This window comes from Palaemon carinicauda, chromosome 8 (genome assembly GCF_036898095.1).
Source record: "Palaemon carinicauda isolate YSFRI2023 chromosome 8, ASM3689809v2, whole genome shotgun sequence".
In the NCBI taxonomy this organism is placed as follows: domain Eukaryota; kingdom Metazoa; phylum Arthropoda; class Malacostraca; order Decapoda; family Palaemonidae; genus Palaemon; species Palaemon carinicauda.
The window spans coordinates 162348921-162421009 of NC_090732.1; the positions used below are offsets into that span (position 1 = coordinate 162348921).

Here is a 72089-nt window from a genome sequence, read left to right on the forward strand (position 1 = left end):
AACATATCACCCTTGTTTTATAATATTCTTTATCAATTAGTTTAATGACATCCCTCAATTTTCTAACTGTTTATTCAAAATTATATTCCGAGGTAGACCAACTTCAGAAAAAAATCCTTGTAAAATACTAACACAGAAAAATATAAAACTAAGAAAAGCACTCCAAGAGTGTAGACCTCCGCCACGGTAGCTTATTTCTTGATCTTTCGGACTGATTTTGGACGTTTTGCCCGTCCGTGACATTGACCTTCGAAAACTTATCCATATCCAGTTCTTTACATAACAGTTTAAAATCCCCTAAAGTTTCATTACTTAATGATTAAAATTGTGGCCGTACAATTGATGACCGGAATTTGACCTTTTGTTTGACCTTGACCTTCGACCTTAACATGTATTAATTGGCATGGATTTTCATACACTTAAATATGAACCAAGTTTGAAGTTTCTGTGACAATGATGTCCAAACTTATGACTGATTAAGTGAATTGGACATTTTGCTTGACTGTGACCTTTGACCTTGACCTTCCAAAATTTAATTATTTCTAGCTTTTACATAACAGTTAATAACTCTAAGTTTTATTACTCTACAAGTAGAATTGTGTCCAGGAAGCTGTTCACAAACAAACACACAAACAGGGGCAAAAACATAACCTCCTTCTAACTTCACTGGTGGAGGTAATTAACTTGTTCTCTAAAAAATACTCGCCTAGGATTATACTGACTGAATAAATTAAGATATTACCACACAAAGTACCCCTTTGAAGAGAGGATTAGGAATTTTGGTTCACTAATCTAAAGCATATAGGATTATTATTATTATTTGCTAAGCTACAACATTATGGAAAAGCATAATACTATAAGCCCAGGGGCCCCTAACAGGGAAAATAGCCCAGTGTGGAAAGGAAACAAGGAAAAATAAAATGTTTTAAGAAGAGTAACAACATTAAAATAAATAAATAAATGTTATAGCACTCCCCAAGAGAAATTAGTTCACCAAACTTTCAACTGAGCTCCACAAGGCACTAGAGGAGTTGGAAGACCCAGGCCTACATGGCTGAGGACTATGAAGCGTGAAGTAGGAGAGGATGAATGGAGAAGTATTGAGTTAAAAGCTCAAGATAGAGACGACTGGCAAAATCTAACCGAGGCCCTTTGCGTCAATAGGCGTAAGAGGAAATGATGATGAAGGCTAAATACAATTTGTGAATTTTTGGTACAGTACTTGCCAATGTCACTGTGGAATATGTGCAATCTATAGCATCAGAAATAAAACTGTTGGATAAGACTGTTAACAACCTAACATAAAAAGGCAGAACCACACTGAGAATGTTTGACTAACAACATAACATGAAGGCAGGATGCCTCAAAATTCTTACAAACATATTTACATACCTTTTAATCTTTGTCACTATATATAGTCAGTAATATTTCCCTTCCTTAAACCGTACTAATAAACTAGTACAAGACTATAAAAGGGAAGGCCGCGAATAAGGTGAATGCATGTACACTACGCATGAAATTAGTCACACAAACGGGTATTTCCACGTTCCCATATAAATCTCAACACTACTAGTAACTTTTAGGCGAGGCTTATATCATAGCAAGGCAAAGTCAAACTGGAAAATAAATAAGGTTCTACTCACGTAATTTCCAGGCTCGTCTTGAGAGGTTCGGTGATCTACTCATCTTTGCCGTTCCGTGACACCCTTAGTGATGCACCAGCCATGCAGAGGCTGATATCCATTCAGGCCATGTCTCTCGAATTTATTTTAGTCACAGGATATCTCTTAGCTACTGAATATCATTCAGACAAGCTATACCGTATTATACTATCGAATAAAATCAGCAGTTTTAAAGTAACACAATTTTAAAATGCTAAACTATTTTCAGTGTTTGTTTTTTATTTCCTTCTCAAGCTGTTCTTTCAAATATCACTATCAAGATACAATTACTCAACTCGGTAGAACCAATGTGTGTTTATAGTGTCTTAAATAAACTTAAACTATTTATCAGATTTCAAAACCCTCCCCTTCTGGGAGGAAGTCTGAGCAGCTACTTTTTGTTATAATTTGCACCTCAATCTTCATATGATGATCTTACAAACATCCACCTGGAAAAAGATAAAGAAAAGGTATATCACCAAGGGTAATAAGTAAAAAAAACAGCTAAAGTCTTACAAAAAATATTTGTAGACATGCATGTATCACTAGGAAATAAATTGATAGTGCTGCATATGACACACATACACACACACACACTCTAAACTAAATTGTCTGACAAAAGGTAGAATACAGTACATGGCCAAGTCATTAACAGATTATAAGTAAAATAGTAAAAATAAAAAAAACATGTGAAAAAACTTGTTATTACTTCATGTTTCCTTTTTCTATTCACCATACATACTACCAGCTAGTAAGCCAGGTCTTCCATCTCAAACCCCAGAATTAGGTCTAGTTAATTCTTCATGACCTCCCCAGTTAGTGAGATGCACATGTACCCGCAAGTAAAATGGATCAGCAAACAGGTGGGACATATATCAGATATGAAGAATTTTAAGATAATTCATAATTTTCTTAACTACACAAACCTGAGTCCTTTACATAGGAGAGATAACTGCAAAACTGCAGATTACAGTAATCAAAACTTTTATAACGAGGTGTTAACAGGTGGCCGGAAATTACCTGGCAGGGTGCGGGGAAACCCTACCCCTCTGCTTGCTCACTGAGTAGTCACTTTGAATGCAGCTGGGACTTTTTAGGGGGTTGGTGATGGTGGGAAAGAATGTGTATAGGACCCGGGTTTGTATAATTAGAAAAACAAATTATACAAACCTTCGTCCTTTACATGGGAGACTCATCCTTAGGTGGGAGGAGGGTGCCTCCCAACTGACTAGAAACTTATCCTGAGGACAGGTGGTTTGACAATACCAGTCGGGCCACGGCCTGAGCAACAACAGAAGCAGATCAGAAAATGTGTCGTAACAAGGCATAGGCGTACCAAATGTTCTTCCTGGTTTCCACCCGTAAGGCATCTGTATACGATGGCTATGCCTGGTTACAACACAGGAGTGTGTGTGAAACAACACTTCTATACCACGTAATAGAGAAGCTACCAGTAAAGGAGGGCTTTCCTGCAAATGAATTAATTTCAGTCGACATGGTTTCTGATGCTGTGCTCCAATAAATGGAGAGATGAAAGTAAAAGGAAAGGAGCAGTCAATCTTCACTTTCATCCCAGTCTAACACGTAACCTCCACCCTCGATACGACGCTAATTATCCTCTGAAAGGACATGAGACAGCTGTACCACTGGCTGTGTAGCTACTACAGGTCCTAGTGAAAAGGTTATCTAGTTTCCTGTAGGTCAATTTCAACAGGTAATGAACAGTAAACATGCCTGCTTGGAGTACCTGTGCCACAGATTCTTACAGTATGACACGGTTATAGCTACTCCCCCTGACATCATAAGTTTGTATCCCATGCTCCACCCGAAGTAGAAGGTGAGGATGGCGAATAGGTACAATCAATGACATCCCTCAGCCAGGAGAAGATAGTATTTACTGTTACCTCTTTCTTCATTCTCCTCATGTTCAGAAAGTGGTTCTGCAGGCGAGGTCAAGTTGTTTGTACAAGATAGCGGTCAGATGCTTTTACAAAACCCAAAAGTACCTGATCAAGATTGTTGGTTACATCTCTATGGGTCACAAGCTGAAACGATGGAATCCTAGCATCAAGAACAGACAGATTCTGGATTTTAGCTACAAGCTCAGGGATGAAGAGGAACGAGGCCCGTCACCAACGTTCAATATGAGCGACACTAAAAGAGACTTGATGAAGCTCGCTAACTCACTTGTCGAATGCTAAGGCGAGTAAGAAACTCATAAGAGGTTTCTGTGTGATGCAAGCCCCAACAATTCAGAGGTGTCCTCTTCAGGGACCGCAAGATCTTTATTAACATCCGAGGATGTCGGTTTCAACTCTCTTGGAGGACAAATCTGCTCAAAACTCCATATGAGTATGGAGAGCTCCGCTGATCCAGAGAAGAGCTTTACTTTTTATGGGTAAAGTAAATATTTGGCTAAACATGGTATAGAGGCTCCAAGAGGGGAAAGCCCACTTCCCTAACCATAGAAGATGGCCCACTTGGTTTGGCAAACAGGAGAAAATTGTGTTATGCTTTGGTATTGTGCGTACCATCCTTGCTCAGGGGCAATGCTAACTCGTCTGTACCATTACAATTTCCTCATACAGTATGTACTGTCAAAGCAGATACCTGGCCCGTGTCCACTGCACCTTTGGCCCTGTCTGCTTTGAAATGGATGTTTTTAGTCAATCGCCCTTTGGCCAGGGCTCAGCAACAGTTGTTGGACTGTGCTGAAGGATTTCAAAATTGGTGTGTTTGCGTGTATCTTTACTATCTGTCCCAAGCATACAAGCAAATCCCAAGTCATGATCTCCCAAAAAGCTTGAGAATTTTTTTCAGGTATAGGCCTACAAGAAGATCTGTTCTTTGGTACCAGCTATATGTCTGTCAAGACTTTCTTTTGGGCGTAAGTTTTCTGAGGGAGAGGGAAAGGGGTTAGTTGGAAACCTCCTATCGTCCAAGGTGTAAGGACTCTGGATCTGAATGGAACTTGTTTATTCTTAGGATGATTGAAGATGTTCCCTACTGGAAACTCTTCTATACCGAAGATAAAGAGAGAGGGGGAGCAAGGGGTTGACCCAAATTCTATCAGGGACAATTTATAATTGTTGACGAAAGAAACTACTCTAGGTGATCTCAATCCATAAAGGGATTGAGGGCGAGGATCAGCCCAAGGAGTAACTGGACATCACGGTCATGACTTCGGTAGTCGGGAAGGTTTACTGGATAGACTGCCAGATATAATTATACATTTGGGACGAAGAGCACGCAAGTTTTAGCTCTTGCAGCCGCAAAGTCTTCTTAAAGAGAGTTCAAAATTGCACTCAACCCTGGAAGTAATTGCTGTAGGGGCCCGTCTTGGATCTCATAAGGGGCTAAGAGTGATGCAAGCAATAGTGAAGAGTTGTAACCAACCTATTCTAAACTCCTAACAGGATAAGAGCATATCAGGGGTCAAGTAAGGTTAGTTACCATAAATGATTGTTCAAAAGAGCCGCATTCAGATGAGCGAGCGGCCATGTTAGCACGTTTGAGGACAGACATGCACAAGCTCAGAAGAGCTAGCACACTCAGGTAAGAGTCATGCGTTCACCTTGAATGCTTACTGAGCATGTTACACGTTTGAAGAAAGATGTGCACATGCTCTGAAGTGCTAGCACACTCAGGTGAAGCTTGTTCCTCCCGATATCACTTCCTTCCGACGTCAAAGAAGTCTGACACAAGGGCGGCAGAGCTGTAAGTCCTCAAAAATAAATCCTAATTTTAAAAAAATCCATATTTTACAAACCTATATTACTACAAAAACACTATGTAAGATAAAGCAACCATGTATAAACCTATGCTTTTCAAAATCAACTTCAATTTGGTTTATGAATTGGCCTGCTGTTGGCAAAGTAATAATATCTAAAAGCTATGTATCACATTCTTACACAATTATCATACCACAATAAATAAAACTCTGGTAACTGCCATGGTACCATTAAACATTATATTATACAATTTTAAATATTATTTTCATATACAGTACCAAATCTATATGTAAATGAATTAAGAACATGAGACTTTAAAATACATAGAATTATAGAATTATACTGTCCTGGAGTTAATATCTTTTCTGAATAATATACATTGGTCTAACAGCATAACTATTACTTTTATGCATAACATATGATTGTAAATCAAGAGTTTATCAATTCTCATGAAATTATGTAGTTACCGCAATGATTATGTAGCCATCTTAGATAATTAATCTTAACATTTTCCACACAAATTATGTCAAAACTCTTTTCTGGGGTATCAGTAGCATCAGGTTATGCCTTTTATCTACACTATTCTTGGTAAAACAGGAGAATTGCATACACCATACGACAGAAAACCCACAAGCCTTTTTGCACTATAGGTAGAATACCGTACATATCTAATCCCAAAGCATAACCTAACCTATGGGGCCAAAACCTAACCTATGGGGGTAAAACTATAATTACCCTCAAGGAAAAAGTTCTTTCTTTATTAGGAAATGTTACTCTGACTGGAACTATAATAACACCCCTATGGGGTTGGATCCTAACTCAAGCAGGAGGTTTTGTTCTCTGGATGCCACCAAAAAACCTTTCCCATAAAGAAACAAACGATAAAATGCTTCTTTGAAATCTAAAGAATAGTAAGTTTCTATCATACGGCATGAGCAGCTATTCCAGTCTTAGCATAACCCTAAGCTAAGCTTACTGGTACACAGCTTAGGTATCCTAAAGTAAATCATAACAAAACTTAAAGGATTTTGTAAAAAATAGTCTTAGCATATCCCTAAGCAAGGGTGAATGTAGTTCGTCGGGACAGGGTGAGCTACGAATACGGTAGCATAGGGTGCAGTGGGGCGTAGAGCTCCCGCTGGGTATGAAGGTAAGGATATGGCACCTAGGTTAGGTTAGGTTAGGTGGGGAACCTTAGGTTAAGTGGTGTTCTTGTGTCCTTTACCTTCGTAAAATGTTTTTTTTTTTTTTTTTTATTCAGTCTGTTCCAATGAACCACAAATGCTCTGAAAAGGCTACTTTTCCTTATTTTATGGCAACAGCCACCAAAATATACCCCAAAGCGATCATAAATACCCATATATGGCATAATAAAATTAAACTTAGGTCTATTACTAACAAAAGCTCGAGGTAAAATACCCATCATATCTTAGGCCTAACAAATAACCTTGACCTACCTTTCACTCACAGGTCACGTAATGTACCTACTGCATTTGCCAATTAATTGCCAAATGGATATTAGCCAATTTACACCCCATATAACAAACACTGATAACAAACAATAAAAAAAAACAATATTGACAGAGGTAAACATAGTCGAAAAACGCTCGCTGGTAACCCATTTCGGAAACCTGTGTACCGTTATCTTTTCTCACTTCCTAGTTCTCATTTATCCTTCTCTCTCCTTTTATATAATCAAATATACTCAATATATACCCTTCATAAACAAATATATTAACGACCTTAAACACATAAGTGAGGAAATCCAAATGATATAGAAAATAACCTTAGAAAACAGTAAATAGGGTTCGCCGTGATACTCACCGATAAATAGCTTAAATACAACAAATATAACTTCTCCAAGGGAAAATCCAACATTTCTAACGTTTCCTTAGTCACTGCACCATTCATAAAATCCAATGTGTCACCGATTGATTAACGAATAATTGAAATTCAGATCACGTACCACAGGTAACAAAAAAGGGAATTGTTTTCCGAAGCTAGGATTGGCACCAGAGTTTATCGTACATGAGCCTTAAATTGTCGTTTTTCCAATCATAACTACCGTACATGGTTTCAATATAATTATCAAAGAGTTACACGATTGACTTATTTCAAAATATTACAGCATAACTGTTGAATTAAACACACACACACACATATGTATATACGTAAGGTATGTATCGTACACCATCCTGGACCTAAAATAGTCGTACATGTACAATAATTATCGTACGAATGGCACCCCTGATTGGCACCTTCTTCTTCTTCTCTCTTTTCACTATGACGGTTGGTCTCTCTTCCTGGATCATCTTTCAAATTATTATTATTATTATTATTATTATTATTATTATTATTATTATTATTATTATTATTATTATTACTTACTAAGCTACAACCCTAGTTGGAAAAGCAGTATGCTATAAGCCCAGGGGCTCCAACAGGGAAAATAGCTCAGTGCGGAAAGGAAAAAAGGAAAATAAAATATTCTAAGAAGAGTAACAACAATAAATATCTCCTATATAAACTATAAAAACTTTAACAAAACAAGAGGAAGAGAAATAAGATAGGAGAGTGTGCTCGAGTGTACCCTCAAGCAAGAGAACTCTAACCCAAGACAGTGAAAGGCCATGGTACAGAGGCTACAACCCTAGTTGGAAAAGCAAGATGCTATAAGCCCAGGGGCTCCAACAGGGAAAAATAGCCCAGTGAGGAAAGGAAATAAGGAAATAAATGAATGAAGAGAACAAATTAACAATAAATAATTCTAAAATAAGAAACAACGTCAAAACAGACATGTCATATAATAAACTATCAACAACATCAAAAACAAATATGTCATAAATAAACTATAAAAAGACTATGTTTTGAAGAACATTTTTATTATCATTATTATTAAATGCTAAGCTACAACCCTGGTTGGAAAAGCAGGATGCTATAAGCCCAGGGGCTCCAACAGGGAAAATAACCCAGTGAGGAAAGGAAATAAGGACAAATAAAATATTTTAAGAATAGTAACAACATTAAAATGAATATTTCCTACATAAACTTTAAAAACTATAACAAAAGAAGAGGAAGAGAAACTACATACAACAGTGTGCCCGAGTGTACCCTCAAGCAAGAGAACTTATTATTATTACTATCCAAGCTACAACCCTAGTTGGAAAAGCAAGATGCTATAAGCCCAGGGGCTCCAACAGGGAAAAATAGCCCAGTGAGGAAAGGAAATAAGGAAATAAATAAATGAAGAGAACAAATTAACAATAAATCATTCTAAAATAAGAAACAACGTCAAAACAGACATGTCATATAATAAACTATCAACAACATCAAAAACAAATATGTCATAAATAAACTATAAAAAGACTATGTTTTGAAGAACATTTTTATTATCATTATTATTTAATGCTAAGCTACAACCCTGGTTGGAAAAGCAGGATGCTATAAGCCCAGGGGATCTAATAGGGAAAATAGCCCAGTGAGGAAAGAAAATAAGGAAAAATAAAATATTTTAAGAACAGCAAAAACACTGAAATAAATATTTCCTATATAAACTATAAAAACTTTAACAAAACAAGAGGAACAGAAATTAGATAGAACAGTGTGCCCGAGTGTACCCTCAAGCAAGAGAACTCTAAACCAAGACAGTGGAACACCATGGTAGGCTACAGAGGCTATGGCACTACCCAAGACTAGAGAACAATGGTTTGATTTTGGAGTTTCCTTCTCCTAGAAGAGCTGCTTACCAAAGCTAAAGAGTCTCTTCTACCCTTACCAAGAGGAAAGTAGCCACTGAACAATTACAGTGCATTAGTTAACCCATTGAGAGAAGAAAAAATGTTTGGTTATCTTAGTGTTGTCAGGTGTATGAGGTCAGAGGAGAATCTGTAAAGAATAGGCCAAACTACTCTGTGTATGGGTAGGCAAAGGGAAAGAACCGTGACTAGAGAGAAGGATCCAGTGTAGTACTGCCTGGCCAGTCAAAGGACCCTATAACTCTCTAGCGGTAGTATCTCAATGAATAAACGTAATTATATGCATGACTGCCTAACATTATCGCAATTTTGTAATTAGGTTTTATATTAGGAGTTGTTGCTTCGTTTTATGTAAGATATGTGAATGGAAGTAGTTTTGCTTCTTTTCACTGTTATCTTGCACTAGTATTGTAAGTCAAATTGTAATTTTGTAATGCACTCTCATAATCCGAGTGGGGTCGCTAGAGTTAATAAAATCCTTTAATCTGCTGCCTACCAATAAGCTATTCACCCGGCAGCAATCTGCCTCATCCTCTTCCATACTAAAGAAAAGTGAATTTTGAGCTCAAATTGTTACAAGCCAAATGGCCACATTAGGGAAAGTCACCCGATAAGCAAAGTAAAGGATAAACTACATGAAAAAAAATACATATAAATAAAGATGAACATGGAATGTAATAAATTTTACCAGGACATGAGTAATGAGTTGAACTTCCTCAACCTTAAAAAAATCTTTATCATTTAGTTTTGTCATTAAATCAGACTAAACATTACTTTAGACTAGAGGGATAGAGTAACAAGAGCTTACTAAACGGTTGTGCTGGAGATTAATATTCAAATCAGGAACCTTTTGTTCAACATATTAAGAAGAGAGGCAAGAGGTGAATGAAAGAATTATAACTTTTCCTCAGGATAAATTGATCACCAAACATCTTATAAGACTTTCTAACTAGGTCAATATTCTTTTGTATTTGAAAAAAAAAAATAGACTGTATGTTCCTCAAAAGTAAATTTGGAATAAAAATTCACACTATAGTTTTAAAGTTGTATAGTTAAAGACATTATCAATGAAAAGATCTGGATGCTTAGGAGCCACTTTCCTTGACCTACTTACAATCCTACTTCAAGTTTTGTAAGTGTTTAACGTCATGCCCTATAATTTCCACCGTATACAAATTTAGTTAGATCTCTATAGACATTTAACAAACCAAGATCTACATTCTGGAGATGGAATTGATGTAAAGAGAGTAGCATCCTCTGCATATGCAACAAGCTTGTTTACAAGGCAAAATCCCATACTATGCATATACAATACGAAAAATAATGGGCCAAGAACACCATGTATCACATTCTTTTAGTGACTGGTGCCCATCAACATCTACTCTTCACTATCTAATATTCAAAAGTTCAATAATGATACTAAAAAAGACGATCTATGCCCATCTGTTAAAGTTTGAAAACAAAGGCCCCATAATTAACACTGTCAAACAAAACACTAAAAGACCGTACTAAAATAAAATAAAGTAATACAAACTTCCTGACCACAATCAAGGAAATTTTGTGCAACATTGCAAATTGTAAGGACATCACATACTTTAGAATCTTTGCAAAATCCAAACTACAAAACTAGGGAACAATTATTACCTTCAGCATATTAGTTAGGAAGGTATGATGAAAACATACAAAAAAAAAAAGTAAACTAATTTTCTAGTTTATCTCACTTTTCCTGAACTCAATTGCTGTGCATGCTACCATACATATATTGTTCTGAACATCTGGCAATATTGTACTGCACTTTACTTTGTTGTCATTGATGAGCTTTCTCTCCACAGTTCGTGAAAAATCTGAGGTTACAAAAAAAAACTTGAGTTGTACTTATGGTTTCCAGTATTTATAGAGATGATGGTACAAATGCCACATCCCAGACTGGTGAACACCAGACTGGGGTTCGAATCCTGCTCAAATTCGTTAGCTTCTTTGGTCGCAGCCACCTCATCATCCATGTGAGCTGTTGATGGGGTTTTGGGGAGCCTATAGGTCTATCTGCTGGTCCTAGCTTTGATGGAGAGGGGGCGTGGGCGCTGATCGTATGTATACTGTATATGGTCAGCCACTAGGGTATTGTCCTGCTTGAAATGGCAAAGTCCCTCTCACTTGCCCCTGCCATTCATGAGCTGCCTTTAAATCTTTAATGGAATATTGTTTGGATGTCTGCAGCTCCCAAAATATTCATAAACAATAACTTAGGGAGGTTGCTTACTTTTTCTTTATCTGAGAAAGCTAACCTATTACTTGATCCTGCAGCATAGATGTTTTGTCTTGTACATTTTTTTTCAACTTTGACTTTTTACTGTAGTCTCAGTAAAGGAGTTAATGGAAACCATATCCTTGCTTGAAAAATATGATCATCCTCATTCTGCCAAGTTAAAGTTTTCAAATCAATTTTCCTTACTATAAAACAACTATGTTCTTTGCAGCAGCATTATTATTGCCATGTCCCTAAGTTTTAAAGGAGCTGTAGTACTTTGAAGTAACATAGCCACCGACTTAGGTTTTACCAAATGGCATTGCTCGGCACATATGTTTACTGGTTTACCTTTTCCAAATACAATTCTTTTTAATGTTTTCTCTTTTTTTCAGTGTTATATTTTGCGAATTACTTAGCATTTGCAATGATCCATTTGAATGTTTATCAGTATTGAATTACTACCATAAGAATAAAACCTAATTTACTCCATTTGAAACTTAAATACATAACATTTTTTGTAGAAATATTGTACTTTACATGAAAAAAATTAAAGTGATTAGCCAAATAACCTATAGCCAAAATTCCGATGTCCAAGTAGTTCTTCTCTAGGAAACCTTTTTGCCAATCAATAACATATAAGAAACATTTGTTGGGTATATCAGACTAAAAACTGTCTTACCCAAAACACCAACCATCCTTATCATTCAGTATTCTACTATACCTTGTACAGGATTAAACTACCTGGCAGAAGACAAAATTGTTACCAAGGTCATAGATTACCTTAAAATGCAAAAGAGGTTTCTGTCTTCTTTACTGTCATACTATAACTAAAGCATACGATTCAAACACTAACTTAAATAGTGGCATGATAGGTTTCATGACATGTTAAGGTACAAACCAAATAGTTATAGTACTGTATGTAGAAGCAAATAAATTCATACATGCTAACGTAATTGTTTAAAAAGTACATGTTAACAAGGTTAGACCACTGACTGATTTGTATTGCAGATGACTTTAAAAGAGAAAATCTCAACACTAAACAGGAACCGAATGAGACTCTTGTTTCAGTCAAGACCAAATCTAGTCTACAAAATCACAAACTGTGAAAAAGATGTCGTAGTGAAGATTTTGAGATGAATTAAATAAAAAAACTAAAAATCTTAACTCAATTAACTTAATTGAATATCCTACCAGAAAAAAAAACTTTTTCTGTATATTGCGCTTTACCACACAAGGTAAAATACAACTAGTTACTGGCCATCAAATGCCAGATGGTGTGGTGGTTCCCAGAGAGGAGAGGCCTTTTGTAGTTAGAGAGAGAACATGAAATGTTTATTTTGGGGTAGTCATAAACAGATTCAATGAGAAGCAATATGAACATCAGTGGAGTTTGATAAAAATAATACAGAAGTGATAAAAAAACATACAGCATCATTCACAAGACTTTTTTATTTCAAAAGAAATCTGTTACTATTACAGTTTATTTTCAATTCTTAAGATGCGCTTGTCATTCCGTCTTGTTATACAGTACACTGTAATACAGTACTGTACTGTATTCAGTATAGCGTAAAATGGCAGAACAAAGTGAAGTTATTTCATAGATAGAGATCTGTCCAAAAATAAGTAAAAATACTCTTCATATTTAGCAAATACCGCAGACGCTAAAAGAATATATATCTCTAACAAAAGGAAAATAATACAGCACTAAGTTTTCACCCAAAAATACCATAATTTATTGGTCAGGATTAGGTTAGCATGTTGAAAAGGGACGATTAGTAACATAGTAATGTGATGTCATAACTTTTCCAGCCATTGCTGCAAAAATAGCATATGTTACTTATAAATTATAACCCTTTGATTTGTACACTTGACAAAAATTAATATAAGACAAGCTGAAGTACACTTGAATGTAGAGAGACCACAAACAGCACTTGCGTAAGAATCAAAATAATATTAAATTATACTCCCTCTTAAACTTTACACCCATCTATAGCAATGGTTGAGAACTTCATGTACGGATCTCTAGAAAAATCTTTATATAACCTAAGATAAAGAAAACTATAAGTTGACAAATTTAATACTTTACTTATAGAACTCATGATCTGATTCATCCTTTTTAACATTATTTTTGTAAGCCTTTTCAAAGTCTTTGGCCAAGACGATATAACGGTTCTCTCTTACGGCATGCATGCCAGCCTCCTGACAAATAGCATTAATATCAGCACCGGATATACGGTCAGGACGCGCGACGTAATCTTCGAGATCGACATCTTCATTCAAATTCATCTGACCAGTGATCGTAGAGAAAATTAAACGCTTTTGTCTTCTGTCCGGCATGGGGAATTCGATCTTACGATCCAGACGACCTGGGCGAAGCAATGCAGGATCTAGGGTGTCTGCTCGGTTTGTAGCCATTATAACCTGTAATAGTAAATGGAATTAAAGACAACTATAAACCATTAGAACAATCAACACCATAATCAATAATGTGGTCTGCAAAATTTCACAGTACAGTAATGCTAAAATCAAGATAATAGAAAAATCTTGGGTAAATCACAATTATTATTATTGGGTTAGAATTCTCTTGCTTGAGGGTACACTCAGGCACACTATTCTATCTGATTTCTCTTCTTGTTTTGTTAAAGTTTTTACAGTTTATATAGGAAACATTTATTTTAATGTTACTCTTCTTAAAATATTTTATTTTTCCTTCTTTCCTCTCCTCACTGGGCTATTTTCCCTGTTGGGGCCCCTGGGCTTATAGCATTCTGCTTTTCCAACAAGGGTTGTAGCTTAGTAAGTAATAATAAGATCACAATTGCATGCTGTAAATGACAATACAATATGGCTGGAAGAAAGGGTTTGCTCTTGACAAATATATTCGATCTTAGTAAGTTAGCCTTGGCATCAATAGCCCATTGAGATAATTCCACTACAGATGGGGCACTTTTATAACTAGCTGGACAGTACATGGCATGATTTCTTACTCTAATTATGTCACTTATGTTTTACCTATATGTACAGTAAGCTGAATAGTCTTGCATACTTTCTACACACCAGGATTTTCTTTATACTGAACAGAGTAAAATATCTGTTTTTTTTTTTTTTTAAATACCGTATCTTCAAAATATGTAGTTTGTCAGTTATAAATTAGAACTCAAAATGCATTACCATCTAAACAGTCTGTTCTAAGGTAAGGTAAGGTATAAACATTAAACAGCCCCAAAACTGAAGAAGGTATCTAAACAAAATGGCCCCCAGTATTCACCATGCTTTAAATGGGGGGGAGGGGGGGGGGGGTCTTTAAGGTTGAGAGGAAATATGGCAGGTTCCCTAAATGTGAGGACTATAAATGTATGAATACTGTAATCTTAGGACGAAGTTTGGAGGGGGTGGAAATACTAATACAAAATATCAGGGATAATTGTCTTCAGGATCAGATATAAAACAGCTGGCTCAAAAACCACAAGTGAAATGGAGAAATATCCTAGCTCGCTGAGAGCATAATTCTATCCAAAGAACAATGGTTTGCATAAGTGTACAAATTCAGATGATGTGTCAGTAAAATGATATTTTAATTATAAAATAAATTTTTGAATATACTTACCGGTGAATATATAATAGCTGCTCCAGCGGCTCGACAGAAAACACACACAAAAACTCGCGAGCGATCGCTATGAAGGTTGCGGGTGTGCCCACCAGCGCCAACTATCGGCCAGATACCGCATATACATGTAAACAGACCCAATTTTTCTCATCCCGCTGGGTCTCTATCGGGGAGGAAGGGGGGGCCTTTAATTTATATATTCACCGGGTAAGTATATTCAAAAATTTATTTTATAATTAAAATATAATTTTTAAATATTTAACTTAGCCAGTGAATATATAATAGCTGATTCACACCCATGGTGGTGGGTAGAGACCAGAGTTAATTAAGTTTACAGCGTATATGCTTAGAGTTTTTGACAGTTATATCATAACAAAACCCAAATATATAAAGGTACCTGGTAAGGAAGTTGATTTAGACGATTACTCTGCCTTATTAGTCTGTCTTCCTCACGAAGCCCAGCGATCCTCTTAAGATGCTGAAAGATTCCCAGGAGCTGAAGTATTAAGGGCTGCAACCCATACAACAGGACCTCATCAAACCCCTAATCTGGGCACTCTCAAGAAATGACTTTGACCACCCGCCAAATCAACCAGGATGCGAAAGGCTTCTTAGCCTTCCGTACAACCCAAAAAACAATAATAAAAACATTTCAAGAGACAGATTAAAAAGGATATTGGAATTAGGGTAATGTAGTGGTAGAACCCTCACCCACTACTGCACTCGCTGCAACGAATGGACCCAGTGTATAGCAGTCCTCGTAAAGAGTCTGGACATCTTTTAAGTAAAATGACGCGAACACTGACTCGCTTCTCCAAAAAGTCGCGTCCATAATACTTTGCAGAGATTTATTTTGCTTGAAGGCCACGGAGGTTGCTATAGCTCTAACTTCGTGCGTCTTAACCTTAAGCAAACATCGGTCTTTCTCATTCAAGTGAGAATGAGCTTCTCGTATTAAAAATCTGATAAAATATGACAAAGCATTCTTTGACATAGGCAATGATGGTTTCTTAACTGAGCACCATAATGCCTCAGATTTACCTCGTAATGACTTAGTACGAGCTAAATAGAACTTAAGAGCTCTAACAGGACATAATACTCTTTCCAGTTCGTTGCCTACGATCTCTGATAAGCAAGGAATATCAAAAGATTTAGGCCAAGGACGAGAAGGCAGTTCATTTTTGGCCAGGAAACCAAGTTGAAGTGAACAAGTGGCTTTTTCTGTAGAAAAGCCGATGTTCTTACTGAAGGCATGAAGTTCACTGACCCTTTTAGCTGAAGCCAAGCACACTAGGAAAAGTGTCTTGAGGGTGAGATCCTTCAGGGAGGCTGAATGTAATGGCTCAAACCTGTCTGACATGAGGAACCTTAGGACCACGTCTAAGTTCCATCCAGGAGTTGCCAAACGACGTTCCTTAGAGGTCTCGAAAGACTTAAGGAGATCTTGGAGATCTTTATTGTTGGAAAGATCTAAGCCTCTATGTCGAAAGACCGAAGCCAACATGCTCCTGTAGCCCTTAATCGTGGGAGCTGAAAGGGAGCGAACCTTTCTCAGATGTAAAAGAAAATCTGCGATTTGGGCTACAGAGGTACTGGACGAGGACACAGATGCTGACTTGCACCAGTCTCGAAAGACTTCCCACTTCGACTGGTATACTCTAATGGTAGAAGCTCTCCTCGCTCTTGCAATCGCACTGGATGCCTCCTTCGAAAAGCCTCGAGCTCTTGAGAGTCTTTCGATAGTCTGAAGGAAGTCAGACGAAGAGCGGGGAGGCTTTGATGGACATTCTTTACGTGGGGCTGACGTAACAGATCTACCCTTAGAGGAAGACTTCTTGGAAAGTCTACCAGCCATTGAAGTACCTCGGTGAACCACTCTCTCGCGGGCCAGAGGGTAGCAACCAACGTCAACCTTGTCCCTTCGTGAGAGGCGAACTTCTGCAGTACCTTGTTGACTATCTTGAATGGTGGGAATGCATACAAGTCCAGAAGAGACCAATCCAGTAGAAACGCGTCTATGTGGATTGCTTCTGTATCTAGGACTGGAGAGCAATAGATTGGTAACCTTTTGGTCAACGAGGAGGCAAAGAGGTCTATGGTGGGTTGACCCCAAGTAGCCCAAAGACTCTTGCCCACGTCCTTGTGGAGGGTCCATTCCGTGGGTATCACCTGACCCCTCCGACTGAGACAGTCTGCCAAGACGTTCAAGTCCCCCTGGATGAATCTCGTCAACAGGGAGATGCCTCGATTTCTTGACCATAAGAGAAGGTCCCTTGCGATCTCGAGCAGCGTGAAGGAGTGTGTGCCTCCTTGCTTGGAGATGTACGCCAAAGCTGTGGTGTTGTCTGAGTTGACCTCTACCACTTAGTTTCGAAGAAGCTTTCGAATATCATCAAGGCCAAGTGGACTGCTAATAGCTCCTTGCCGTTGATGTGCATGCTCTTCTGACTTGAGGTCCACAGACCCGAGCATTCCCGACCGTCCAGGGTCGCACCCCAACCTAAATCCGACGCGTCTGAGAACAACACGTGGTTTGGGTTCTTGACTGCTAGGGATAGTCCCTCTCTCAGACTGATATTACTGTCCCACCATTTCAGGCATGCCTTTAGTGGTTCGGAGACTGGGAATGATACCGTCTCTAACGTCTTGTCCTAGTTCCAGTGAGAGGCTAGATGGAACCGGAGAGGCAGAAGGTGTAGTCTCCCTAGTGAGACAAACTGCTCCAGGGATGAGAGAGTCCCTACGAGACTGTTCCAACTCCTGACTGAACAAACGTTTTCTTTTCAGCATTAGTTGGACTTCGAGCTGGGCTTGTTCTATTCGGTGGCAGACGGAAAAGCCCGAAAAAACTGGACTGCGAATCTCCATCCCCAAATATAGAATAATCTGGGATGGGATCAGTTGGGACTTTTAGGTTGACCAAAAGTCCCAACTCCCTGGCCAGACTCAACGTCCAATGTAGATCCTGCAGACAGCGAAGACTGGACGATGCTCTGAGAAGCCAGTCGTCCAAGTACAGGGAGGCTCGGATCCCCGATAGATGGAGGGATTTTGCCACATTCCTCATGAGCCTCGTAAACACGAGAGGAGCAGGACTGAGGCCAAAGCACAGGGCTCGAAACTGGTACCCCACATTCCTGTAAACAAACCTCAGAAACGGTTGGGAATCCGGGTGTATAGGAATGTGGAAGTATGCCTCCTGAAGGTCGAGAGAGACCATCCAGTCGCCTTCCATTAATGCTGTCAAGACAGCCTGGTAGACTTCATCGTGAAGTTTGTCTTGACAATGAACACATTGAGCGCACTTGCCTCTTACGTACTCCTGCAGTGAACATGGCTGCCAGATCATTGGAGCCCTCCCTGAGGGACTTGTTCCTGCAGAGAACGTGGCTGTCAGATCATTGGAGCCATCCCTGAAAGCCTTGTTTATGCATGACATAATTGTACAGCAAAACTTCAAACGCTCGAAAAAACTCCTAACAGGAGATGGTCTAGCTCTGAAGTCGACCATAAAATCTTGGAGCGTCTCATGGCCAGGCGCCAGGGAGAGTCTATGAGGTTTGAGAAGTCTATCTGGGCAGAGGCAGGAACTCCCAAGACGAGAACTTCTCCCGTGTCATATCAGACTCTCGCTCTATAAGCCAGCTTAAAAGTAGGGAAAGCAAAGGCTGTCTCCCCCAAACTCCTCCTGGTGATAAACCAGTCGCCTAGCAAACGTAAAGCTCTCTTAGAAGAGCGAGAGAGCACTAGCTTATAAAACAACGGCTTCGAAGTAGCTAGGCCTAGTGTAAACTCTGACGTTTAGGCGAACGAGGAGCAGCAGTTACAAAAAGATCCGGACAAAGATCCTTAAAAATCAGCATGATTTATTTAAAGTCCATAGAGGGCTGAGCAGCTTTAGGCTCCTCTCCGTCTGACAGAGTCCTCAAGGGAATATCAGTAGGAGGGGGAACAGCAACTTCCTCATCTGAAGGAACCTTGTCCGACAATAGCCGAGTCTCAAGCAAGGGAGAGACCTGCCGTGGTGGCAATGCTTGATACACAGAGTCCACACGTAAAGGAGCAACAGTAGCAGTCAAGGACGCTATGTCATGTAACTGCTTAAAGGACTGACCAGCAACAACCAACAGGTGCGGGAGGACGCTCGACGTCAACTCGAGACTGCCTTGACTGCCTAGACTGAGCAGTCAAAACAACTCTTGACTGCGGTGCTTGACGCTCAACGTCAAAACAAGTCAACTTCGCTGGTTGGCGAACGTCCTGAACGTCAACAAGAGCATGCGGCAGCGGCTGAACGTCCACAAGCGGCTGAAAGTCAACACTGGACTGCATCGAGTGAGGCTCTACAAAACGTGACTGACGTGACTTTGTAACGTCAACGTCAACAGGACGAACAAAGGTTCGTTTGGGCGGCTGACGGCCAGGATCTCGATCAGCTAAGCGGCGAGGATCATCGTGAACCTGCTCAGCAGAATAGTCCTCCATAAGAGAGGCAAGCTTATTCTGCATGTCTTGCCGTACAACCCATTTAGGATCAACGGGAATGGTTGCGGTAAGAGACGAGGGTAACGTCTGTGACTGCAAAACCTTGCCTACAAAAAGACTCTCGGAGTCTGTGTTACGCTTTTGTTTAGGCGGCGAGCAGTCTTCCGATGACTGCATAGGGTCAGAGCTGGCCTAATAGTTAAAACCAGGACGCTGGACCTGTTCTGAAAGGACTGACTTTCGCTTAAAGGGCCTCGAAACCTTGTTCCTCGGTTTCTTATGCGAAAAGCCTTCGGATGACGAGGAGAAAAACGTCTCGCTCGTCTTATGGTAGGGGCGGTGTTGATGAGACACGCCTGAAACCATAGAGGGAACGTCTGTTCGCTGATCAAGTCCTCTCGAACCCATAAGTCGTACGACATTACTTCTCCCCTGGGCTTGGGAGCTTGCAAGAGGTCTCGGACTAGGCGAACGACAGGCACGAACAGACGAACCCTCGGTCGCAACATTGATAACACTTTGCGCAATTATCACTTTATCACTACGATTTTCTGTTTTGCACTTATTTCACTGAAATAGAATTTTTTAACAATTCACATTAGGTATGAATAAAACTGATTTCTACCTGAAGCACGCAATTCTACCCTCATCAAAAGGTTATAATTGCGAAATCAGTCGTATAATGTAAGCACATTAATACAAGCAAAAAACAGTAAACATATTTTAAGATAAAAAGATCAGTGGCTGGGAAGGAGACTAAACACTAGTTCATTCAAAACTACGTTTTCAATCTCTCACCGTACAGTGCCTTGGGACGAGAATAAAAACTAAAAACGTTTTATCCTTTCTCCCCGTACAGAGACTAGGGACGAGAGTAAAAAACTGACTCGAGAAAAAACGATACTCGCTTGGGACGAGAATAAAGATCGGAACGTTCTCTCTCCTCTCTCTCTCTCTTGATTTCGCACCGAAGAGAAGAGCCCACTTACCTTTCGTCAATAAACAGGTTATTTGACCAAACATTTAAGCTTTGAAAGAAGAATGAACAAAACGTCAGAATCAATTCACTCTTTCTGCAAAGTGAAACCGTGATACTCTCTCTCTCTATCGTAACGATAGAGCGCAAACTGCGTAGCATAAAAAAAAACTAAACGTTAGTTCATCTTTGAAACAGTACGAAGACTATTCAAAGAAAATCTTTCATAAAATATCTACTAAAAAATATTCATTTAATAAGTTTTAAATCATTTGCTCTGTAAAAGTTATTTACGATTGAAAGGGCTCAACGTTGTTTAACTTCGGTTTCCAAGTTAGGACCGCCTACTCTCAGGAAAGGTCGCATATAAACAAATCATTAAAATTTATCTTGATGTTTATTATAAATGGAAAGCTAATCGAAGAGGCCTAATAAAGGCGGTTGAGATATAAAATATATAGAGGAAAATCTATAATTAATTTATAACGTGATAAGATAATTGCTAAAAGCCTAAAACACACTTCCGTACTAAGGGAAGGGTCGGCCATTTAAAAGTCAAAGAAAGTCCAAAAAACAATCCAAAGTCATCAAAAATTAAATCTATCCAAAAACGAGTTCAAGATTTAAGTTGAAGATAAAACACCTGCACTGCGAAAGCTCAAACCAAAAGGAAGTACTTCACCAAATATGTTGAGAAAACTCCAGGTTATACAGCGAGTATTGATACGTCTTGTCGTTAAGGCCGACAGAGAAAAAATTGGGTCTGTTTACATGTATATGCGGTATCTGGCCGATAGTTGGCGCTGGTGGGCACACCCGCAACCTTCATAGCGATCGCTCGCGAGTTTTTGTGCGTGTTTTCTGTCGAGCCGCTGGAGCAGCTATTATATATTCACCGGCTAAGTTAAATATTTAAAAATAATATATTCCTACATATACACAAACCACTAACGGGCCTAATAACATAAAAAAAAAGTGGTTCATCAGCTCGCAGCAAGTAACTGACTTAGTCTGTAAATAAAAATGCTGGTACTCCTACCTGGTGATGGGCAAGCGTAACCACCCTAATGATCAGGCTAAAATCCAGGAAACATCAGTTTCCCTTTATTTTTATAGCTAAGCTAATGCTTTAAGCATGAGGCATATGAACATTGGGAAACTCATTGAAATACCAGTATTGTAAAATCTTACTGTCATACAGCATATTAGACATCATAACATAGGTCAGTGATACTTAAATTGCATTCAAAATAGATAAATAGCAATTAAAAAACCAGTTTAACTCAGTGGTCTTATATCATTTTCAAAACTAGCTACAACTCATATCATTTCAGGAAGGAAAATACATGAAATGAAAATGTAAAAGTGTCGGTACTATCTACCGCTTACACCCTAACATCATCAATCACTGTCCTCATTACATTACTTCTCCTTACCTTAAAGCATCATGATAAATGAACACTCCTCTGAAATAACAAAATCTATAACACTGACTATTACTGTATTTAAAATAAAGATCATCTTTACCTTGACATTTGTAGTTTGATCAAAACCATCCATCTGGTTAAGGAGTTCCAAAAGAATCCTCTGGACTTCTCGATCCGCACCAGTTTGTGCATCAAATCTCTTGGTGGCGATAGCATCAATTTCATCAATAAAAATAATCGCAGGAGAATTCTCTCTTGCTAGCCGGAATACATCACGCACCATACGTGGTCCTTCTCCCAAGTACTTCTGTACAAACTCGGATCCCACAACTCTGATGAACGACGCAGTTGTGTGGTGAGCAACAGCTTTTGCTAACATAGTCTTACCACATCCAGGGGGACCAAACATTAAAACACCTCTAGGTGGGTCAATTCCAATTTGTTTGTAAAGATCAAAGTGAGTAAGAGGTAACTCTACTGCTTCACGAATCTCCTGTTTCTGCATGTCTAGACCTCCAATATCTGAATATGCTACATCTGGTTTCTCATCAGCTTGTAACATTGAAATGGAAGAATCAGCTTCTGGTGGTAAAACATCTACTAATGCATTACTGTGTTTGTGAAGAGCAACAGATGCAGAAGGCTTGAGTAATTCTCGGTCAATAGTACTCAATATTCTAACATAATAATTAGAGCCTGTAGTAGATCCAACAATTCCGGTATTTTGATCCACGGCTTCTAAGAACTGACCAATAACCAGTGGTACACTCTGAATACGTTTAACCTGGAAACAAAATCACAATTACATTAGGTAACTACATATATTACCATAAACATGTGACAAAGATTCCAGTACTGTATTACATTTTGGGCTAGATTGTCTATGTTTCATGTTCAAATAGTCTTATGTATTAATTTACCTTTTCTTAAAAAATTCGAGAGAAAGCTATTTATTTTATTATCTCATATACAGTAATTCCTCCATTTTCTATGATTTACCAAGGACTAGATTATCAGTTTTCTTATATTTGACATGGAAATCGTAAATAAAAGTTTGCTGTATGTATGTTCTTACTTCTTTGTTTGCTCATACATATATTCAAAATATTTACATTTAGATTATGTTGAAAGATACATAAAAAGTCAGAGACAATAAATAAATAATCTAAGGGTGTAAAATTTGCCCATAAATATACAATGAGAAGACAGTATATTATGCTAGCCATATCTTCCCTCATGTTTGAGCATTTGGTACATACAGTATAGCATATATCGTGTATCTGAGGGAAAGGGTTCTTCATTGGTTAATAAGTAACCCTGAAATATTATGATTATGTCGTTACAATCCCCAGTGGTGTGGAAAATTACTACTAAAAGCCAATACTTATACAAACTAAAGTCTGTTCAATCAATCTCTACAAAAAACTTTGAGCCCAATTTTTCAAACTTAAATTTTCGAAGAAAAACTGCATCAACTTTTTTAATATTGACTGATCTTTGTCATTCAAACATGAAAAGATTGGGAATTCTATTGCCTAAAATGTGGAAAATCACTCCTTTTAAAATCAAATAACTTTCACATGACAAATAGTCCCAATTTACAGTGTCTTCAATATATTGATAAAACAATACAAATAAAATATTAAAATATCAAAGTTTCCTCTTTCAAATGTTTTATATTTAAAATTACCTTTCAAACACTTTTTAAATAAAAGAATTTGGTGAGAATCAATCAATTATATAGTTTGAAGTAACTCTAAAATAACACTGTTTTGATGGGACAGAGTCATTTCTACACATGTGATATATTATAAAATCATAACTAGGAGCAGACTAATCAAAATATTAAAAATTCATCACGCTACCTGATGAGACTGATAACATAAAATAAAAAAAAAAATCTAATAATATGAATTTGTCCTAACTATACAAGCCTGAGTCCTTTAATGAGAGTATGACTTCAACGAAGCTGGAACGGTTTTTAAAAACTTAACCAGGTAGTTTTAGCTACCTGTCAGTCAGCTAGGTACTCCTTTTTGACCTTAGGCCTGGGACTTGTGTGGAGGCTGAGGTAAGGAGTGTAACTTGAAGAGACTCTGGTTTGTAAATTTGTAATTTGTTCACACAAATACAAACCATTGTCCTTTAATAGGAGACTTATCCTTGTGGGGAGGAAGTTCCATGAACCAGAATCTAGCTGTCATGCCATCTTCCTATGAGTCAGAGAGTGATGTCACAGACATTAGGTTAGGTCCCTAATAAGACTGGTAATTGGTCAAAGTAGAACCTACTGTATGTCCTTGTTTAGGAAACGTTGACCAAATGCATATGCATCTATAGTTACTTGGTTTGAATACACTCTACGCATGCTCCTGTCATCTGGGAGAAAGATAAAGATACTGCCTATCAAATCTTGTTTGAAAAGAAAGGTTACTCAGTTAAGCATACCTGCAACTGATGTCTGGTCCCGCACATGGCAGCCACGACTACTGCATCGTACAAGAGATGAGGACAAATAAAAGGGTAGAAGGCCAGTTATTCTACCTCTCATTCTAGGCTTATGCTAAAACAGCTTTTTAGACGAGATGCAACTAGGTACATAGGAATGAACAATCAAACTATAATATTTTTAGAACAGTTACATTAAAGTAGATCTTTCATATATAAACTATAAAAACTTAGAAAAAAAAAAAAAAAAGAGGAAGAGAAACAAGATAGAATGGCATGCCTTAGTGTAGCCTAAAGTAAGAGATTATAAGTGGGAGGAAAAAGATGTCCGATGTTAGCAGACTCATGTCTCAAGACCTGAACCAATAACATTATTATTATTATTACTAGCCAAGCTACAACCCTAGTTGGAAAAGCAAGATGCTATCAGCCCAAGGGCTACAATAAGGAAAATAGCCCAGTGAGGAAAGGAAATAAGGAAATAAATAAATGATGAGAACTGAGTGCTTAGGAGGACCAGATATCCTCAACTTAGTGAGCTCTTGTCTGAGTTGGACCTCCAACCACTTAGCTTTTTCGGGTACCGTATAGGCACAATTAATGGTCTTAGGAAGCTACAGAAAAACAGTGTTCTTTGGAAGCTACAGAAAAACAGTGTTCTTTGATACTTTACTTTTTATCCAGCTAGTGTTAAGAAAAGTCTTAAAACAGTCCTGATAAGCTCATCATTCTGATGCCCTCTGGACACCTCCCGAGAAGAGACGGAGGACTCAAATCTAGTACAGTATTATATAGTGAGCCTCTGGGTCTTAGCCACAAATTCAGGGACAAGCTAAGGAGATCTCCTTTCATTAATTAGAATGAGTATTAATATACAAGATGCCAAAAACTTATCAACCAGCTCTGCTTAAGCTAATGTTAGCCAAAAAGTCTATACAGTATCTGTAAAGTCAAATAGTTTCATGGATTGAAGGTAACTCTGAAGGTGTGGTCAACAGAGAAGGTAGTTCTGTTGAGGTGTCAACAAGTCCAGCAGGAGACAGCTTTTTTCCCCCCCAATGTGCATGACCCAGATCAGAGCATGCCCTGAAGAGATCGAATGGGACTCAATCAGTCTCCCCTTTATAAAAAGAACTGCCTTGGTCCTCATGCCCCAGCGACTGACAGCATATTTTACATTCTGCATTGTGTAAAGGTGAGTGCAGTATCAGGAGGGGCACAGGGCATCATATGTATACCAGTCACTTTGTGGTTAAGAACCTAGCCAATGATTGCTCGCACACGGCACGGCATTCAAGAGGTCCTGGGTGGTCACCTGTTCTGGTTCCCAGTAACACGAGCACATAGGAACTTTCTGGTATGTGGACTGGCCACCAGAGGAGAGAACAGGCAACAGGTGATCTTGTTCCTGAGAGTTCATGGGAGCATCTCTGGTGGCCTCAGGGTCACAGGGAGAATGCTCACCCAGACTGAGGATCTTATTCCAGATCATGCTAACGTGAAGGAATGCCTCACCACGTAAAAGCAAGGAGATTGATGACTGGTTCCTCTCACCCCACCATGAATGAATGATTTAAAGTTTTCAGGCATCCTGAAAATTTTAAATTATTCATTCATGGTGGGGTGAGAGGAACGAGCCAATTTCTCTCCCTTCAAGCTTGTTCAGAAGGGCAGGGCCATTCATCCTGTCCAACAGTGCGCTTGCTTGATTTGGAATGAGCATAAGTCAGTGTCGCAGTAGGTAGTACACCAGCCAGTACACCAGCCACCCATTGAGATACTACTGCTAAAGAGTAATAATTGGGTCCTTTAACTGGCCAGACAGTACTACATTGGATCCCTCTCTCTGGATACGGTCATTTTGTCTTTGCCTACAGATACACTGAATAGTCTGGTCTATTCTTACCACATTCTGCTTTGTCCTCAATACACCTGACAACAATGAGATTACCAAACAATTCTTCTTCGCTCAATGGGTTAGCTACTGTAATGTAATTGTTCAGTGACTACTTTCCTCTTGGTATGGGTAGAAGAGATCCTTTAGCTATGGTAAGGAGCTCTTCTAGAAGGACACTCCAAAATCAACCATTGTTCTCTCGTCTTGGGTAGTACCATAACCTCTCTACCACGACCTTCAATTGTCTTGGATTAGAGTTCTCTTGCTTGGGAGTACACTCGGGCATGCTGTTCCACAGTACCTTATTTCTCTTCCTCTTCATTTTCAAGTTTTTATGGTTTATATATTTCAAGTTTTTATAGTTTATATATGAAGGATCTATTTTATTGTTGTTACTGTTCTTGAAATATGTTATTTTTATAATAAAATAAATTTTTGAATATACTTACCCGGTGATTATATAAGCTGCAACTCTGTTGCTCGACAGAAAACTCTACGTAAAAAATCCGCCAGCGATCGCTATGCAGGTAGGGGGTGTACTTCAACAGCGCCATCTGTCGTGCAGGTACTCAGTACTCAATGTAAACACAGAACTCAATTTTCTCCTCGGTCCACTGGGTCTCTATTGGGGAGGAAGGGAGGGTCCTTTAATATATAATCACCGGGTAAGTATATTCAAAAATTTATTTTATTATAAAAATAAAATTTTTCAATATTAAACTTAGCCGGTGATTATATAAGCTGAATCACACCCAGGGGGGTGGGTAGAGACCAGCAATAATTGTTTACATTATTATGAGCTAAGGATTTTTTATTTCATTTTAGCAGTTATTCAAAATAACAAACATAAAATAAATAAGTACCTGGTAAGGAAGTCGACTTAAACAATTACTCTGCCTTTTTAAGTACGTCTTCCTTACGGAGCCTCGCGATCCTCTTAGGATGCTGAGCGACCCCTAGGAGCTGAAGTATCAAGGGTTGCAACCCATACAACAGGACCTCATCAAAACCTCTAATCTAGGCGCTTCTCAAGAAATGACTTTGACCACCCGCCAAATCAAGTAGGATGCGAAAGGCTTCTTAGCCTTCCGGACAACCCAAAAACAATAATAAAACATTTCAAGAGAAAGATTAAAAAGGTTATGGAATTAGGGAATTGTAGTGGTTGAGCCCTCACCCACTACTGCACTCGTTACTACGAATGGTCCCAGAGTGTAGCAGTTCTCGTAAAGAGACTGGACATGGTCCCAGAGTGTAGCAGTTCTCGTAAAGAGACTGGACATTCTTAAGATAAAAAAGACGCGAACACTGACTTGCTTTTCCAATAGGTTGCGTCGATTATACTTTGCAGAGATCTATTTTGTTTAAAGGCCACGGAAGTTGCGACAGCTCTAACTTCGTGTGTCCTTACCTTCAGCAAAGCTTGGTCTTCCTCATTCAGATGGGAATGAGCTTCTCGTATTAACAGTCTGATAAAATAGGATAAAGCATTCTTTGACATAGGCAAAGATGGTTTCTTAACTGAACACCATAAAGCTTCAGACGGGCCTCGTAAAGGTTTAGTTCGTTTTAAATAGAACTTAAGAGCTCTTACAGGGCATAAGACTCTTTCTAGTTCATTTCCAACCATACGATAAGTTTGGAATATCGAAAGATATTGGCCAAGGCCGAGAAGGCAGCTCGTTTTTGGCTAGAAAACCAAGTTGTAGAACATGTAGCCGTTTCGGATGAGAATCCGATGTTCTTGCTGAAGGCATGAATCTCACTGACTCTTTTAGCTGTGGCTAAGCATACCAGGAAAAGTGTCTTTAAGGTGAGATCTTTCAGGGAGGCTGATTGTAGCGGTTCGAACCTGTCTGACATAAGGAATCTTAGTACCACGTCTAAATTCCAACCAGGTGTAACCAAACGACGCTCCTTCGTGGTCTCAAAAGACTTAAGGAGGTCCTGTAGATCTTTATTGTTGGAAAGATCTAAGCCTCTGTGACGGAAGACTGATGCCAACATGCTTCTGTAACCCTTGATAGTGGGAGCTGAAAGAGATCGTTCTTTCCTCAGATATAAGAGGAAGTCAGCTATTTGAGTTACAGAGGTACTGGTCGAGGAAACGGATACTGACTTGCACCAGTTTCGGAAGATTTCCCACTTCGATTGGTAGACTCTAAGGGTGGACGTTCTCCTTGCTCTAGCAATCGCTCTGGCTGCCTCCTTCGAAAAGCCTCTAGCTCTCGAGAGTCTTTCGATAGTCTGAAGGCAGTCAGACGAAGAGCGTGGAGGCCTTGGTGTACCTTCTTTACGTGTGGCTGACGTAGAAGGTCCACCCTTAGGGGAAGTGTTCTGGGAACGTCTGCTAGCCATCGAAGTACCTCGGTGAACCATTCTCTCGCGGGCCAGAGGGAAGCAACTAGCGTCAACCTTGTCCCTTCGTGAGAGGCGAACTTCTGCAGTACCTTGTTGACAATCTTGAACGGAGGGAATGCATATAGATCTAGATGTGACCAATCTAGGAGAAAGGCATCTATATGAACTGCTACTGGGTCCGAGATTGGTGAGCAAAATATTGGGAGCCTCTTGGTCATCGAGGTTGCGAAGAGATCTATGGTTGGCTGGCCTCAGGTGGCCCAAAGTCTCTTGCATACATCCTTGTGGAGGGTCCATTCTGTTGGAATTATTTGTCCCTTCCGACTGAGACAATCTACCATGACATTCAAGTTGCCTTGGATGAACCTCGTAACTAGTGATATGTCTAGACCTTTTGACCAGGTGAGGAGGTCCCTTGCGATCTCGTACAACGTCAGAGAGTAGGTCCCTCCTTGCTTGGAGATGTACGCCAAAGCCGTGGTGTTGTCCGAGTTCACCTCCACCACTTTGCCTTGAAGGAGAGACCTGAAGCTTTTCCAGGCCAGACGTACTGCCAGTAGCTCCTTGCAGTTGAAATGCATTGTCCTTTGACTCGAGTTCCATAATCCCGAGCATTCCCGACCGTCTAATGTCGCACCCCAGCCTACGTCCGATGCGTCCGAGAAGAGAACGTGGTTGGGAGTCTGAACAGTCAGGGGAAGACCCTCTCTTAGGTTGATATAGTCCTTTCACCAAGTCAGACAAGACTTTATATTTTCGGAAACCGGGATCGAGACCGCTTCTAGCGTCTTGTCCTTTTCCAGTGAAAAGCTAGATGGTATAGAAGAGGACGGAGGTGTAGTCTTCCTAGTGACACAAATTGATCCACGGATGACAGCGTCCCTACCAGACTCATCCACAGCCTGACTGGGCAGCGTTCCTTCTTCAGCATCTTCTGGATGGATAGCAGGGCTGGGGGCTGATCGTCTTGTTCAGCAACGTCCTCATCAGAGGGTTCCTCATCCGAAACTGATGAGGAAACGGCAACGGAGTGGGCAACGTCTGACTCGCTGAATCCCGTCGCACTGGTGGATGCGTGACGGAGCCGGACGCAATATCATGGAACTGCTGCACAGTCTGTGAACTGTCAACAACCATGGGTGCGCGAGGAAGTACAGCGTCAACCCGAAACTGTCTAGACCGTCTGGGTTGTGCAGTCAACACCCTACCGGGTTGCTGAGGTTGACGCACTGCGTCACAACCAGTCACCTCTGCTGGTTGTTGAACGTCCTGAACGTCAACAACCACCTCCGAGCGTCGCCTAACGTCAACGTGCGGCTGGCAACCCACACTGGGTCGCATCGGTGGAGGAACCACCTCAACTGGCAGACGCGAGTAGGTTACCTCAGCGTCAACAGGGCGCACAACCGACCGGTTGGAAGGTTGTTGGCCAGAAGGAGGAACCACCTCAACTGGCAGACGCGAGAAGGTTACCTCAGCGTCAACAGGGCGCACAACCGACCGGTTGGAAGGTTGTTGGCCAGAAGGTTCTTCTCCGCATTTAAGTCCTCTATCAAGGACGCAAGCTTGGACTGCATGTCTTGCAGCAAAGCCCATTTAGGGTCTACGGGAACAGGTGTGGCAACAGACGGGGTTAGCGACTGAGGCGGAACCGTTTACCATCCCTGAAAGCCTTGTTATGTGTGACATAATAGTACAGCAAAACTTCAAAGGCTCGACAAAAGCTGAGAAGTTGACCTGTAAACAACTTGGAGCGTCTCCTGGCTAGGCGCCAGGGAGAGTCTACCAGAATTGAGAAGTCTATCTGGGCAGAGGCATGAACTCCCAAGCCGAGAACTTCTCTCGTGTCATATCAGACTCTCGCTCTATAAGCCAGTTTAAAAGAAGGGAAATCAAAGGCTGTATCCCCCAAACTCCTCCTGGTGAAAAAACCAGTCGCCTAGCCAATGTAACGCTCTCTAGGAGAGCGAGAGAGCACTAGCTTAAAAACAACGGCTTCGAAGTAGCTAGGCCTAGTGTAAGTTCTGACGTTAAGGCGAACGAGGAGCAGCAGTTACAAGATCCGGACGAAGATCCTTAAAAAAATCATCATGATTTAATTAAAGTCCATAGGAGGCTAAGCAGCTTAAGGCTCCTCTCCATCTGACAGAGTCCTCAAGGGAATATCAGTAGGAGGGAGAACAGCAACTTCCTCATCTACAGGAACCTTGTCCGATAAAAGCTGAGTCTCTCACTGGTGCATTAGTAGCGGACCAGAACGCAACGTCATGTAACTGCTTGACAGTCTGTGAACTGTCAACAACTGAACTGTCAACCACAACAGGTGCGTGAGGACGTACAGCGTCCACTCGAGACTGCTTTGACTGTCTAGACTGAGCAGTCAAAACAACTCTAGAATGCGGAGGTTGACGCACCGCGTCAAAACAAAACAACTTAAGAGTGTTGTTGTACCTCGCGAACGTCAACGGAAGGTTCCGTGCGTCGCTGAACGTCAACATGCGGCTGGCAGGGTACACTGGAACGCATGGGTGGCGGGACTCTCTCAGCTGGAGTGCGGCAGAAGGTCGCCTCAGCGTCCACAGGACGCACAACCGTGGTTGGTTGTAGGCTAGAGGTTGGTGCAGTGTCAACCTTCTCCGCACGAAAGTCCCGCATCAATGACGTTAACTGAGACTGCATGGTCTGCAGCAAAGACCACTTAGGGTCTACAGGAGCAGGTGCGGCAACAGACGGTGTGACTGCCTGATGCGGTACCGCTTTGCCTCTCTTAGGAGGTGAGCAGTCGTCGGAAGACTGCAGCGAGTCCGAACTGACCCAGTGGCTACAACTGGGCCGTTGGACTTGCGCGGAAGGGACCGACTTGCGCTTAATAAGCCGCGAGACCTTGGTCCATGGTTTCTTACGAGAAACCTCTTCCGCAGACGAGGAATAAATGGGCTCTCTCGTCTTTGTGTGGGTGGGGCGATCTTGGGTAGATACGCCCGAAACCACGGAGGGAAACGTCTGTTCGTTGATCAAGGCCTCTCGAACCCATAAGTCGTTCGACATTACTTCTCCCCTGGGCTTGGGAGCTTGCAAGAGGTCCCGGACTAGGTGAACGACAGGCACGAACAGACGAACCCTCGGACGCAACACTGTAACACTTTGCGCATATCACTTTATCGATTTTCTGTTTTGCACTTATTTCACTGAAATCGAAACTTTTACTGATTTCTACCCTTCATTAAAAGGTAGTAATTGCGAAATCAGTCGTATAATGCAGCTCATTAATACCAGCAAAAAACAGAAAACATATATTTAGTGGCTGGGAAAGAGACTAAACACTAGTTCATATAAACTACGTTTTCAATCTCTCACCGCACAAAGCCTGGGGACGAGAATAAAAACCTAAAAACGTTTTACCTTCCTCCCCGTACAGAGACTAGGGACGAGAGTAACACGAGAACAACGTTACCCGCTTGAACGGAACGTTTTCTCTCCTCTCTCTCCCTCCGTCTCTATCTCTCTCTCTCTCTTGATTTCGCACCTAAGAGAAGAGCCCAATTATAAATCGTCAAAAAAAAAAACATGTTATTTGACTAAAGGAAAAAACTGAAAGGTTTTCCAAATAAAAAGTTCCTTTAAATTAGAATTTAAAACATTTAAGCTAAGAAAGAAAGAACAAAACGTCAGAATCGATTTACTCTTACTGCAAAGTGAAACCGTGATAAAATCTCTCTCTATCGTAACGATAGAGCGCATGTTGAACGTCCTGAACGTCAACAACTGCGTAGCCTAAAAAACTAAACGTTAGTTCATCTTTGAAAACAGTACGAAGACTATCAAAGAAATTCTTTCATAAAACATTACATTTAAAAAGTTTTAAATTCTTTAAAGGCTAAATACGATATAACGGGCTCAACGTTGATTAACTTCGGTTCCAAGTTAGGACCGCCTACTATCAGGAAAGGTCGCATATAAACAAAACATTAAAATTTATTTTTATATGTTTATAATAAATGGAAAGTTAATCGAAGAGGCCTAATAAAGGCGGAGAGATATAAAATATATAGATCTATAACGTGATAAGAAAAATTACTAAAAACCTAAACACACTTCCGTCTAAGGGAAGGGTCGGCCATTTAAAAGTGAAAGAGAGTCCATACTCTCTTTGTCACCATAATTAAATCTATCCAAAACGAGTTCAAGTTTTGAGATGAAGATAAAACACCTGCATAGCGAAAGCTCAAAACTAGAATAGTGTACTTCACCAAATAGTTGTGAAAACAAATCCAGTTAGTAACAGCGAATTAGTAGGTCTTGCCGGTAGCCCGACAGAGAGAAAATTGAGTTCTGTGTTTACATTGAGTACTGAGTACCTGCACGACAGATGGCGCTGTTGAAGTACACCCCCTACCTGCATAGCGATCGCTGGCGGATTTTTTACGTAGAGTTTTCTGTCGAGCAACAGAGTTGCAGCTTATATAATCACCGGCTAAGTTTAATATTGAAAAATTTTATTTCGACTGTTTATTCTTCTCTTGCACTTTATTTTTTTTCCTTGTTTCCTTTCCTAACTGGGCTATTTTTCCCTGTTGGACCCCTAGGGCTTATAGCATCTTGCTTTTTCAACAAGGATTATTGCCTAGCTTGAAATAATAATAATAATAATGCCGAGACGCATTTCCACTCTCTTGTCTAAGTGAAGAGGAACCGGTTCACATAACGCGGCATTCCAAACGACAGTGTGATGGTCGGTTCAGAACAAGACCGAGTACTGTAAAGTAACAGTGTAAAATACTGTACTGTGTACAGATACACATTCCCAGTTTGGGAGGAAATCATAAGGCATCTTACAAGACTCCTGTCAATAGGTCTTCATAGGCTTCTTTAATATTTTCTTCCTCCATGCATGCACTTCACCTTTTGTCAGAATGTTATTCCCCCTCCTTTCCAAGACTGTCTCCCTCAAGAAATTCATGCAAATAACATACATATAGTGTAATCCAAATTCCTTTTAAATTTTTTCATATTAGTACATATCCATTTACAATTTTCATGGATTCTTTTTATAGTGCTCCCTCTGAAGCTCAAAAGAAATAAAAATCAATATTCTTATAGTTTGAATTTGCCAATCTGTGGCCCTAATTCCTCCCGGAAATCCCCCCTTGGTCTTGGAACTGGCAGCGTCTTGACACCACCAAAGACGAGGCAAAGTAGCAGCAGTGTACAATCTTCTAACTAGCCTTCTTTGGAGCTGATGTCGTGGAAATCAATAACAATGTTCATAAGGAGAATGAGGCCATAGGGGCTTTGTCAAAAGCAACAGAATCACCAGTCAGTGCCACACCTTTCAGTGCCTCCAAGGGTAAAGTAGTGGTTGGGAAGACACAACAGGGGAAGCTTTAGGAGTCCTAGAGAAAAAAAAAAAAAAAAAAAAAAAAAAAAAAAAAAAAAAAAAAAAAGAGCTTCTCCTACTGATGGAGCATCAGCAATGCCCAAGGAAAACCTACTTCCTCTGGTTTAAGTTGGTTTTATACATCCACATACAGTGAGACGATGATTGCGAACAGTAATGCAACCCACAAAAGAACCATGGAAGATGAGATTAATGGTAGGTTTGCACAAAAACCTGTCACATATTTGCAACTTCCTCCATAAGCAACTGCATATTCTTGTATTTTCATTTAATTCATCCAGATTTAAGCCGAACTCAACAGCATGTAACCATACTTATCCATCTATTTTAAAGAGAAAGTAAAAGTTCAAAACAGCCAAAATCTCAGCTACAACAAGAATGTGTACTTCATGCAGCCAAATTCAAAAGTGAGTGTCTAGCCAAGAGATAAGTGGGTGGCGCTTACCCACCACCACCACCACCCGCCGGCAGTTACAACTACCTCGTTAAATTCATAATGATTGTTCCAGCTTCAATGAAGACATACTCCTATTAACAGACAATAATTCGTATTCACATAGGAACAAATCATTAATCTAAAAAAAAAAATCAATAAAAGGACATGTAATATCTCAAAATACTGTAGCACAATAAAAGTCATCCAAACCAGCAGAGAGCAGACAGCCTCTTTGAAATACATAAAAATTGTCAAATGAACTTGCTTCATACCTCCTCCTGAGCATGTCTATATTCTTTTTTCAGATTTTGTAGTTCATCTTTAATATAATCCTCTTGCACACGCAAATACTCAAGGTTTTGAAGTAATCTCTTGTATATATTATAGTCGTCTCTTGCTGACTCATCGCTAACCATAGTAAGCCCTCCTACAGCTGGACCTTTCACATCTGCTGTCTCCTCCACCTGAAAAACACAAAAAAAAAAATTCCAAATAGTACAGAACTGTATTGTACTTACATATTGAAGTTAAGAGCGAACAAATATCAAGAACAAGACATAGTATAATCTAACCAACTGTATGTAACTTTGACAAAATTTATTATTGAGTAAAACAATACAATAAAAATAAATTTCCACCATTTTCAACGATAAAGTCACACCTCAATATTCGGGTTTGTGGATTCATTTATTCTCCATAAGTTTAATAGGGGCTGGGGCGTAATAACATGTATTGTTCGATTGAAATGTGGTTTATTTCTCACTCTAACTCCATTGCTTACATTTGGGAGGCTAATGGCGAGTTATGGCGTATGAGTTGCTTGAATTTGCTTTTGCCAGCTGTTTTTTGGTATGACAAACATTACCTACCGTTTTAACCAATTACGAGCTTCTAATTATTCCTTCACAAGTTCCTGGATGTTGTTCTACACCAGCCCTTTTTTCCCACTCTCCCTTCAAGTTTCAGCTTCACCATCATGGCATAGACATCTCCAAGAGGGAAGCACTGTACAATTCATTTCTAAATTTAATGTAATTTCATTGTGTCGCCAATTATGATTAAAATGCCCTCCGTTCAGTGTATAGTTATTGTTGCTCATGTGAAAGTAGAAAATATTCCCGAAATAATGACCCATGGGGTTGCGAACGCAGCTCAACATGTACCGCTTGCCAGAACAGAGGAGCAGTGATATAATGTTAACTTCGTGAGTGCAGTAAGCCACAAAGGAGCAAAAACCATTAGAAGGACATGAAGTGAATCATAGATAATTATTATACTTTATATTTTTCCAACTAATTATCTTGTTTAATATGCATTTCTGACCATTATTATTACTGTACTGTAAATTACTAATTTTGGGGCATTTTCTCACCTAAAAAAAACCCGGATTCACACTGAGGTTACCCATAATTGTCTTTATATAAAGGGGTCCAAAAACTCAAACGGGTGGTTTGCCCAAACAATCATGGTCAGAAATGCATAAAACCAAAGATAGCAAATAGGAAAACTATATGGTTCATGTACTTGGTTGAAAATCAAAGTATCATATATTTACCAATCTTATCTCAGATTTTCTTACATATTTCTATTCTACGATAATATGAATTCATTTTGTATAAATTGTGCCTAGTAATTATTTAATTTAAGTACCCAAAAATTTTGTGAAATTCTGACTAATGTTTTACCCCCCAACCCCCCCAAAAAATACCTTTACTTTTCTCGTTTCATATTATGACCTATATGGGTTTGACCCACTTACTGGCTGTCACAAATTGTTCCCTAGCACTTCAACCACTAAAAGAATAAAAACTGATGCACAAATAAAGTTTTCATCATTTTTTTTCCAATACAAGCCAGAGTAGAGCTCGACCCCGTCACACCTAAATAGGTTAGTAAAATAGTGAAACCTATCCAGGGTTAAGTATGGGGGTGTTTGTAGTAATCCAGGCATAGCCATGAAGAATTCCCTAAAAAACGGGATGGAAAACTCTAGGGGTCTATTGATCTACTAAGGCTTTCGTGTTTTAAACGTTTTTGATGATAATGTCTGGCAGAAAATCAGTTTCTTTTTATTTATGGTAATGGCTACATCTACCCCTAGGGGTATATGTATGATGACGACCATGCTCCATAACTCCCTTCTTTTCATTACTATCACTAAGAATGCTGCAGTCTAAGGGGGTATTATCCCCTGTTAGGTACGAAAGTAAGGACACGGCTTGTAAGTTGGGTTAGGTGGTGTTAAATAACCGCAGGAGGTCCTATCGCTCGTTATACAAAAAAAGCAACTACAAAGTTTCACCAATTTGCACTTAACACTAAATAAAACAAAAGGGGTGTATGTATGATAGCAGCCACCTGTATGTATGATGCCAGAATACTAAGAATACGGCAGTGTAAGGGAAGTTGCAGGGGGGCATTAGGGCCCCCTTAGGTAAGGGGGTTAAGGATATGGGTTGCAGGGTACGTGGGGAGGGGGGAGTTTAGGAATGCACTGCTGATATACAAAGGCTCCAAAACAAGTATAAGGGTTATTTCATGGTGTTTCGAACATGTTTGATGACGATAACTGGCGGGCTTCAGTTAGTAATGGTAATCATCCGACCTTAACTCAATACGTATGAGTTTCCATAGTCACCAAAAATGTTCAAATCACCACAAAATTCACTTTCAACCAGACATATTTTCTCCTTAACGATTATTGTATATTTCTATAACCCAGTAGAAGAATCTTGGCCCAATAACATGGCACGCTATAATATGCAGTTTAAGGTGGGGTCTAACCTGTAGTTTAGGTTTTATAACTACTACCATACACTTAAAATACACTTCTTTCCAAATAAAATGGCCTTTCGCTAATTTTATTTTGTTTATATTCCAGTAATTTTGGATATATAGCACATATGAGATTTCTTGAGGTCGGCGGCTAGACAAAGCTTTTCTTACCATCAAAATAATTTGGGTTACGTTAATTCCATGAAATTCCTGCACTCAATCTGGTCTGTATAACATCCACAATCAAGTATACGACATTTTTAAGCAATAAATGTATTAATATTACCTTTTCGGTCGCTACGCTTATTCCTATTTCTTCCATGACTGATGAACAACTTTTGACGAGTCACAAACTTTCGACTTCTCACTCATATAAACAATGGCAACACATCTTTATAAAACAATGTCAAATTGGCTCTACATCTTTTGAAAAAGATATATCTGATAAAATTATATCTTGGAATTCATTATCATATATAAATATAATTTTAAAGATGTCCTTTGATATAAATAACTATAACAAATGCAAAACTTGAAAATAAAAAAAAACTTCCTTAATTTACTATATGAAGCATAGAATTTGCCTTTTATCACCTTTCTATGTGTAGGTTATGACATAGCTCAGTTCTCTCAAACTTTTAGCAATAGTTCCCAAACCATACATCCTTAAATATCTTCAAGTTTTCATTTTTTTTTGTTAATCGAAAAGAATTTATAAAGATAGGTTGTTGAAAAGACAGAATAATTCTGATAGAGTTTTATGATGATATAGGACATGAGGCTTTTGTCTTGCAGTGGGTTAGAAACGTACACATTTGTTGTCTTACACACACACACACACACACACACACACACACATATATATATATATATATAATCACCATCATCTGTTGCTAATCCATTGCAAGACAAAAGTTTCAGACGTCTTTCCACTTGCCTTTGTTTATGGTCTTTCTATGCCAGTCTATACCTGCAATTTTATCTTAGTTCGTCAATCAATCGCCTTATCATCTTTCCCCTGCTTCTTTGCAATCTCTAGGCACCCATTCTGTTATTCTTAATGTCCATCTATTATCTGTCATTCTTAAAGTATACCCACGTCCATTTCTTTTTCTTACGTTAGAATATTCTCTACTTTTTGTTTGCACACGTATCCAAGTTGCTCTTTTTCTTTCTCTAAGTGTTAATTCCATGGCTCTTTGAGTTAAACTAGGTTATGTTCTAAGGCTTTACATTTCTGATGCATAAGTTAATACTGGCAGGAACATCTGATTAAACATTTTTCTCTTTAGAGAAAGTGGCATTTCAAATTTCATAATCTCATGTTTACCAAAAGTTCTCTCTCTCTCTCTCTCTCTCTCTCTCTCTCTCTCTCTCTCTCTCTCTCTCTCTCTCTCTCTCTCTCTCTCTCTCTCTCTCTCTCTCTCTCTCTCCCATGCTTATCCTTCTTTTAATTTTTGTCTCATATCCTGAGGGAACACTTACTGTCTGTATTAAGTACGTAAATTCATTGACAATCTCTAGAGGTTTGTCCATAACCCTTTTGAGTTGTCTCTCTGCATTTTCATCATAGTTTTATTCATTCATTTTTCAGTCCTACATTTCTACATTCTTTATTCAAATCTTTTATCATATTTTGCAATTCCTCCCATGATTTGATAAAAAGAACTGTCATCTGCAGCTCTTAAGCTGTCAAGGCATTCCCATTAATGTTAATTTCTACATGTTTAAAAACAAACTCTAGGCATGCTTTGAATAATTTAGGAGAGATGGGATCTCCCTATCTAACTCCTTTCTCAATTGAGATTTTCCCACTATATGTGGTTTTAGGGTTGCCGTACTTACCGTATAGATAATCTATCTTCAAGTGTTTTAACATAAAATTCAACTATTCCTTGTCTTTGAAGGGCTTTCATTACATTACTGCTGAAGTTTTGACAGAATCAAAAGCTTTCTCAGTCAATAAATAGCATATATAGTGGTTTGCACAGTACTGTATGTTTATTTTTCCACTAGCTGGTTAATTACTTGGATATGGCAAGTTGTTGAATACCGGCTTCTAAAGCTTGCCTGCTCTCTTGGATGATTAAAATCAAGCTGTCTTTCTAGAAGTACAAGAAAAAAGTTAATTTTTTTTTCACAAAAAAAAAACAAAAAAAATTCAAAACTACGTTCTATATATGAAAAATTATTTGGACATAGAATGTTTATGAATAAAGAAAATCGGGTATCTATAGTGGTTTGTGAAGCCTTTGGAATTACAAAGGGACTCTTATGGGATGAATAGTTTGGTACTCTGTTTTGAATTGTGATATTTTATTTTTGAAAAAAAAAATATAAACTTTATTTTCTTGAATAGAAAAAATAATATCCAGAATGGGGTACAAAATGTGTTAATTCTACAACGAAAGACTCACTGAATGGTAGCCTGTACATTTTGAATCAAATTGGATGAAAATTCTAGGGTGTAAACCCTTTGAAACAAACCTTCCCCCCCCCCAAAAAAAAATGGTTTCTGGGGAAAGTGTTTAACTTTAAAGATACAGATACAGTAACTGACTTCAGGAAAACTTATCTGAATGAAACACAAATTTTGACAATCTTTCTTCCTATACAGACTGCACATTGATTTATAATATTTGCAGTACAGTATTGACATAATGTATTTTCATTACTATTATTATCATTATCATTAGAAGCTAAGCTATAATCCCATTTGGAAAAGCAAGATGCTATAAGCCCAAATACTCCAACAGTGAATAATAGGCCAGCGAGGAAAGGGGACAGGGAAATAAACAAACTAGAATAGTAATTAATAATGAAAATAAATAATTTTAAGAATAATAACATTAACTTGGATCTTTCATATATAAACTATAAACACTTCCAAAAAAAAAACAAGAGGAAGAGAAATAAGATAACAGCCTGCTCAAGTGTACCCTTAAGCAGAACTCTAATCCAAGACAGTGGAAGGCCATGGTACAGAGGCTATAACACTAGTCAAGAATGGAGAACAATGGTTTGATTTTGGAGTGTCCTCTCAGTACATATATCTCTCACAAATCTTAATATAATTTATTTGGCCTTTGCCAGAACATCTCTCAAGCTATTAATGCATATATATATATATATATATATATATATATATATATATATATATATATATATATATATATATATATATATATATATATATATATATATACATACAGAGAGAGAGAGAGAGAGAGAGAGAGAGAGAGAGAGAGAGAGAGAGAGAGAGAGAGAGAGAGAGAGAGAGAGAGAGAGAGAGAGAGAGAGAGAGAGAGAGCAAGGACATTCACAAACAAACTCTCCAGCTAGGGAAGTCAGCCTCCGCAGGCTTTGGACCACGGTCCGGAATACCTGGGACATTATATGATCTTGCCCTGCCCCTGACCACTGGTACTGGGTCAGGGTCACGCCAGGGACAAGGGGAACACACTTACCCTTACCTTTAATTTCAACTTTACCTTTCTTACTGGGTCTGGGCGCCACAGGTCTTTGCCAGCTGGGGTGGGGGCAACCTAATCCTGACTTACCAACCATTGAAGCCCCTGACATCAGAAGATCCACCATGCTCTTCACCACTGACACCACAGGATTACATATCTACACAGGGGGAGAGGTAGCTTTGGCCTTCATATTCCTCAAAAGTCATGAGGGGCCTACCTGAAAGACCTACGGAACACCAAACTTTCTTTAGGTCAAACTCATCAACAGCCTGCACGGTCAGCACTAGAGATATTTCAGCCTCCAAAGGGGAGCTACGAACCCTTGGGGTTCCCAGCATACTAACAAAGCCTGAAAAAGATGCATCTGTGTTCTCCTGACCCTTGCAGTGTATTCCCTAGGGCCTGATCCTAGGGCATAAGTGCAGGGGCGGCAGCAGCAAATACACCCCTTAAGGAAACACTGGAAGCAGAAGCCTTTGCTGGTGTCTTCTTGGCAGACTCCGACAAACGCCCCGTCCGCTACTTTCCCTGCAAACAGACACGTCCCTGACACGAAACACAGAGGGAGTGTGGTTCTACAGCAGGCTTTGCCATGAAGTGGTTGCAGCCTCCACCCTTCCCCCAGCAAATATGAAGTTCTTGTTTTCATTCCATTATTGACAACCATACACTGTAAGAGAAATAATCTAGTTTTGATAAATGCTGTCAGTACGTTTGCATGCCACAGTGGTCATAGCAAAAGTGAGCGATAAGCTGACTGGATGGGGGCGGGGCTTCTTGCGCCACACCCTCACCAGTCGAATAGCGGCCCATTATCCATTCCAATGACCGAGTCCAACTCGTGGCAAAGTAATCTTCATAATTAGAGGATGAGAGTTTATATGATGCGTAGAAACAAATATAGTAATCATATATATAACAGGACACTATTAATTTACCTTGGTTAGCCAAACAAAGTTAAAAACAATGATTAAATGAACATTAAAGCAACAATGCAGTAAATTTTGTACTTAAAATATAATTTTTTTTTTTTTGCGAGAGAGAGAGAGAGAGAGAGAGAGAGAGAGAGAGAGAGAGAGAGAGAGAGAGAGAGAGAGAGAGAGAGAGAGAGAGAGAGTGTATGTGTATGGACATTAAAGGAATAATAATCATTAATAGTAACAGCAAAATATGATGAAATCTCTACAAAATCTGTATTCTTGAAGTTTTACTGTACTTATAATTATCCAGTTTGAAGCTAATGAATTATTTGTATACAGTACTGCAATCCCTTTGAGAAAACAATGTAAAAATGGTTCCCACTATTGCACATTTGTCATTGGATCCTCAGTTCACTACTAACGCTCAGTTAGAATTCACGTGTCGACAGTGGCTAGCATTTCAATCCTTCACTTTTTCTGTTTGTGAACCCTGTTTTCTTTTTAATCTTTATTCATCCTGATCCTGAAACTTTTACTTCTGTTTGTTTGATCACCTTCCTATGGTAGTTGCTGTTTTGACAAGGGGAATGAATATAATTATGATTTTCCTCTTAATGAAAGAATTTGTTGTCGGCGTATGGATCCTGAATAATTTACCTCAATTTCAGCTTGCTAGGATTTGCTTTGATGAGAGATTAAAGTGGTTTCCTGGAAAAACTACTCGACTTTTCAAATAACTTTCCTTTTTTAACAACCTTTGTGGCATTCCTAGTAAACCCCAGTGTCCACGGTAGTTTTAATCACTGTTAAATAAACTATTAATTATTTTTTTATTGCATATTTCATAAACAATCAATGAAAGAATAGGACTTACCCCGTAATTACTTTACTCTATTGTAAAGGAAGGTTTACAACAGAGCACAGTTAAGCAATATTACTAATCTTTCCCATACTGCGATAAAAGACATGATGTGGACAATATGGAAGATACATACATACATACATATACCAAGGCACTTCCCCCAATTTTGGGGGGTAGCCGATATCAACAAATGAAACAAAAACAAAAAAGGGGACCTCTACTCTCCACGTTCCTCCCAGCCTGATAAGGGACTCAACCGAGTTCAGCTGGTACTGCTAGGGTGCCACAGCCCACCCTCCCCCGTTATCCACCACAGATGGAAGATACCAAAGCAAAATAAAAAAAATATGCATCTGACACTGCATCAGAAGTGATATACTGTAGTATATCAAAGTACATTTGCCTTTATATGGCTATGTATTTCAAAGCACTAACCTAAAATAAAATATGAGCTGTACAAGAAAATCAAGATAAATCAAAATCTAATAACCAGAGATATATGAAACATCTCCACATAATTATTCAGTAATTTTTCAAATTTATAAAAAGAAAATACAGTATAAAAAAAAGAAAAAACTTAGCATGGAGGGCAATATTTTACACATTTTATCAAGCAAACTACTTAAAAAAGACAAGACCACTACTTTCGGTGCAGAAGTAACATGAAAGAAAATAAAACAAATAACAAAAAATTACCATATTGTATTTTCCAATGTTGCCATACCTGGCTACTCTATCAACTATGTAACTTACTATTTTCATAATTCCCTCAAGGATGATTACAGTAGACAGTACTGTAATGTATAAAGTTTATTGTAAAATTAGCATGAAACATTGTCTTACTCTAGAGGGTTTCACTATTTTCTGAAGTTTTTTATGTCAATGAGAATACAATTCATATCTTTACGTGCCAGGTATTCAATCAAATAAATAAATACAGGTACTAAACTAGAGTAAGAAGCCAGAAATTTTTAAAAGCAATCATAACTGATGCAATATGACTATATAAAATTTAAATGCTTTTCATCCAATAACAACGGATGCAGATATCTTTTTGTCTTTCAATTTCTTCCTCAAGTAATCTGCTTCCTGCTTGAGAATCTGTGTCATGACGTTCATTCGCTGTGTTCTGTCTTCCACTGTTGACACCAAAGGGCCTAAAATCGAGCTGCTCAAACCACAAACACTACGAACCATCACTGTTAGAGAGAAGAGTGCCACAAATTAAATCAGTATAAAGGATATGGTAAATTTCTCAATGCTTTTTATATTCTTACTCATAATTAAAATTTTGATAAAATTCATCTTTATACTCACCTGATGCTCATATTTCTTTTACTTGAAGTGATGTCTACCATAATACAAAAATTTCTCATTATCTCTCTATAGTACAGTAGTGAAGTACTGTTAAAAAATTATTATACAGAGGGCGTGTGTTGGTTGTGGTTTTATTTTGAAGGTAGCATATCTTGATCGAATACTCAAGTGTAAACTAGAGTATACAATAGTAAAATTTTCTTTATTCATTGGATTTCCCACCTTATCAAAAAACCCTATTTCTAAAATATTTGATATGAGGTACTAGTGTAATTAAAAAATAAGTTAGTGGTAATGAATCATAATTTAGAAGATTAAACAAATTTTATAAACTATATGATGCAGCTTCTCTGACAAAAATTATAACCTTAAGAAGCCCTATACTACAGTAAATAAAGAATAAATGAAGTCTAACCTGCGGCATTATGCAAATGGTCCAACGGTTGTTTGTCAGCTAGCTCCCGAGATGCTTCAAGAACTTCTCGCTGCTCTTCAAACAGGGTTGCACAAAGATTCTCTAGAGCCTGAAAAAAATATATTTCCTTTTAGCACAATTGGGTTTTTGATACATACATACATACAAACATACCTATACCAAGGCACTTCCCCTAATTTGGGGGGTAGCCGATATCACACAAATGAAACAAAAAAGGGGACCTCTACTCTACGTTCTTCCCAGCCTGACAAGGGACTCAACTGAGTTCGGCTGGTACTGCTAGGGTGTCACAGCCCACCCTCCCCCGTTATCCACTACAGATAAAGCTTCATAACGCAGAATCCCCTACTGCTGCTACCTCCGCGGTCATCTAAGGCTTCGGAGGAAGCAGCAGGTCCTACCGGAACTGAGTCACAATCACTCTCCATTCATTCCTATTTCTAGCACGCTCTCTTGCCTCTCTCATATCTAACGCCCTATCACCCAGAGCTTTCTTCACTCCATCCATCCACCCTAACCTTGGCCTTCCTCTTGTACTTCTCCCATCAACTCTTGCATTCATCACCTTCTTTAGCAGACAGCCATTTTCCATTCTCTCAACATGGCCAAACCACCTCAACACATTCATATCCACTCTAGCTGCTAACTCATTTCTTACACCCGTTCTCACCCTCACCACTTCGTTCCTAACCCTATCTACTCGGGATATACCAGCCATACTCCTTGGACACTTCATCTCAAACACATTCAATTTCTGTCTCTCTGTCACTTTCATTCCCCACAACTCTGATCGATACATCATCACAGTTGGTACAATCACTTTCTCATATAGAACTCTCTTTACATTCATGCCTAACCCTCTATTTTTTACTACTCCCTTAACTGCCCCCAACACTTTACATCCTTCATTCACTCTCTGACGTACATCTGCTTCCACTCTACCATGTGCTGCAACAACAGACCCCAAGTACTTAAACTGATCCACCTCCACAAGTAACTCTCCATTCAACATGACATTCAACCTTGCACCACCTTCCCTTCTAGTACATCTCATAACCTTACTCTTACCCACATTAAATCTCAACTTCCTTCTCTCACACACCCTTCCAAATTCTGTCACTAATCGGACAAGCTTCTCTTACGCGTCCGCAACCAGTACAGTATCATCCGCAAACAACAACTGATTTACCTCCCATTCATGGTCATTCTCGTCTACCAGTTTCAATCTTCATCCAAGCACTCGAGCATTTACCTCTCTCACCACTCCATCAACATACACGTTAAGCAACCACGGCGACATCACACATCCCTGTCTCAGCCCCACTCTCACCCGAAACCAATCGCTCACTTCATTTCCTATCCTAACACATGCTTTACTACCTTTGTAGAAACTTTTCACTGCTTGCAACAACCTTCCACTAACTCCATATTACCTCATCACATTCCACATTGGTTCCCTATCAAATCTATCATATGCTTTCTCCAGATCCATAAACGCAACATACACCTCCTTACCTTTTGCTAAATATTTCTCGCATATCTGCCTAACTGTAAAAATCTGATTCATACAACCCCTACCTCTTCTAAAACCACCATGTACTTCCAAGATTGCATTCTCTGTTTTATCCTTAATCCTATTAATCAGGACTCTACCATACACTTTTCTAACTACACTCAACAAACTAATACCTCTTGAATTACAACACTCATACACATCTCCCTTACCCTTATATAGTGGTACAATACATGCACAAACCCAATCTACTGGTACCATTGACAACACAAAACACATATTAAACAATCTCACCAACCATTCAAGTACAGTCACACTCCCTTCCTTCAACATCTCAGCTCTCACACCATCCATACCAGACGCTTTTCCTACTCTCGTTTCATCTAGTGCTCTCTTCACTTCCTCTCTTGTAATCTCTCTCTCATTCTCATCTCCCATCACTGGCACCGCAACACCTGCAACAGCTATTATATCTGCCTCCCTATTATCCTCATCATTCAGTAAACTTTCAAAATATTCCGCCCACCTTTTACTTGCCTCCTCTCCTTTTAACAACCTTCCATTTCCATCTTTCACTGTCTCTTCAATTCTTGAGCCAGCCTTCCCTACTCTCTTCACTTCTTTCCAAAACTACTTCTTATTCTCTTCATATGAATGACCCAATCCCTGACCCCACCTCAGGTCAGCTGCCCTTTTTGCCTCACTTACCTTGCAATTTACTTCCACATTTTTCTCTCTATATTTTTCATACTTCTGTACACTATTACTCTGCAGCCATTCTTCAAAAGCCCTATTTCTTTTTTGTACAAACACATAACTTTAAAGTTAGCCTCAGCTTATATGTTAAGAAAATCTTCCAAAGAAGAATCCAGAGACCATATTTATATCATGCCATTTAGGTGTTTGATATTCCTGCCAGTGATACAGAGAATATGAGGATAGTATTTATTTTTGTAAAGGAACAGAGAAAATATTTGTTTTGTCACTAACTTTCATCACTTCAAAACTACCTAAGTAGTAATTAAGAGGGAGGTAACTTGGTGCTTACCAAGAGTGAAAAATAAGGAAATTAGAATGTACAGTACAGCACTGTATATAGAATTCACGATAATCGTAAAACACTAAATTTGACACCAAATTTCTTAACTGCGAAGAATTACAAAACAGGAGTCAAAATCTAGAGTTAGAAATTGCCAAATACAGCTTAATGTTTATAACCTTAGGTCAAAGCGTGAAATTTTGCATTAGAAATCAGCATATAAAATAATATTGTACAGTATTAAAATTTGCCAAAGAACACAAGTCAAAATGTGAAATGTAGATTTACAAATCGCCAAATACTGCATAATGTTAAAGAGTGCAAATCAATATGTGAAAACTAGCAAAATGTTATTTTCATTAGTAAAATAAATTTTTGAATATACTTACCCGGTGATCATATAGCTGTCAGCTCTGCTGCCCGACAGAAAAACCTAAGGACGAAATACGCCAGCGATCGCTATACAGGTGGGGGTGTACATCAACAGCGCCATCTGTCGAGCAGGTACTCAAGTACTCCGTGTCAACACAGAACCAATTTTCTCCTTGGCCCACTGGGTCTCTATTGGGGAGGAAGGGTGGGTCCTTTAATTTATGATCACCGGGTAAGTATATTCAAAAATTTATTTTACTAATGAAAATAACATTTTTCAATATTAAACTTACCCGGTGATCATATAGCTGATTCACACCCAGGGGGGTGGGTAGAGACCAGCATATATGTTAACATTAAGAGCTAAGTATTTCGTATTTCATTTTAGCAGTTATTCAAAATAACAAACATAAAATTAATAAGTACCTGGTAAGGAAGTCGACTTGAACAATTACTCTGCCTTTTTAAGTACGTCTTCCTTACTGAGCCTCGCGATCCTCATAGGATGCTGAGCGACTCCTAGGAGCTGAAGTATGAAGGGTTGCAACCCATACTAAAGGACCTCATCACAACCTCTAATCTAGGCGCTTCTCAAGAAAGAATTTGACCACCCGCCAAATCAACCAGGATGCGAAAGGCTTCTTAGCCTTCCGGACAACCCAAAAAACAACAATAAAAAGCATTTCAAGAGAAAGATTAAAAAAGGTTATGGGATTAGGGGAATGTAGTGGTTGAGCCCTCACCCACTACTGCACTCGCTGCTACGAATGGTCCCAGGGTGTAGCAGTTCTCGTAAAGAGACTGGACATCTTTAAGGTAAAATGATGCGAACACTGACTTGCTTCTCCAATAGGTTGCATCCATTACACTCTGCAGAGATCTGTTTTGTTTGAAGGCCACTGAAGTTGCGACAGCTCTAACTTCATGTGTCCTTACCTTCAGCAAAGCATGGTCCTCCTCATTCAGATGGGAATGAGCTTCTCGAATCAAAAGTCTGATATAATAAGAAACTGCATTCTTCGACATAGGTAAAGAAGGTTTCTTAATAGCGCACCATAAAGCTTCTGACTGTCCACGTAATGGTTTAGTACGTCTCAAATAGTACTTAAGAGCTCTTACAGGGCAAAGTACTCTTTCTTGTTCATTTCCAACCAAATTAGCAAGGCTTGGAATATCGAACGATTTGGGCCAAGGACGAGAAGGAAGTTCGTTTTTGGCTAAGAAACCAAGCTGTAAGGAACATGTAGCCGTTTCAGATGTAAATCCAATGTTCCTGCTGAAGGCGTGTATCTCACTGACTCTTTTAGCTGTTGCTAAGCAGACGAGGAAAAGAGTCTTCAAAGTAAGATCTTTAAAAGAGGCTGATTGAAGTGGTACGAACCTTGCTGACATAAGGAACCTTAGTACCACGTCTAAGTTCCAACCTGGTGTGGCCAACTTACGCTCCTTCGAGGTCTCAAAAGACTTAAGGAGGTCCTGTAGATCTTTGTTGTTGGAAAGATCTAAGCCTCTGTGACGGAAGACTGCTGCCAACATGCTTCTGTAACCCTTGATCGTGGGAGCTGAAAGGGATCTTTCCTTCCTTAGGTATAAAAGGAAGTCAGCTATCTGAGTTACAGAGGTACTGGTTGAGGATACTGATTTCGACTTGCACCAGCTTCGGAAGACTTCCCACTTCGACTGGTAGACTTTGAGAGTGGATGTCCTCCTTGCTCTAGCAATCGCTCTGGCTGCCTCCTTCGTAAAGCCTCTAGCTCTCGAGAGTCTTTCGATAGTCTGAAGGCAGTCAGACGAAGAGCGTGGAGGCTTGGGTGTACCTTCTTCACATGCGGCTGACGCAGAAGGTCCACTCTTAGAGGAAATGTTCTGGGAACGTCTACTAGCCATTGCAGTACCTCGGTGAACCATTCTCTCGCGGGCCAGAGGGGAGCAACCAACGTCAACCTTGTCCCTTCGTGAGAGGCGAACTTCTGCAGTACTCTGTTGACAATCTTGAACGGGGGGAACGCATAAAGGTCTAGATGGGACCAATCCAGAAGAAAGGCATCTATGTGAACTGCTGCTGGGTCCGGAATCGGTGAGCAATAAATTGGGAGCCTCTTGGTCATCGAGGTTGCGAACAGATCTATGGTAGGCTGACCCCACAAGGCCCATAGTCTGTTGCATACATTCTTGTGAAGGGTCCACTCTGTTGGGATGATTTGACCCTTCCGGCTGAGGCGATCTGCCATGACATTCATGTCGCCTTGAATGAACCTCGTTACTAGGGATATGTTTCGATCTCTTGACCAGGTGAGGAGGTCCCTTGCGATCTCGTACAACGTCATCGAATGAGTCCCTCCTTGCTTGGAGATGTACGCCAAGGCTGTGGTGTTGTCGGAGTTCACCTCCACCACCTTGCCTAGAAGGAGGGACTTGAAGCTTCTCAAGGCCAGATGAACTGCCAGTAGCTCCTTGCAGTTGATGTGCCACGTTCTTTGATCCGCATTCCACGTGCCCGAGCATTCCCGACCGTCCAATGTCGCACCCCAGCCCGTGTCCGATGCGTCCGAGAAGAGAAGGTGGTCGGGGGTCTGAACAGCCAGTGGCAGACCCTCCCTGAGGAGAATGTTGTTCTTCCACCAAGTCAGTGAAGACTTCATCTTCTCGGAAATAGGAACCGAGACCGCTTCTAGCGTCTTGTCCTTTCTCCAGTGAGCAGCTAAGTGAAATTGAAGGGGGCGGAGGTGGAGTCTCCCTAACGCGATGAACTGGTCCAGTGATGAAAGCGTCCCTATCAGACTCATCCACTGTCTGACTGAACATCGGTCCTTCTTCAGCATGGACTGGATGCATTCTTGGGCTTGACTGATTCTGGGGGCCGACGGAAAAGCCCGAAAAGCTTGACTCTGAATCTCCATTCCTAGGTATACTATAGTTTGGGATGGGACGAGTTGGGACTTTTCCATATTGACCAGGAGACCCAATTCCTTGGTCAGATCCAGAGTCCACTGTAGATTCTCCAGACAGCGACGACTTGACACAGCTCTTAAAAGCCAGTCGTCCAAATAGAGGGAGGCTCTGATGTTTGCTAAATGCAGGAATTTGGCAATATTCCTCATCAGTTTGGTAAAAACTAGAGGTGCCGTGCTTAGGCCAAAGCACAGGGCTTGGAACTGGTATACAACCTTCCCGAAAACGAACCTTAGAAAAGGTTGGGAATCTGGGTGGACGGGGACGTGAAAGTAAGCGTCCTTTAGGTCTAACGAGACCATCCAGTCTTCCTTCCTGACCGATGCTAGAACCGACTTTGTCGTCTCCATGGTGAACGTCTGCTTTGTGACAAAGACATTCAGAGCACTGACGTCTAGCACCGGTCTCCACCCTCCTGTCTTCTTCGCCACTAAGAAGAGGCGGTTGTAGAAGCCCGGGGATTGATGGTCCCGGACTATGACTACCGCTCCCTTTTGTAGTAAGAGAGACACCTCTTGCTGTAAAGCTAGTCTCTTGTCCTCCTCTCTGTACCTGGGAGAGAGGTCGATGGGAGTTGTTGCTAGAGGGGGCTTGCGCAAGAATGGAATCCTGTACCCCTCCCTGAGTAACTTCACAGACTGTGCGTCTGCGCCCCTGTTCTCCCAGGCCTGCCAGTAGTTCTTGAGCCTGGCTCCCACTGCTGTCTGAAGAATGTGGCAGTCTGACTCTGCCTCTAGAGGACTTGGAACCCTTCTTCTTGCTCCCACGTTGACTTCCGGCATGAGCACCTCCTCTGCTGGAGGCTCTGCCACGAAAGGGCGGAATGAACCTTGACGCTGGAGTGTCCATCCTGGGTCTAGGCACGGAGGGCAAAGGGGTGGCTTTGCGTGCGGATGACGCCACCAGGTCATGAGTGTCTTTCTGGATCAAGGAGGCGGCAATCTCCTTGATCAACTCTTCAGGGAAGAGACACTTCGAGAGCGGAGCAAACATAAGCTCCGACTTTTGACATGGGGTGACTCCAGCTGACAAGAAGGAGCAAAGGTGATCCCGCTTCTTGAGGACCCCGGACACGAAAGAAGCCGCAAGCTCACTAGAACCATCCCGTATGGCTTTGTCCATGCAGGACATAATGAGCATGGAAGTTTCCTTATCAGAAGGGGAGGTCTTCCTGCTCAACGCTCCCAAACACCAGTCCAAGAAGTTAAAGACTTCGAATGCACGGAAAACTCCCTTCATAAGATGGTCCATATCCGAAGGAGTCCAGCAAATCTTGGAGCGTCTCATAGCCAGCCTGCGGGGAGAGTCTACCAGACTTGAGAAGTCGCCCTGGGCAGAGGCAGGAACTCCCAAGCCGAGAACTTCTCCCGTGGCATACCAGACGCTAGATCTGGAAGCAAGCTTGGCCGGGGGAAACATGAAGGATGTCTTCCCGAGTTGCTTTTTGGACTGCAACCACTCTCCCAGTACCCTTAAAGCTCTCTTGGACGAGCGAGCGAGTACGAGCTTCGTAAAGGCAGGTGCTGCTGACTGCATGCCTAAAGCGAACTCAGAGGGAGGCGAGCGTGGTGCTGCAGACACAAACTGATCCGGATATAAATCCTTGAACAGCGCAAGCACTTTCCTAAAGTCTAAGGAGGGAGGCGTGGTCTTGGGTTCGTCGATGTCCGAGTGTTGGTCGTCAAGATGTGCAGCTTCGTCATCATCAGAGAGTCCATCGTCTGAATGTTGAGGAGGAAGAGGCAACGGAGTAGGTAAAAGCTGGACGGCTGAGTCCGGCAGCACGGGTGCATGCGTGGCTGCACTGGACCCAACGTCATGCCACTGTTGGTCAGTCTGAGAACTGGCAACAACCATAGCTGAGTGGGTGCGCAAAGCGTCTACTCCCGACAGTGGACGGATAGCGGAGACCACCGTGGGTTGCGGAGGCTGACGCACCGCGTCAAAACACGGCAGCTTAACTCCACCCTCCTGTTGTTGTGGTAGCACACGAACGTCAACGGAGGGTTCCATGCGTCTGTTAACGTCAGCATGCGTCTGGCAGGGTCGACTGCGCATGGGTGGAGGAGCTCTCACAGCTGGAGTGTGGGAGCAGGCAGCCTCAGCGTCTGCTGGGCGCACAACCGTGGTAGGTTGTAGGCTAACGGGTGCAGCGTCAACCTTCTCCGCACGATACTCCTGCATAACAGCAGCTAACTGAGTCTGCATAGACTGCAGCAAAGACCACTTAGGGTCTACAACAGCTGGTGCGGCAACAGACGGAGTTACTGACTGTTGCGGTACCACTTTGCCTCTCTTAGGAGGTGTGCAGTCGTCGGAGGACTGCAGCGAGTCCGAACTGACCCAGTGGCTACACCTGGGCCGTTGGACTTGCTCGGAAGGGACCTTGCGTTTAAGAGGCCGTGAGACCTTGGTCCATCGTTTCTGGCGTGAAACCTCTTCCGCAGACGAGGAATGAACGGGCTCACTCGTCTTCGTGTCGGTGGGACGATCTAGGCAAGATACGTCCGAAACCACGGAGGGAACGTCTGTCCGCTGATTAAAGCCTGTCGAACCCTTTGGTCGTACGACATTGCTTCTCCCCTGGGCTTGGGAGCTTGCAAGAGGTCCCGGACTGGGAGGACGACAGGCACGAACAGACGCACCCTCATGAAAATTGGTTCTGTGTTGACACGGAGTACTTGAGTACCTGCTCGACAGATGGCGCTGTTGATGTACACCCCCACCTGTATAGCGATCGCTGGCGTATTTCGTCCTTAGGTTTTTCTGTCGGGCAGCAGAGCTGACAGCTATATGATCACCGGGTAAGTTTAATATTGAAAAAAAAAAAAATCAGCATATAATATTGTTTAGAACATCACCGTATAAAAAATCACTAAAGAACGCAAGTCAAAAAGTTAAAGTTAAAAGAGATAAAATTAGCAAATAATACTGTATAAGTTAGGAAATTATATCAGCGATATTCTGTTAATTATATGTGAGCATATTCTTGATACCGTTGTCACCTTGAGATCAGCTGATGACAAAACCCAAATGAAATCAATTGGTAATTGATAACAGATATGTATGAAAATTATAACCTTGTTATATACATGTTCATTAACACAAAATATATATCAATATCAATTATAAAAACTGTATACAATATAAATTAGGGAAATGCAATGAAAAAATCCAGCAATTCAAATAATAATAAAACAAAATCAGCATAATTCTAAAGCACACATTACTTACATCTTGATTATTAGTTTCAATTGATGGAGTAGGTGTTATTTCTAGTGGTACTGACAAACGGACATACTGCGGTGCTTCTCCTTCTGGGCTCTGATTTGTTGCTTGAAAGCAGGTGACTTGATGATTTCCCATCTGTATATATTTCAAAATGCATAAATACAAGGATACTGTAACAAAATTACAGTCATATCTCCATGTTGCAAAGGATTTTCTGTTGAATAGGTTGCCATAAATCTTGTTTGCATATAACTTATCTATTCACCGTTATTACTGATCTAATATATCCTAAAATCATTTGATTTCTCATCTATAGTTTATTTGTTACGTCCCCATTTCCTTTCTGCACTGGGTTGCTTTCCCTGTTGGAGCCCTTGGGCTTGTAACATTCTGGTTTTCAAATTATTGATGTAACTTGGCTAATAATAATAATAATAATAATGAGTAGAAGGGGACTCAGTAAAGCACAGGCCTCTGCTGCGGCAGCTTATTTCTCGACCTTGACCTTGACCTTAACATGTATTAATTGGCATGGATTTTCATACACTCAAATATGAACCAAGTTTGAAGTCTCTGTGACAAAGATGTCCAAACTTATGGCTGACTATGTGAACTGAAAATTTTTCTTGACCGTGGCCTTGGCCTTTGACCTTGACCTTCCAAAATTTAATAATTTCCAGCTTTTTACATAAGTTAATCCCTGCAAACTTCATTACTCACAAACATGGCAAAAACAAAACCTCCTTCCAACTTTGTTGGTGGAATTAATAATAATAATAATAATAATAATAATAATAGCAATATGCACCATTATATAAATAGAGACCCAATTGCAGTTATAAATTCAAGAATTTAAGTACAGTAACTTCTTGATATATACAAGTTTAAATTGATCCAATTTGGAATAGCAATTAATATTTTGAAGTTTATTTTCTTAATTTGCAATCTATGTTCGAAATTTGAGTCCATGAAGTGCTAAATATACAGTGCTGTATTTATTATACAGTAGTACAGTTAGCTATAGACATAATGTTAAAATAAAATTGTATTTCTAAAACACTGGTTTTAATCTGATTTGTGATTCCAAATGGATAAGCCAGTTGCAGTGTTTAATTTGACGAATGGACTCGAGACGTTTGCTTCAGACTATTTACAGCTTTGTATGAGTAGTTATTTTAATTGTAATAGGATATGCTGAGATAGCTATTACAGGAAGTATGATAGAAAAATTCTTATTCTGTATTTACTGTTCTTATTACTATACTGAGTTTAATTACAATCTGCAATTTTTTCAATGTAATAAATTGTTAATTATTCTTTATTATCTTTTAATGATACATATACAAGATATACAAAAATTAAATTTGTTTCTTTTAATGGATATCTTCAACTGTCTATTTAATTCTAGTTTTTAAAATATCATATTTCAATTTCACTACAATAATTAGTCCATTGACTTGTTAAAAAAAAAAAAAACACTCCGCAAGTATTTTTGTTAAGTTACCGAAGATATACAGTAAAGGCAATCTGACAAATCTGTAAGTTATCTTATTAAGGACATTTATTTGAATTAATTTTATCGTTTTCTATGTATGATAACTGTATTGTACTGTATACTATTACTGTATTGATTATACCATTGAGCAAAACAGAAAGTAGTAAAATGTATCTTTAATAAATTTACTTGAGTCACAAAACTCAACTACAGTACAGTACTTCCTATACCACTTTATCTTAAAAGATATAATTAGTTTAAATTACACAATGAAGATATTTCTAATAAGTTAAGAAATGATAAAAAAATATGCCATACGTATGTACGCCATATTTTGATACGGCAGGTAGCGGCACTTTCAGATCAGCTGATCATAACCAAAGGTAAACAAAATTTTCAGTACTTGATTGTAAAATGCTTCCAAAATTGATAAATACTATACAAAAATGCATTTATAGAGCATATAATATCCTATGAAACAAGAAAATGGAATAATGATAGACAGTAAGAAAATATTGACAAAATATGATCCAGATGGTTGCCGAATCATAACGTATCAAAATAAATCTACGGAAACTTCACTTTTTTAGTTCGACATATGGCGAACTCGACTTACGACTCATCTCTCAGTCCCTATCTCGGTCGTAAGTCGGCGACTACCTGTACTGACAACGCATAATGTCGTTCAGAACACAAACCTTGTGTATATTAAGAAATTATTGTAATATCAGTGGCATAAAATGACCAGCAAACTGTGAAGTCTAAGTCAGTGATCACCAAAAATTTATAACTAACAATTTGATATTTGGTCTTCCTATCTGTACCAGTGATAAAGGTATTTGTAAAGTTATTAGACTTGTTACTCATAAACCCATAAATTTACCTTAGTTTTTTTATCCTCATTGTAAACTGAGAAAATAAGACCCACAAATCTGTTGTCCATCTGCTGGTATCCCGCTTGAGTTTGTAAATCTGTAACATAGACTTATGGTAATTAATAATCCAGGTTGCCATTTCTAAATAATTTTCATTACTACCTAATCAAGTAAAGTAACATATCAGCTAACTCCTCAGACGCTTTTGAAAACATTAAATGGCACAGTCAGGAATATACAAAGAACACTCATTGCTTTTGATAGTACTCTAGTTAAGATTTTCCATGTTAGTCTGTTATACTATTTAAATTGATTTTCTTGAAATTTTTCCAGTACTCATTACGAGTGCCATTCTTTCTTAATTACCTGTAATGCTATAAATGGCTTATTGGAAGTTACTAGAGAGTGTAAGAAAAGCTTGTTTTCCTTTCAACAGCCACAATTCACCATTTTCATCCATTTTGTCTGATGTACTGTAAGTACTGCAATCCAATCTTATTATACTTAGATTGGTGTTGGGTATAGCTAGCCCTCCTTATCTATGAGTTTTGTGTTAAACCCTTCCCATGGACAAGGCAATCCGAGGATAATAAGAGACCTTGAACTCAACAGATGTAGAAAAAATATATGCTTATAGTACTTGTAAATATACCCTTAGGTACTGCAATTGTACTTTAAATCAATGTAAATACTAATACTATCTACAGCACAGGAATGTCTTGAAATAATAATGTAGTACAGTACATCATAATCTCATAATAGTAATATTAAAATAGATCTCTCTATCTCTCTCTTGTCTAAGGTATACAAGGTAGGTATACAATCAGACCTTAGCATTAGCATTAGTGCATTAAGTTTTGCGAATCAGAGTATTTGCTCTAGGAATGCCTAAAATATCATGTAAATAATAAGTTTATTTTTTCAAGGTTTTGCAGCATTAAAAGTGTTGCGCTTACTATATATCATGATTGGTATGCTTCCAATTACTCTTGTTTCACTTTGCCTACCTTGTAGATGGCAGCACATCACTCGCATACTACCTCAAGTCTTGCTGCATTAGCCGTACAGTAAATATCTTGTGTGTATGTACATACTCTCTTTGCTCCACATTTATAACTTTTGCCTTGCCCTCCCTAAGAAAGCTTTATCATTCTCTCAACACAGAAGAATGTGATGACCTTGGAGCTAAAGGTAAAGATGCTGAATAGATGTAGGTACAGTATGTCTTATGCTGCTGTGGATCAAACATTACACATGAACAAGAGTACCATACAGTACATCAAGGAAAATAAGGCAAATAGTCGTGCTGCAATGAGTGCAAGTTTAAAGGTTTAAAGGCCGCTCATGAATGGCAGGGGCAAGGGGCAGTGACATTGACCTATCAAGCAGGACAATGCCCTAGAGACTGAATATATACTCATATGATCAGCTCCCAAGCCCCCTCTCCGCAAGGCTAGGACCAAGGAAAGCCAGGCAATGGCTGCTGATGACTCAGCAGATAGGCCTATAGGCTCCTCCTTAGCTCACAAGGAGGGTGAGGTGTCAACGACCAAAGAAACTAACGGGTTTGAGCGGGACTTGAACCCTAGTCTAGCGTTCACCAGTCAGGAACGTTACCACATCAGCCACCACAAACCACGACAAAATGTTAAGTATATGGCTATGATCACGATGGAGAATGCTTTTTTCATATGGATTATGGACTGGCACCAAAAAACTTTTCTAAGTTTCTCCCGATATGTGATTACTAAAGATGGTGAAGGCAAAGCTGCTATGAAGATCATATTAGATACATAATCATCATCATCAATCTTCCTCTCCTTCTACACAATAGATATTATTTCACCCTTATAAAACATTATTGAATGGTTTCTCTTTCTGCCTTGCCTTGATCATCAAACTGCAAAATGTAAAATAAAAGATTGTAACACAGGAGACAATCAGGATTTCACTGACAGAAATGGAGCTAGGGACTTTTGATTCCCAAACTATAAATTATCAAAGAATGAAGAGGAAGAAAATTAAGTTATGAAGGAATGACAGGCCTTTTAAGAGGTTTAAGACTGCTACAGCCTTGGTAATATACTACTGGATTATGGAGCTCATACTTCAATAAAAATAAGAAAACCAGAAACAGCATGGATAACGTGAACTAACCTATATCGGAAGGCCATACAGTGATGTGAGGATGCGAGTGGTACCATCCAACGATGTGAAGCTGCAAACCACTTGTAGCTGACATTTGTTCTGCTCGCTGTTGTGCCTGCAAAAGGATACTCCAAATAATTCTAACTATCTATTTGACAACAAAAAAGGGACAGTTAGTTCAATGCTTAGTTTCTTCAATCGATAAAGTGCAGTATTCCTGGGTTTTCTCCAAGCCGAATACCCCTTGAAATATGGAAAACACATAGAGTAGAAATCCAGTTGCAATAAAATAATATTATTTCTGCAACAAAAATTACTTTACATTCTGAACAACTCTATAAACTTGATAAGCAAATTTGTTTACTGAGACAACTGAATTATGCATCTGGGCTCATATTGCTCATTCAGTTTATTTTCATATATAAAATAAAGTAAAAATTAGATCAAAATAAAATGAAAAAGGTTAGAAAGCAAGATTGGAGTACATTAAAGTGGGAAAAAAACACACACACACACCTCTTCAGAGGTCAAAAGGAAGTAGGAAAGAACCCCCAGCGTTGCCAAAGTGTGACTGACAAGGCAAAACTTATGGGCATCCCTCTATGGAATACTAAATCCTATACTGTATCAAGTAGGATACATTGTGAAAACATTTTAGTCTTTGCTCGATTAGGACCAAACAGGTTACTATTAGGTAGCTGGCTATCATTTTCTTCTTACAGAGTTCTGTTAATATACAAATAATGACTATCAAAATGTGATCGATGGAAAAATATTACTGTACTGCAGCCTTCAACGTATCCTTGCTGAAATTAGACTGAGAGTATGTATACAAAGGGGAGGATGAGGATATCTTACACTCTGGGCCAAAAAGCCCTTTCCTTTAAATACTGTAACATGGTTTGCTAAAGTGACTGGGGTACCTGCATTAACATTTGTGGCTAATTTCAGGTGTTATAATTAGTTGTCTTGAGCCAGATGGTGAACACATTTTTTTCAAGCTTTGAGTTGTGTCATTCTGGGATCTGATTTTCATTACTTGAAGGAGCAGTCATGTATAAGATGCTTTCATTTCCTTTGCACAATTAATTCCTATTGATACTTTGGGGGTCTGGCCTACCAATAAGAAACAAAGTATGACAATTAACAGCCACTCTTGTATGACAAACTGCTATGAATCAAAGTACAGTACAGTATTCTTTTCTAAATTTATGCAAAAAGAAATCATCCAACACTTGTTCTGGAAGCTTACCTCAATCAACATTTCCGGAGATATTTCCACTCTATCTTTCCTCTTGTCCGATCGTCTTAAGGTCACAGCTGAATGGATATCGCACGTAACATCACTACCCTACGGGAAATGACAAAGTTGAAATGATAAAAACATCAGGCCTATCATAGATTTGTAATGTCACTATTGATTATGTTAAACAAATTCCTTATAGGAGGGAAACTTTGAGTTCTAATATAGAGCATTTTTGCAAAACTTATCAGTCTCCAGAAAATAAATATCTGGAGGACACCACCGCCAAGATGATACACCCTACAGACTGTAAATAATGACAAAATGTTATGCCAGATAATCAGCAGACCTCAACAGGTACATCATGTCTATATGAATGTAGTTTACTTCATTTCAGTAAGTCATACACTGACAAAAAGTAAAACACCCAAAAAACATAAGGAAATTTCAAATGAATCCTGACCATTCCACCTTTTATGTACTAGAGGATATGTTTGACAAGCAATAATATCACAATCATACTCAAAGATAATAAAAGTCCCCCTTTTAATATTTTCATGTGTTATGTATCAGAGATACCAGCAAATACTAAAAATAATTGTGCAGCTCCCCTTAATAACACTCTGAAAACCACTTCAGTATTTCTTTAAATAACTTTGAAAAAATGAAAAACCTTCATGTAATTTAGCATTGACAGTAAAGATAAAATTAATAGACACAGAAGCACATTGGCAAATATAAGACATCCTTCACAGTTATTGTAACACTCTATACTCACAAAATTTCATACATCTCATAATAATCTAAGAAAACATCAATAAAGATATATCTCCAACATCAAATGTCATCAAATAAAAATATTCCTTAATATCAATAGTGTATACCAATACTACTAGCTAATACCACCAATGTATGCAACCATCAAAAAGAGATGGAGAGAGAAATGCAAAAAATATTGGTAAAAGCTAATGAAAGAGTGCGGATAACTTTTATAAGAATTACTTTCCTGGTGGCTTACCTCACTGAATTGACCAACCAAAAGTCCCATAACCTCCTCTTTTTCTGTCGTTAAGGCATGATGAAGACATACCAAGTATGCATCAGCAGCCAGCCTTACACTAGACACCCACATTATGTACTGGGTAGCAGCAACTGCAAAAAAATGTCATAAAATTAGTTTCATGAAATTGTTTGATGAACTAATCTCTCAGCTGGGCTCCACAAGGCACTAGAAGAGCTAGAAGACCCAGACCTACATGGCTGAGGATTATGGAATGCAAAGTAGGAGATGATGAATGGATGATTGAATTAAAGGCGAAACCTAACCAAGGTCCTTTGCGTCAATAGGCGTAGGAGATGATGATGATGATGAGTTTCATGAAATCACTGCTAAATATCATGAGTCAACCTATACTTATACACAGTAATTAATTTAGTATTGTTTGCATACCAAAGAAAATACTTTACAGTAAGCACTATGCTGCATATACTGTATGTTGTACAGAACAATACAGTACCGTACCTACATATCAGGAAATGCACAGTAAATAATCATAGACAATTTCAACAAATTCTCTTTGGTATTAAAAGTCTATTACTTTTTAGAATAAGATGCAAAAATTAATAAAGCTGAGATGAAGACGTGCTATAACAAATTACCACGGCTTATGTGTAGCTCAGCGCACAATGAAGTTATCACATATCCCCCAGAAGAAGAAAGGCAAAAATAATAAGTACAAAATATTTAGGCATCTACTTGAATAAAAAAAATACTGTAGGCGTATCCATAAAACAACTATGACATACATTAAATGATTTTTTACAGCAAAAAAAGAAAAAAATCCTTTTAGTATGAACCTTGTACTGTACTGTAGTTTACTTAAGCCTTTAGCCCCTGTACACTTGACTATAGAACACAGAAATAGCCTAACCACGCTTAAATACATATCAGGTTCAAAATCACTTTAAATTATAATAATTCTCAGCATCATGAAGTCACTGGCTACTCATGATTCCCATCTGCTCAACTACATTGATGTAAGTACAATAACCCAACATGAACTAACCTCAATTCACATCCCTTCATTGTGAACAACTCCCTTTTAATATTAGCTATTGAAGGCTTTATCTTGACAATAAGTATAAAGCCTTGCTGTAACTTTAAGGTCTTGGGTAAAATGTACTGCAATACTACTTGTTGTAGACATCCATAGCCATGACCTCTAGTAGTCACAAAGGCAGGCAACCCTCAATCCATTTAATCAATCATTGCTTAATAGCTCTTTGTGAACATCTTGTTTATACAGTTAACATTAGTTTAAATTACCCAATTCTACCAATGATACATTTATCGGGCATGATCAGAAGAAATCGATTAAGAAAAATCTGTAGGCAACTATTGTCCATCTACCCCCACCTCTTGGGATTCCATTGCAAACATTAAGTGGTTCCATCCTCTGAACCTGTACTACAGAATTATAGCAGGATGAGGAAAAAGCAGGAGTCCATCGTCCAGGCAGGAAAGGTGATGAACGACGCTGAAGCTTTCCATCAACTAGGGAACAGAAAGTGTATGGGGCCATACACTATTGTCCTGCCAGGAATTACACAGGTGCCCTCTACCCACCCCATAAGAGAGGTGGTGTCATAAGCCATTTCCTTACAATTACAACTGGCCTTCCAGAACTACTTAGACCTCTTCTTCTTCATCTTAGAAGAGAGAGTCAGATTCGAAGTCGGAGGACAAAATGGAAGATGAGGAAGAAGAACACGGACTCTTTTTCCTCTATCTGACTTTCACCACAGGTTCTGCAAGCAGAGGAGTCAAGGTCTCAGCGACCAGTGATGACGATACTCCCCGAGGGGAGGAACCACACAGGTTGTCCCAACAGGATCTGTAACGCTCATGAACACTGGCATGGGGAGAGGGAAGGCAAACTCATAAGGACCAGCGACGCAAGAACAAGCACAGTCACGGGCACACAGGGATTAAGGGTTAAAGACAGAGGGAGCAGGGAATATAGACTCCAGATCCCCTAGTACAGGGGATGGGGTGACGGGCACAAAAGAATAGGGGGCTAACATAGGGGTGACCAGATCAGAGGTGAACAGGTTAACTCCAACCACCAGGACAAGACACATTTTTAGAACTGGGGCCGACTTATGCCCAATCTCAGGCTTGAAACCTCCTGTTGCCAGTCCTTTAAGGCTTGACTAGGTACCAAAGTGGACACCCCTTGGGGCACCACCACGCCTTTCACCACTGGCATCACCACAGGAGATACTTGGACTGGGGATACCAGGGACGAGATAGCTTTAGCAACCAGCTCCCCTCAACAAAGTCATGGAGGGCCTACCGGAAAACGGTGAAGAGCCTCCAAACACTTGGAGAACACCACCAGAACCTGAAATGCCAGCATATGCAGATACAAGGGTTCCTTGCTCCTGAAGTATACTCTCGAGGGATCGAGCCATGGGCATATGTGCAGGTGCGGAGGCAACAGACACACCCACTGAAGAGATGGAGGAAGTGAAAAACTTTTGTTGTTTTCTTGGGCATTGCCAAGAGAGATACCAGCAAAGGTTTAGCTCTCTTGTTCTCCCTCAGGGTGTACACCTGCCACTGCACAGGAGGCCACAATCTATACTCAGCACATGGGGATGCTTCTGAACAATCATGCCTATTACAAGATGTAGAGTGTGGATCTACAGCTGGTTTACTCAGAAACCGGTTGCAACATCCACCCTTTCCCTGCCAAGTGCAAATTTCTTGCTTAACATCCATCACAAGAGCAATCAACAGCTAGCATTCACTTCCTGAAAGAAAAAGAAAATAAAAAGTTCAGATAAGTGCACAATGACACGTCCGTACTCATTGTGGCCGAAATTCAAAGTGAAGCTCTTCCGACAGGTGGTGGGGGCGGAGCTACTATTCCAGGCACCACTTCTCATTACCTACCTCGTTAATGAATTCAACGGACATTCAGCTTAAACCAAAATTACTTCCCAATCTATAGTACTTGGGTTTATATTTCATGTAAGATCAATCATCAGTAACAGTACGTTAAGATTGCGAGTTCCATCCCCAATCACAGCTCGAAGTTTTACATAGCGTTCAAAACCCATCTTACCAGTGAGCTTGGGATGGGTGGCTTATAGGCCATAGAGGTCTACATGCCGAGTCATCAGCAGCCACTACCTAACCTTCCCTGGTCCTACTTTCAGTGGAGTTGGGGCTTAGGCGCAGATCATATGATTGGTCAATACAATACTTACCTCTGTACCTATAAAACTTTAAACCTCATGTAGCATAGGCTTAGCCCTAACAGTTGATTGGATGCAAATTGAAACATGGCATCCCTATCTAACCTTGCGGTAACTAAAAATGCTTATCCGAGGTTAGTGGGTCAGGATTTGGTCATGATAGTTAACATCAGTAATTATCAAAAGTACCCACAACAAGGTATTATTACAGACTTGTACTGTACTTTGTAACCTCACACCACATGAAACACACTTACTAGTACAGTACTGTACCGTACTCTTTATATTGTAGACAATCTGAATCCTGTCCTTTGCTATTGCCCAATATACTATAAGAGCAATCTGGAATACCACTCAACATTTAAAATGATTTTCCTGAAATGCTGTAATTCTGAATTATTTCCTTTGCTACCACCAATTATAAAACATAAATAAATTTTACTTTCAATTAGGAATGCATTTCAGGTTTGAAAGATTATGGAATCTTTTTATGTTTAATGAGTATGTTGTTCAACTTTGACCATAATTTCTATAATTCAATTATTTAAAAAAATTCTCACTACTATTTCTATCAGAAACCAGTATTATTCTAAAGAAGTCTCTCATCCAAGACAAATAATGATAGGGGAATACAGAAAGAAACCAAAACTTATGGATGAGGGCGAGTTTGTGAAATACAAAGATGTATCCTAACCAAGCCTACCTAAAGGTCTCAGATCATAACTTAACCGAGATCCTTCTCACCGACACAACCTACCTTGAACTAGAATGAAGTAACAATAAAAAATAAACAAACAAAACTTCAGTCTGTATAATGTACTTGTGTTACACTTTTTATCATTACTTTACTAAATATTAAAAGATCCAATTGTATTATTATTACCAGCTAAGCTATAACCATAGTTGGAAAAGCAGGATGCTATAAGCCCGATGGCTCCAACATGAAAAAATAGCCTAGTGAGGAAAGGGAATAAGTAATTAAATATATCATAGGAGAAGTATTGAATAAATATTGCAACATGCATAAAAAACTAACTGAACAAAGGTGGTGGAGATTTGTAGCCTACAGTATCAAGATCAGGAACAAAAAATTTAATAGGCCGCAAGTTTTTGTCCAACAAATTAAGATGGGAATAAGCTGCTGAAGACCAAACAGGAGAACAATACTCAAAACAAGGTTGATTGAAAGAATTAAAATAAGTCTTAAGAATTAGACTCATCACTGAAAACCTTCAAAAACTTTCTCAATAAGCTAATTTTTTGTGTAAGTGAAAAAAAAAAAAAACAGACAATGTGTTTCTAAAAAGTAAATCTGCAATCAAGAATCAGACCCAAAATTTTAAAGGAGTCATATACAGTTAAAAGAAACATTATCAATGCAGAGATCTAGATGTTGAGAAGCCATTGTCTTTGACCTATTTACAATCATACTTTGAGTTTAGTTAGGGTTTAACTCCATACCCCATAATTTGCACCATGCACTAATTTTAGCTAGATCTCTATTAAGGGATTCAGCAACCCCAGATCTACATTCAGGAGATGGCATTGATCCAAAGAGAGTAGCATCACCTGTATATGCAACAAGATTGTTTTCTAGGCATAAAAAATAAATAAAAGACAACAGCTATGATACAGGAAAGGCTAAACATGCTATCAAATGCAAACAATATATTGATACTATAATATTTGATAGATAGAAAGAATATAATAATAAACAAAGATGTAAAGATAATCTTTGCTTTAAAACAAAAAGAATACAAAATTATACACAAAAGTCTTATGCTGAGTTTACTTCTTTTAAAAATATCAATAATTTATTTCAAACTTCAAAAAACATTAATTGCAAAAATCTAAAGCATAAAATATTTCTTCGTAAATATATTAGTGATATCTCTGTATCCGTAAATTTATGAGAGGGTTGACTATGATTACTGTGCTAGGGATACCAAAAAATCTAATATATAAAAAATAAAAGTTTGTAAATTGACGGACACGGGTCAGCTCAGGCACACACAAATGGAAGTTTAATCTCTATTTACAAATTTAATGGAGCCTTTGTATATCAGCGGCCGGTTCCTACCGTGTGGATAAATATGGACATCACCTAACCTAACTTTTCCCCCTATCCTAACCTATAAGCTGTGTCCTTGCTTAGTAACCTAACGGGGGGGGGGGGGGGGGGGGGGATAACGGCAATATACGACCCCCCTTACACTGCCGTAATCATACATACAGGTGGTCGCTATCATACATACACCCCAATTCAATGAGATATGTCCTAGACTAAGGTAGACCCTCAATACCTTTACCTCAGGGTTTGCACGGTCGAATGGTTCATTGAACTTGTTTGTCAAACAGTTCGAAGATGCGGAGTTGGTCACAAATGCATAAGGCTTGTGGACAATGACAGCCCACAAGAGTCAGGCAAGAACAGACTTTCTTCAAACCGTTTGACAAATGTATTCGACAACCTAATACTCCATTCACATGTTCGAACATCCCTTTGAACACTTGTCTGTTGAACCGCGTTCGATCGTGTAAACCAGCCTTAATAGCCTCTACAACCATCTAGTTACTTTTACAATATGGGTGCTAACTAACAAACAGTGCTAACTACCAAAAATTCAATTATCTTTTCTTTACCGAACTAAAATAACACTAGACACCCTAGGGGATGAGTAGACCTATAGACACAGCATACTTGGTTGGGTTAAGAAGGAAAGTTTGATTTGATATTTGAGTGATGACACTTAAGTATAGACCTAATAAAACATGCTGGGTAAAATCGATTAGGGAAATTTATGAAAATAGAAAAATAAAACCAATTTTTTACCGAAAATTTGTAGTTCCAGAGATAAACAAAAAAAAGAGGACCAGTGAAATTTCGAGTTATGTCCAGACTAGGTCTATCTGTACAGTCTACAAAATCAACCTCTTGAGGTAATTAAAAGAGTAATAAAAAAATACCAAAAATACAACTTACAAATTTATTCCAGTAACACAGACGAATGTTGTGAACTGTAACAGCGTATCTACTATGTTAAGAGCTAACTTGAACCTCCGAAAGGAAACCCTACATAAAGAGTAAGACTAATTTTGGTGAAAGTCAAACAATTTTAACAAACATTGGATGAATAAATTTCATTGAATAGCTTGTGTCTTCTAAATTCTGTATTAGATTTTATCCTTAAACAATAGAACGATTAGGTAACTATTTACTTATTACTCCCCAAAATGAGTATGATTAGACTTAGTGACACGGTGTCCAGAAGGTAAAGTTGTTATTGTTGTTGTGTGGTGTTATCACGTGTTATTATTCAAATATCATTACTTGTACAGTTGTAGAATATTAATGAAATTAGTCACATCTACGATCTCTACAGGATGTTTCACCAATGATTGTATTTGGACCTTGTTTTACATAGACTGTCACATGATTTAGTAGGCCTATTGCGAATCTTAAGTCATGATAGGACATGAGAGGCTTGTTAAAAATATCAATCTGGTGTTTTTTATTTACTTAGAATATAGTAATTTCGAAGTTTGAGGTATAACTAACTCTAAAAACTTTTAGTAAAATGTAATGTGGGGCAAGAAAAAATGCACTAAGCGGCCAATTTAGCAAATTTACAAACCCAGGTTTTGGGCATAAAATCTAGATTTTTTATGCTGGCCCCTCATTTTGTAAAACCAAATTGTCTTTGTTATTATAATCACATAACTTTATATATGTACAATTTTGGTGTATTTTGATTACAAACAATTTTCTTTACTATTCGAATGTATATTGTTTGACATTTTTGTTGTGTCTACCGTTAGATAGGCCTAATGAAAATTATCTTTTATAGCCTATTATTATTATCGTTGACATCGCGAGTTAATCTATGATAATTTAAAAGAAAGGAAATAGGCAATAATGACAGAAACATGATAAATAAATAGACTACCAAAATAAGAATTATGTACAAGAATTGTTAAAGAAATAACTATTTTTGGTATAGGATAGCATAAGAAACAAAGTTTTAGTCAATTAATAAATGATCTGTAATACATTTTTACAGTTAACAGGGGAAAACTAAATTTATATATTTTAGAATTAGTTAAATACTGAAAAAAACATGTAAGGCACACATGAAATGAGAATAGACATAATAGGGAAGGAAGTGAGGGGTTAGTGCATGAAAACAGGGCATCAAATATGGATGATAACATAAGAACATATGCATATAATATACCAGAACATTATAACTTAGAACATGGCTATCTAAAATCATGTTTGTAAAAAAAATGCCACAGAAAGAAAACAGGTAAAAGAAAAATGAGACAACTGGAAGACCAACAAAATTTTCAGATAACTTAAGTAAAATGTGCAAGATGATAATAAAAAGGAAATTGATAGATTCTTAAGAACAGATGAAGAAGGCAATTATAAACGACAGCTTAATCTTACAGTATTAGGTAGAAGGGAGGTATAGGACTATTAAAAATCCTACTGCCATAAACTTCAGTAAAGCTTCCGATACTATGAAAAAAAGGATGTATTGACAACAGTTTCGAAAGAATACAACATCCATAAGAAAATCATCAATGTAATTGGAAGCTAAATATGCCAGGAGTATATTACTTGTGTTTTGTCATGATTAGGAAAGCCGTAGGTTACTAGTCAGAGCGATCAAAATAATCTCCTACCATCACCAACCCGCAAGTGACCAGCGTGGTCATGAAAATGGCCAAATCCCAGACTAAGGTCTATAGACCTTGTCCCAGACATCATTAAGGACATGTCACAGGCCTTTAAAGTCCTGAAGTGGCCTAGAAACTTACTTCATAATAAAGAGAATATAGAAGAGGAAGGAAAGAGTTATAAAAATTAGTTAGTAAAGTCTTAATTTGCTTTGATAGCTTGGTGATGATAAAAATGTGATCAAAATATACCCGGCCGAATGAATTTTATTTACAGTATGGGCGAGTCCAAGAGCTCAAAGTTAACGTGTTGTCGTTGATTTAATCTTTGTAAAAACATTAATTCTCTGGACGTAATGTATTTCTACCTCTTCGACAATTGCATTTGATTTAATTTATCCCCTTCGAGATGTTTCTCTTCTGAGTCCGTTATACAAATCTAATCTTCTTGCTTTTATTTTCCAAGAGCCTTACATTTTTATCCTGTCATGGTTGAGCTATAAGTTTAAAGATGAATCCATTAGTTATAGGCCTACAGTTTTTTTTTTCGACGGGACGTGGTTAGATGAGAAAATCAGGTTGCCCGTCTCCTCCACACTTTGGCCCCCTTTCTCCAATGTTATTATCAATTATTTGAAGAAAATTAAATATATTTATCTACACGTAGTTCAACGGAAATGTTGACGTCTCCGGATAAACAAGTTTCACATGCAAGTCGGTATAAATAAAAATCAAAAGACGTTCGTTCGAAAAACAAGATAATGATATCAGCAACGAAATTCCTGCCAGCATCCAATCCCACGGGACATCCGAAAGATTAAAGATATTAAGGCTTTCAAGAGGAAACTGAAATATATCTTGTTCTTTGAATGCTTCGATGGTGACGATTTGAAAATAAACGAGCAATATGCGATGTGAAATGTTGAATATTTTAAAGTAATATGAAGTAAAAAGTATAAGTTGCCTAACTCATAATCTTCACGAACTTTGATCTTGCTGACGTAGTTGTAATAACTAGGCTTGTGTCAATTGAGTGATGTTGTGAAATTAACTTTTATTTAGGAATACACTGTTAGAAGATTATACATTTATAACTTTGGATGAAGTACTCAACCGTGCTTATCAACGCTTATCTTTGCATCAACCCCATCTCTTAGAATATGTAGGTCTGTAGTTAAAATCTCTTGATATAAACTTAGCTAAAGTGGCTGTATGGTTCAAATTATGGAGGATGAAGATGAATTTTATCAAAACTCAGAGTAGGTCAAGGACAGTGACAAAACATACAGATCTTTGCATTATTATTATTATTATTATTATTATTATTATTATTATTATTATTATTATTATTATTATTTGCTAAGCTACAAACCTAGTTGGCAAAGCAGGATGTTATAAGCCAAGGGGCCCTAACAGGGAAAATAGCCCAGTGAGGAAAGGAAACGAAGAAAAAGGAAATATTTTAAGAAGAGTAGCATTAGAATAAATATCTCCTTTATAAACGATACAAAATTTAACAAAACAAGAGGAAGAGAAATAAGATAGAATAGTGTGCACGAGTGTACCCTCAAGCAAGAGAACTCTAACCCAAGACAGTGGAAGACCATGGGTACAGAGGCTATGGCAGTACCCAATACTAGAAAGCAATAGTTTGATTTTGGAGTGTCCTTCTCCTATAAGAGCTGCTTACCATAGCTAAAGAGTCTCTTCTACCCTTACCAAGAGGAATGTGGCCACTGAATTACAGTGCAGTGACCGCTCTTTAACTATGTACAGCCCATTTAAAATTCTATGTGTGATTCTAGATTGTAAAATATGTACTTTCATCAAACACTCCCAGTATGCTTCTTCTTCAATTGCACAAAAAAGAAAAAAAAAACTAGAAGGTCTTTTAAGATTTTTACTTTCACTTCTTTGTTACTTGTCCTTCACTTCTTTGTCTTGATTTAAACCCCTTTGCTTCTCTCTCTCTCTCTCTCTCTCTCTCTCTCTCTCTCTCTCTCTCTCTCTCTCTCTCTCTCTCTCTCTGACGCTCGCAGACTGAGGGAAAAACCGAGAGAACGAGCAGAGATAAAACGAGGGAATGAGAAGGAAAAAAAACGAGGGAACGAGAAGGAAAAAACCGAGAGAACGAGAAGGGAAAAAACGAGAGAACGAGAAGGGAAAAAACGAGAGAACGAGAAGAGAAAAAACGAGAGAACAAGAAGGGAAAAAACGAGAGAACGAGAAGGGAAAAAATGGGATCCCGGATTCGAAGAAGAAAATCTGTCGGAAATCAAAACGAGAGGAAATACCAGATATTCAAGGAAGCAATAAAGAGGCCTGGAAGAAGTGGGATGAAGAAGAAACCGATGGAAACAGAAAACTCTCCAACAGATGATGATAGCCCAAGAGATGACTGGACGAAATGGGACAGAGGAGCAATCAATTATGGACCAAACTGAAGACAGCCAGGAGACACGTAGAAAAATTCTTATGTATTTCGGATAATCATCTTCGTCCCAAGAAGTGACATCCGTTCTGCTAAGACCAAAACATTTCGAGCCGGATGTTTGTCTCACTGACGTGGGCGTTCCCGGATGAAGATGTCTCTGTCTTTTCTAAATGTGGAATTCGATCCAAGTTTCTTGCAGTAGTTGTGGTTGGTAAGGACCCAATAGGACCAGCATAAGCGAGGCCGTCTGCTTGAGATCAGCCATGAATACAAAGGTGAAATCTCTTTGGGTTGTTCTTTTAGTAAGCAAATATTATTGTAGCTTCATTTTCTGATATTACGCAAGAATATATATATATATATATATATATATATATATATATATATATATATATATATATATATATATATATATATATATATATATATATCATTCCATTAAAGTAAAAATTGACTGAATAGAATTATTTAATTTAAGTTGATTTTTAGTATTCATTGTCTGTCCAATGAATATGATTGGAAATGAGTCTTTATTTTCTCTGTAGTTTATTATTTTCATATTATCACTTGTTGATAAATAACGTATGCATTACAGGTTTCTTCCTTGAGCCAAGGCATAACATGTCTGCCAGCTACTCCTCAGGGTCAACAATTTCCTTCGGAAAGGTGGGTTCCTATTATTATTATTATTATTATTATTATTATTATTATCCCTTGCCAAGCTACAAACCTAGTTGGAAAAGCAGGATGCTATAAGCCCAGGGGTCTAAACAGGGAAAATAGCCCAGTGAGGAAAGGAAACAAGGAAAAATAATATAATTCAAGAACAGTAACATAATCTAAATAAATATTTCCTACATAAACTATAAAAACTTTAACAAAACAAGAGAAAGAAAAACCATATAAAATAGTGTGCCCGAGTGTACACTTATGCAAGAGAACTCTAACCCAAGACAGTGGAAGACCATGGTACAGAGAACTAGACTAGAGAACAATGGTTTGATTTTGGAGAGTCCTTCTCCTAGAAGAGCTGCTTACCATAGCCAAAGAGTCTCATTATTATTATTTTTACTGCAATTATTATTATCATTCCTCCTCTTCTTCTTCTTCTCAGTTTTAACCCATTTCTATATGGAGTCGTCGTTATGAAGGACTTGCGTCTATTGATTTCTGTTCTGTTCTTCGAATGATTATAAATTATTATTGTTGTCATTATCGATATTAAAACTAATATTATTATTTTCATTGTTATCATTAGCCTGGTAATCTTTGATATTTTTATAAGTATTTCAATATCATTTACCTGAACTAGCTCTCTGATCTTTTTTTCATTAACAACGGCACATTCTTACCACAAAAAAAAAAAAAAAATCTACTCTTTGATTGTCTGAATGTTTCTCCTTAATGTGAGCTCTTGTTCTTATTTTATCATTTGTTTTGATTAAAGTAATTTCACTTAAACCAGTTTTCAAAAGGAATCTTTAACACATAATACATATGAATAAGGACATCTGGGGCCCTTGTCCTGCAGCGGACTAGAAACGGCTGCATTGGTTGTTGTTTTACATATGATCATCACGCCATGAATCACTTGAATAACGAAACAGGTTTATTGACGTACTGTTTCT

The 72089-nt window shown here is 38.9% G+C and overlaps 3 protein-coding genes and 1 non-coding gene across 7 annotated transcripts in view; 1 reads left to right on the plus strand and 3 right to left on the minus strand.

Moving 5' to 3' along the window:
- Nucleotides 1-4160: 4160 nt before the first annotated feature.
- Nucleotides 4161-4272, minus strand: LOC137646167 (U6 spliceosomal RNA). The gene has a single exon (XR_011045424.1). It is a non-coding gene; the product is annotated as a U6 spliceosomal RNA (small nuclear RNA).
- An 8828-nt stretch (nt 4273-13100) lies between these two features.
- LOC137646074 (26S proteasome regulatory subunit 6B-like) lies at nt 13101-37621 on the minus strand. The gene is made up of 4 exons (XM_068379241.1): nt 37492-37621; nt 34703-34894; nt 21991-22674; nt 13101-13816 (listed from the first exon to the last, which is right to left on the minus strand). Exons 1-4 carry the CDS (start codon nt 37525-37527, stop codon nt 13478-13480), a joined length of 1251 nt encoding a protein of 416 aa, XP_068235342.1. The 5' UTR covers nt 37528-37621; the 3' UTR covers nt 13101-13477.
- Nucleotides 37622-43034: 5413 nt separating this feature from the next.
- On the minus strand, nt 43035-66752 carry LOC137646077 (lys-63-specific deubiquitinase BRCC36-like). Of its 3 annotated transcripts, none has more exons than XM_068379247.1 (8): nt 66564-66752; nt 60100-60233; nt 59091-59189; nt 57848-57953; nt 55699-55787; nt 53324-53455; nt 44193-44301; nt 43035-43659 (listed from the first exon to the last, which is right to left on the minus strand). In XM_068379247.1, exons 2-8 carry the CDS (start codon nt 60211-60213, stop codon nt 43484-43486), a joined length of 825 nt encoding a protein of 274 aa, XP_068235348.1. In that variant the 5' UTR covers nt 60214-60233; nt 66564-66752; the 3' UTR covers nt 43035-43483. The 3 variants fall into 3 exon arrangements, with proteins under 3 accessions (XP_068235348.1, XP_068235347.1, XP_068235346.1); XM_068379246.1 differs by lacking the exon at nt 66564-66752 and adding an exon at nt 66178-66281; XM_068379245.1 differs by lacking the exon at nt 66564-66752 and adding an exon at nt 66328-66553 and having other exon boundaries at nt 43036-43659.
- A 3829-nt stretch (nt 66753-70581) lies between these two features.
- LOC137645052 (uncharacterized) overlaps nt 70582-72089 on the plus strand; it is a 4580-nt gene continuing 3072 nt past the window's right edge. Inside the window, exons 1-2 of one of the 2 annotated variants that reach the window (XM_068377909.1) lie at nt 70582-70736; nt 71057-71127. In XM_068377909.1, the coding sequence (XP_068234010.1) occupies nt 70725-70736; nt 71057-71127 (83 nt within the window). In that variant the 5' untranslated portion in view covers nt 70582-70724. Of the gene's footprint in view, nt 70764-71056; nt 71128-72089 lie in introns of both variants that reach the window. The other variant, XM_068377908.1, reaches the window with a different exon arrangement.

Coding starts and splice junctions, on each gene's coding strand:
- LOC137646074 (XM_068379241.1), bottom strand. CDS start 37,527: ATGGAAGAAATAGGAATAAGCGTAGCGACCGAAAAG. Junction 34,895..37,491: donor TAAGCGTAGCGACCGAAAAG/GTAATATTAATA, acceptor TGTGTTTTTCAG/GTGGAGGAGACAGCAGATGT. Junction 22,675..34,702: donor ATAGACATGCTCAGGAGGAG/GTATGAAGCAAG, acceptor TTTTGTTTCCAG/GTTAAACGTATTCAGAGTGT.
- LOC137646077 (XM_068379247.1), bottom strand. CDS start 60,213: ATGTGGGTGTCTAGTGTAAGGCTGGCTGCTGATGCATACTTGGTATGT. Junction 53,456..55,698: donor ATGAGGATAAAAAAACTAAG/GTAAATTTATGG, acceptor AAATATATACAG/ATGGGAAATCATCAAGTCAC. Junction 44,302..53,323: donor TTGAAACTAATAATCAAGAT/GTAAGTAATGTG, acceptor TATTTTTTTCAG/GCTCTAGAGAATCTTTGTGC.